At 37.9% G+C, this 71,591-nt stretch overlaps 6 protein-coding genes across 8 annotated transcripts; 4 read left to right on the top strand and 2 right to left on the bottom strand.

The window, feature by feature from the left end:
- Window positions 1-814: 814 nt before the first annotated feature.
- Window positions 815-2,843, top strand: LOC147507903 (putative UPF0481 protein At3g02645). Its single transcript, XM_086600561.1, has one exon. It carries the CDS (start codon window positions 852-854, stop codon window positions 2,538-2,540), a length of 1,689 nt encoding a protein of 562 aa, XP_086456687.1. The 5' UTR covers window positions 815-851; the 3' UTR covers window positions 2,541-2,843.
- Window positions 2,844-13,258: 10,415 nt separating this feature from the next.
- Window positions 13,259-15,369, bottom strand: LOC147507902 (protein MODIFYING WALL LIGNIN-1-like). Its single transcript, XM_086600560.1, has 3 exons — window positions 14,959-15,369; window positions 14,631-14,821; window positions 13,259-14,417 (listed from the first exon to the last, which is right to left on the bottom strand). Exons 1-3 carry the CDS (start codon window positions 15,055-15,057, stop codon window positions 14,231-14,233), a joined length of 477 nt encoding a protein of 158 aa, XP_086456686.1. The 5' UTR covers window positions 15,058-15,369; the 3' UTR covers window positions 13,259-14,230.
- A 6,152-nt stretch (window positions 15,370-21,521) lies between these two features.
- On the top strand, window positions 21,522-22,364 carry LOC147507901 (uncharacterized). Its single transcript, XM_086596568.1, has one exon. It carries the CDS (start codon window positions 21,522-21,524, stop codon window positions 22,362-22,364), a length of 843 nt encoding a protein of 280 aa, XP_086452694.1.
- Window positions 22,365-35,411: 13,047 nt separating this feature from the next.
- On the bottom strand, window positions 35,412-37,003 carry LOC147507900 (protein MODIFYING WALL LIGNIN-1-like). The gene is made up of 3 exons (XM_086600558.1): window positions 36,506-37,003; window positions 36,181-36,371; window positions 35,412-35,967 (listed from the first exon to the last, which is right to left on the bottom strand). The coding sequence occupies exons 1-3, from the start codon at window positions 36,602-36,604 to the stop codon at window positions 35,736-35,738; spliced, it is 522 nt and encodes a 173-aa protein (XP_086456684.1). The 5' UTR covers window positions 36,605-37,003; the 3' UTR covers window positions 35,412-35,735.
- Window positions 37,004-48,177: 11,174 nt separating this feature from the next.
- Window positions 48,178-49,738, top strand: LOC147507899 (cellulose synthase A catalytic subunit 9 [UDP-forming]-like). 3 transcript variants are annotated; one of them, XR_015216262.1, is made up of 5 exons: window positions 48,178-48,285; window positions 48,399-48,466; window positions 48,933-49,144; window positions 49,247-49,454; window positions 49,546-49,738. XR_015216262.1 is itself a non-coding variant. In XM_086599088.1 (5 exons), exons 1-5 carry the CDS (start codon window positions 48,187-48,189, stop codon window positions 49,578-49,580), a joined length of 507 nt encoding a protein of 168 aa, XP_086455214.1. In that variant the 5' UTR covers window positions 48,184-48,186; the 3' UTR covers window positions 49,581-49,738. The 3 variants fall into 3 exon arrangements, 2 of the variants coding, with proteins under 2 accessions (XP_086455214.1, XP_086455213.1); XM_086599088.1 differs by having other exon boundaries at window positions 48,184-48,285; window positions 49,015-49,144; window positions 49,277-49,454; window positions 49,549-49,738; XM_086599087.1 differs by having other exon boundaries at window positions 48,184-48,285; window positions 49,015-49,144; window positions 49,277-49,454.
- A 6,450-nt stretch (window positions 49,739-56,188) lies between these two features.
- LOC147507898 (expansin-A12-like) lies at window positions 56,189-67,019 on the top strand. The gene is made up of 4 exons (XM_086596566.1): window positions 56,189-56,208; window positions 57,780-57,946; window positions 66,025-66,334; window positions 66,583-67,019. Exons 1-4 carry the CDS (start codon window positions 56,189-56,191, stop codon window positions 66,896-66,898), a joined length of 813 nt encoding a protein of 270 aa, XP_086452692.1. The 3' UTR covers window positions 66,899-67,019.
- Window positions 67,020-71,591: the final 4,572 nt, after the last annotated feature.

Raw genomic sequence — 71,591 nt, 5'->3', positions numbered from 1 at the left:
CTTTATGCCTCCATGTTTGAGTCCACCTAGAATTGGTTTTGGCCGTAATTCTAAATGGTGGAGGCAAAGTGACACTTGATGCTTCCACCAAGAGATGCTCTTATAAATGTATAGTTATCGTATGTCAGAAATGCTAAATTTAATGAAGGGTTAACTTGTATTACCCCATAAAACAACATTATTCATGGATTGAGCTAGAAACATGAAAAACATTTTTCTTATTCATGGATTGAGTTAGAAACATGAAAAACGTTTTTCTTCAATGTATGATAATAAATACTACTTTTATAATTATCATTCTAATTCCTAACATGTTTCTTTATAAAAAGCCTCATTCTTCTAACTCACAACACATTAATTCACTAAAAAATTGACAACCCACCCACCCACCCCCCCCCCCCCAAATGAGTCCACCTAGAATTGGATTTGGCCATAATTCTAAATGGTGGAGGCAAATTAACACTTATGCTTCCACCAAGAGATGCTCGTATGTTAGAAATGCTAAATTTAATGAAATGTTAAGTGGTATTACCCTGCCCCACTAGATGAGCCAATTAGGATCCAAGCCCCCCCTCTACACATAAAACAACATTAATCATGGATCGAGTTAGAAACATTTCTTATTCATGGATTGAGTCAGAAACATGAAAAACGAAAAACGTTTTTCTTATATATATGGATTGAGTTAGAAACATGAAAAAACGTTTTTTCTTCAATGTATGATAATAAAAACCACTTTCATAATTATCATTCTAATTCCTAACAAGTTTCTTTATAAAAAGCCTCGTTCTTTTAACTCCCAACACATTAATTCACTGAAAAACTGACAACCCCACCCCCCAACCCAACAAATGAATACAAACATGCCCTATCCCATGTCTCAGCCTACCATAACCCCAATGTCCAACTTCGATGAGCTCAGATGGGTGATCCATATCCGGAGAACTCTTGAAGAAGAGCCTGACGATGATGAAGATTTTCCGGTCTGCATTTTTAATGTGCCGAAAACCTTAATGTCGAGCAAGCCTGAGGTTTACGTTCCACAACAACTTGCAATAGGCCCATACCACTATTGGCGACAGGAGCTCTATGAGATGGAGAGGTATAAGCTTGCTGCAGCAAAGAGAAGTCAAAAACGTCAACATAATGTTAAGTTCCAACAACTCGTTGACCAAATAATGAAACTTGAACCAAGGATTCGCGGATGTTACCACAAGTACCTTGATTTTAGTGGTGAAACCCTTTCTTGGATGATGGCGGTCGATGTTTCGTTCCTGCTTGAATTCCTTCAAACTTACGCGATCAAGGAAGGTAAGATGCTAACAAAAGTTTCATCTAAAAAGTCTCATTTGGTGGACCATGCAGGTAGGGAATCTGCCCATACTACAATTCTTAGAGATGTTATAATGCTTGAAAACCAAATTCCACTATTTCTCTTAAGGAAAGCTTTGGAATATGAAAACTCTTCATTAGAAGCAGGCGACGAGGTATTGAGTTTAATGCTTGCTGGTTTGTGTCGTGAGCTCTCACCATTCAATATTGCAGACCTCCAAGGCGTCCAAGTGTCAGATATTGCACATTTGTTAGACTTTCTTTTTCAAGTGATTGTGCCCAAATGTGAAGTAGCATCAGAAATCGTTGAAGTTGAAGAAGAAGATGGTCAAGATAAACCAATCGAAAGAGAGGTGTCTCTATCGAAATTTGATTGTGTTAAACAGCAGTTTGATGAGCTATGGGGTTTTCTCAGCAAACTAAAGAGAGGACCAGTGCCTTACATTAAAAGGGTCTTATTTTCAAAACCTCTTAAGATATTGGCAAAATTGCCTTGGACAATTGTCTCTAGACTCCCAGGTTTTGCGCTCATAGCACAGCCCATTAAATATTTTTTCTCCCATGGAGATAAAGAAGAGGCCAAGCCTGAAGATTCAACTAAAGCAAACAAGCCTCCACTAGTTGAGGAGATCATGATTCCATCAGTCACTGAACTCTTCCAGTCGGGTGTTCAATTCTTACCAACTAATGGAGACCTCAAAAGCATTAGTTTTGATATCAAGACAGTCACTTTATGTCTTCCTACTATTAGTTTGGATGTTAGTTCTGAAGTTGTATTAAGAAACTTAGTGGCTTATGAAGCAGCAACTGCGTCAGGGCCATTAGTTTTTACGCGTTACACTGAATTGATGAATGGGATTATAGACACTGAAGAAGACGTGAAGTTGCTTAGAGAAAAGGGAATTGTTTTGAACTATTTGAAGAGTGATGCTGAGGTTGCAGACTTATGGAATGGAATGAGTAAGTCAGTTAGATTGACAAGAGTGGCTGCTCTAGATAAGGTAATTGAAGATGTGAATAAGTACTATAGTGGCAGATGGAAGATTAAAGTTAGGAATTTTGTTAGCACTTATGTGTTTGGATCTTGGAAGTTCCTCACATTTTTAGGTGCTATTTTTCTCTTGTTGTTGATGGCACTCCAATCTTTTTGTTCAGTCTACCGATGTGCTCGTATTCTTCATATCAATGACGCACTTGCACCCCCATAATCAGAGTCAATAAGAAATGTTCTCTTTGTTCGATCTGTTTGATACATCGGGTATACATCTCATCCAACACATATATAATTTTGCTTTATTTGTGTGAAATTGTATACTGAGTAAGTTTATATTTTCGGTATTTAGAAAAATTACCAAGAAAATGTTGATCAATAGGTGTGTCAGTGTGCGTGTTATTATTTGTATTTTTTTCTTCAGTATTCCCTTCATTTTTCCTCCAGTTGAATGGAACTGCGATGCATGGTGTATGGATAATTATTTGTTTAATGAATTGTGATGAGGAATGCTTATGCACGTTGTCTCTATTTGATCAAATGAAAGGTTGGTTATTGTTACCTTTCTTTATAAAATGACCGCTAACGTGTGTCATAGCTATAAAGTTTGAGATTATTCCAAACAAACAAGGTTTACTGGCAAGTTGTGTTTTGTCAAATCGGTCAATTATGGAGTATCTTTTGATTAAAAATATCTTTTAAAGAAACTAACAACATCAAAATAGTAGGACCGTCACTATGTTTTAATTGTAAGTAATGGAAATAATTGAAGTTTCAATACAATATTGAAGAACACGCTTCGTCAATTCACACTATTGAAGGAAGAGTACGGGCCAGAAATTCTTCCCCATGTGCCCATATATTCTGAAGAGAGAAGAGATTGTGTCATTTATTGTTGTGATCCAAAGCCAATTAGGGGCACACCAATTAAATACAACCAGAGTGGCCAACCAACAATAGCGTTGTATGTATGAACCAATTAAACAACCAAAACTCTTAATAAAAGCCGTAAGGGTTTAACTAGTGTTACACCCCAGATGAACCAATTAGGATTTCCCCCTTATTAGATGGGGAAATTAGGATCTTTCCTCTAAGTACACACAAAAAAAGAATCAATTTGGGTTAACCGTGTTTTTTTGTGTATATTTGGGAGGGAGACTCTAATTTCCCCATCTAATAAGGAGGAAATCCTAATTGGCTCATCTTCTGGGGGGGTTAATACTAGTTAACATTACGGCTTTTATTAGGAGTTTTGGTTGTTTAATTGGTTCATACATACATCGCTATTGTGTGTTGGCCATTGTGGTTGCATTGAATTGGTGTGCCCCTAATTGGCTTTGGAGCACAACAATAAATGACACAATCTCTTCCCTCTTCAGAATATATGGGCATATGGGGAAGAATTTCTAGCCCGTACTCTTCCTTCAAGAGTGTAATAAATGGGCAGATATTGTAGAGGATGAGAATGGCCAACTAGGTGACTGGGAGGTTCAGAAGAAGAAGAATTACAGGCCTGGGTGGCAGAAGCAGCACTTGCCTGCTCCTTGCACTATGGCAAAGGCAACCCACAAATACTCTAAATGAATATAGCATTTTGGAATGCTAGAGTGGTAAGAAGAAGTCATCATTTTTCTTACATAGTAGATATTATTAAGTCTCATAAACCAGATATTATTGGTCTTGCTGAACCTTTAATTCTCTCACCCAACAGTACTCCTTTGGTATTTACTGGGTTAGGGTACAGTACAATGTTTTTGCACAATAACACTGTGGATAGGATTGGAAATATATGGGTAATGTGGAAGGATGGTCTTGCAGTGAATTTGGTGAACCTCTCTCATCAACAAATCACTGTTCAAATCAATCAAACTCTTATTACTTTTGTACATGCTAGCTCTGCCTATGGCAGGCGACGAATGTTATGGGATGAATTAAATAGAATAAATGTTGGGAATCTTGCCTGGGCTATTGCAGGTGATTTCAATGTGGTTACTGCACTATCTGAAAGAAAGGGTGGGGGACTTCCTTGCCGAGTTGATGTGAATGAGTTTGTGAAGTTCATAAATGACAATGCTCTCTTGGACTCTACTACTTTGGGCTATGAATTCTCTTACTGCAATAAGAGGCTTGGGGCAGCAAGAATGTTGCAGAAAATAGACAGAATTTTAATTAATCAAGAATGGTTGCAGGTATTGCCTAACTGGAGTAACAAGATTCTTAAAAGAAAGTTCTCTGACCACTCTCCTGTTGTTGGATGGAGTCCTTTTATTCCGAAGCCACATAACATTCCATTCAGATTCATGAAGATGTGGCTAGATCATGCTAATCTGAAGCAAGTTGTAACAGAAAGTTGGAATGAACCTTTGGTGGATGTTCCTATCAGAAAGGTCATGAAGAAGCTGAAAAGATTGAAAGCAACACTTAAAGAGTGGAGTTGGAAGGTTTTTGGATCTCTGCAATGTAGAATCCATGAACTTGATAATGATTTGGGCACCATCCTTACTGATCTTGAGGAGGACCCTCTCAACCCTATTCTGCAACAGCGGGAAAGCATGAAGGAAGTTAAACTCATGGCAGCCAAGGATCTGGAAACCAGCATGAAAAGGCAAAAAGCTCGAGTCTCAGATGATTTTGAGGGGGAGAGGAATTCGCTTATTTCCATGCAAAGGACTAAATTCAGCTTAAGAAATCACAGATCTTTGAAGTTACTAAACTTGATGGCACAATCCTCGTGCAACAACAAGAGATAAAAATTATCTTGTTGAAACATATGAACAGTAATTGATGCGGCCGGTTCAAATGAGCAAGCACTGGCCGGAGCTTATACCTAAAAGCGATTCTTGGGCGGATAATGATATTTTGGGTGCTTTCCTATCCGTGGAAGAAGTCAAAGTAGTGGTGTTTAGTATGGATGCCAATAGCTCCCCGGACTGACGGCTTCCAAGGGATCTTTTATCGGCATTTCGGGAAATCATTGGCCATGACATAAGCAAAGTCGCCATCTCTTTTTTCAAAGATAATAAAATCCCTCAAGGTATGAATTCCAGTTTTTGGTATTGGTGCCTAAAGTCAATAATCCAATCTCTATCAATCATTATAGACCTCTGTGTCTCAGCAACTTCTTCTTTAAGAGCATTACTAAAATAATGGCTAACAGAATTAAGCATGTAGCAGATAAAATTATTAGTAAGGAGCAATTAGCTTTTGTACAAGGCAGAACAAGTACTTCTGGCATTTGTCTAACCTCTGAAATGATGAATGAGATCAACATAAAAAGGGGAGGTGGTAATGTGGGGTTGAAGCTTGATGTGGCACAGGCTTTTGATTCCATTAGCTGGGAATTCCTTCTTGAAGTTCTCAAGAGATTCGGCTTTAATGATATGTGGTGTGATTGGGTTCAGACTATTCTCAAGAGTGCTAAAATCTCAATTATGGTTAATGGTGGTCCTTGTGGTTTCTTTGAAGCTAGAAGGGGTCTTAGACAAGGGGATTCGTTGTCTCCTATTTTGTTTGATATAGCGGAGGATGTCTTGAGTAAAGGCTTGAATTGGTTGTTTTGCTCTAGGAAGGTGGGTTATCTCGCAAACACTAGTCAGGTGAATGCTCCTACACATATTCTCTTTGCAGATGACATTTTTATCTTCATGAATGGAGGGTTGAGGGGGCTTAAGGCGGTCCTAAAACTCCTTCAAGAGTACCAGGTTTCTTCTAGGCAGATTTGTAACCCGACAAAAAGCAAGTTGTTTCTGGGAAGCATGGATCTTGCAAGAAAGAAAAAGATAGAAGACCTTTTTGGTATCCCTGAAGGTTGTCTACCAGAGAAGTATCTTGGAGTACCGTTATTCCAAGGGAAGGTTAAAAAGAGTCATGTGCACCCTTTAGTGGATAAGATAAAAAGAAAGGCTAGTGGGTGGGCTGGAAAGCTATTATCTTTCCTAGGTAGAGTGGTTCTAGCCCAATCTATTCTTTCTAGCATTCTCATTCACAATATGGGGGTGTACAAGTGGCCAAGGAAGAGTATTCAAGAAGGGGAAGCAGCTATTAGAAACTTCATATGGTCTGGTAACCCGGATCTGAAAAAAGTTGTTACTCTAAAATGGGAGAAAGTATGCAAACCTAAAGAAGAAGGAGGTCTTGGGTTGAGAAGATTGAGGGATCTCAACTTGTCTTTACTCATGAAGCTTGCTTGGGGTTTGATGCAGCAAGAATCCATCTGGAGTGTATATATGCATTCTAAGTTTACAATGAAGAATGGAACTTGGCTCACCTACTACAAGGCCTCATCTGTTTGGCCTGGGATTAAATGGGCTTTGGGTCATATGAAGCATCTTATTGGTTGGGTGGTTGGACGAGGTAAAGACATTGACTTACGGCGTGACCATTGGGCTGGTGTTTCTATTGCAGATCGGCTACCTAACTTAGACTGGAAGAATTTTAAGGCTCATCAGAAATGATCTCATAGAGGAAAATAATTGGAGTATACCACCGCAGCCTCTCGTGTTTTCTCAAATCTAGGAGTGGATCTTTCGACACTGCAGATGCCAAGTGGTGATGAGCAGGATACTAGAATCTGGAAGCCTAATAGAGAGGGATTTTTTTCAGTGAGTTCTGCTTTTGAGGCGATAAGGAAAAAAGAATCTAAGACACCGTGGCATAAGTATATATGGGCACGACACATACATCCCAGGGCTTCAGGCCTAGCTTGGAAAATCATGCACATGGCTATTCCTACTGATGACAAGGTACAGAAGAAAGGGGTGCACCTTTAAGGCCAAAGTCGCGAGAATGTGCAAACAACAAGAGGAAACGACTAATCATATCTTCGGAATTGACCAGAGCTCGATCTCTTTGGGATTGGCTTGCTGATTTATTTCAAGTGGCAAGATATGATTATAACTTCGGTAGCATGATGGAAGCATCTAAAACCAAAAGCTCATTGGTTCAAGATCTCTGGGTGGCTGCGGTGATTAACACACTGATCAAGATTTGGAAGGTCAGAAACAAATGCACTTTCGAAGATGCTGATGTCATAATCCACCTGATGAAGAAGCTTATTCTGAGTAGTATTGGCCTAGCAGGTATGCTATCGAAAGGCTTCATGAAAAATGATTCAAATGAGCTGGTTCTTCTTCGTAAACTTAACGTTCGATGTCGAGTCAAACCAACTGAATGCATCAAACAAGTGTCTTGGATACCGCCAGATGAGTATACTGTGAAAGTTAACACTGATGGCTCTTCCTTGGGAAATCCTGGGAATGGGGGTAGTGGTCTAGTTTGTCGTAATAGTGAAAACATGGTTGTTGGAGTCTTAGCTATGGGGCTGGGGGTGGTAACAAACTATGAGGCTGAGTGTTTTGCGATAGTACTTGATGTGGAAACTGCAGTGCGTCAAGGATGGCTGAAGATATGGATTGAATCAGATTCTAGTGTTGTTGTTCTTGCTTTTAATGGGAATCAAGGTCCTTGGCAATAGAGACATAGATGGATAAGGGCATACAAACAACTCCAAGAGGTGCGTATCACGCACACTTATAGAGAAGTGAACTTTGCAGCTGACGCAGCAGCAAAAAAAGGTTCACAATTAGCTAAAGATGCAATCCTCTGGAGTTGTACTAGGCCTGACTTTGTGAAATCTCTTGAATGTCCGTATAGAACTTATTTTAGGTTTACCTAAGTGTGACTGAATGATGTAAAAGGCTTTCCCTTTCTCTGTATCATTCTCTCTTTTTCACTAATAAAATTACCTTACTTGAGTGCAAAAAAAAATTGATTTGTTAACCATACAAATTAAACAAGACTACAAGAGTCTTGGCATTAATTTTGGAAGAGAACCATCAAATCTTTGGGACCATTTCTGTCTTTTCTCAATAAGAAGATAAAGCTTAAGTGGAAAATTGGTCGAGCCAGAATCACTCTAGAGGACAACCTATTTTAGAAATCACTCACAAAGCCAAAACCAAATTCAACGTTTTAATAACTCACAGACCAGTCTTTTAATTAAAATAACCCTCAAGGACAAAATAAATTGGACCGGTCTGTTTTATTTTATTTTATTTCCACTTTTACCTTTCATATTACCCTTCGCTAGTTTATCAAAAAAAAACCCCACTAAAATTCTCTCATTCTCACGGTTTGTTTTTCTCCTTCCCAAGAATAGTCTCGCTGAAAAGAGAGAAAATTGTGATGGCAATCTCAGGTGATTTAAGGGTATGTGCAATAAAATAAGATCTAATTCTAGATCACCTTAGGAAAAGCTAAGGCTCAATTTGTGTTTTCCCTGATTCACCTCTCTTTGTAAGTGTCTATATTTTTATTCTATTATTTGGAGTTGTTTATTTTATTGTTTAAATGATTAGTTGTGCATGATTTGGATATTTAGCTCAAATGGCTGAGCACTTTGGAGATATCCAAAGGTGATGGTGGTTCGATTTCACCAAGGTCCTCTAAAATTTTAACATTAATCAAACAAGGAATCAAGTGTGTAATTTGATTAATTTTCAACTTGGACGACACTTCTAAAAGAACTTCCTGAAATTCATCAGTTCCAAAAGAAGTTCATAGTTGTTGAGGTATGAACAATCTTTTGGAGTGAATCACGGCCATATCGGAATGGAGTAAATCACGGCCATCTTTTGTACCCAAAATCGAGAGCCCTGATCAGGTGTACTTTCGATTTAGCTAGAGTACGCTCTGTCCTTTTGTTAGGTGGTGGGAACCCCTCATGTAACATGTTAATGATTCTCCACCATGTAACCTTATATTTATATTAATATATTCACATTTTGCCTGCAAAAAAAAAGGTATGAACAATCATTGTTCATAGTCCAATAGAGGTATGATTGTTCATAGTCCAATAGGTGTTCTCATTGATCATTCCTCATGTTGTTGATGTAAGAACAATCATTGTTCATACCCATTATAGGAATGGGTATGAGCAATGATTGTTCAGTGTGAATAATGATTGTTCATAGTCCAATAGGTATGAACAATCATTGTTCAGTGTGAACAATCATTATTCATAGTCCAATAAGTATGGACACTGATTGTTCATTTTTTACTGTTGAACATGTATTGTTCATACCTACTTTAAGTATGAACACGTATTGTTCATATCTATTTTGAGTATAAACAATTATTGTTCATATCTGTTTTGGTTCATATTATTTTTTAGGCATGAACACGTATTGTTCATACCTAAAGTAGGTATGAACAATCAATGTTCATATCTGTTTTGGGTATGAACATTTATTGTTCATATATATTTTGAGTAAATTAAATATCTTTTTTGACTAATGGTTATTTCTTATGTTTTTTGAAGAGCAATCGCTTGGCCAGATGAAATTTTACAAATATAGGGTGTTCTAGTTGAAGATCTTCTATTTGATAGAGAAATTGATCGTTAGGTAAATTTAGTTCATACCACAATTGGACTATGAACAATGATTGTTCATAGTCATGAGCTATGAACACTCATTGTTCACAGTCCATACTACTATGAGTCATGAGCTGTTTTTTGTGATGTCAATTTAAATAAATTATCCATTCAACAAGTCATCGACTGGTGGTCAAAAGAACTCCAACAAATGAACATTGGAAAAAAAAAAGACTCATTTAGTCTCTGCAAACACAAAGGTGAATTATTTTATTACAAAAAAAATTTATTCTAATAAGTATGAACAATGAGTGTTCATATCTCCAATAGGTATGAATAATGATTGTTCGTGTATAGCTAATATTTATAATTTGGGGTATAAACAATGAGTGTTCATACTTACTTAAATGTATGAACAATGATTGCTCGAAGCTCTAATAGGTATGAACAATAATTGTTCATAGTTAATGTTCATAATTGAGAGTATGAACATGACAATGAGTGTTCATACATGTTTAAATGTATGAACAATGATTGTTCATATTTTCCATTGGTATGAACACTCATTGTTCATAGCTAATGTTTGTAATTGGGGGTATGAACAATTAATGTTCATAGCTCGCATTGTTTATAGCTTGCATGTGTTTGTATATGAACAATGATTGTTCATACTATTACCCCGGGTTGTTTCGGTTGGGTCGGGCTGTTTATTTTTTATCTTTAGGTATATTTTACCTTTCTACTCAAGTCGTTGTTATTTTGTGTCAAAGGTAAACTTGAACTTTTATTGACCCGGTCTTACTGAGTAATTAAAAAAAAAAAAAGTGTCCTCTACGGCTCTACAGTTACTTTTTCATAAGATTTGTCCATGAGAGTCGCTCGCATGAAATATAACAAACTATCAGGGATTCAGGGTTGAGATATTGACCTATATGTCGCATACAATATAATCTTCCTCATGAATTGCATTCTAGCTTAGGTTGGTGGTGCCTTTTAACTTTTTAAGGCTTTTAGCAACGACTGATCAAATACCGTACCGCATTCACATTTGGTAACTTCCTATGAAATAGCCCTGTCACAGAAACAGACACTGCCAAGGGATCAAGGCATATACAAGAAACAACTTAAATAATTACTTAATTAAGAGTGCCTTACTAACCGAAATTGCATTAGCACCATTGATTTTTACGTTACACCAAATCAATGAAGTGATATCATCTTAAAAACCGAAAAACTAAAAACTGGATTTGGCATTAGGTTGATTTAGCTACTTTGTACCGAAGCTTATACAATAACATAAAAATTCCATCTGAATATGGATGTGTAAGTTTGTACACGTACTCAAACTTGCAATGCTGATAGACTTAGAGTACGCTATAAACTCCAAAAGAAAAGTACTTGATAATCAAGCACTGCCAAATACAGCCAAAGCTTTCAAAATTGGGATTGTTACCTTTTTGAAGAGTGATCGATAGAGAGGTTGAAGTTGAATTGGAAGAGAATGGTATGGCAGCTAGGGTGCAATATCTTCGTAAGGTTATAGAAACATTACAAGCTTTCTTTTTGCAGGTTTTATCTGTGTCCGTAAACTTTGTATCAAGTATTAATAGCCACCATATTGTATAACAGTGCAGTGTTTTCTTCGGGTTGGCCCATAAGGCATACATAATGACTGTACATTTCTTTGTTTTGCACCATTGTCCAAAGTTCCGTTTTTCTTGTGAAAGATTGCATTTTAAACATAAAACGGTTTTTTTTAATGATTTAAAAAGAAAAAAGTGCAGTGGTGTGGTGACTGATCATCTGTTTTTTAAGTGGCCTAGTCAAAGTGATGATAAGATTGTGTGACAAATTCATTTATTGGATTGTCTTTAGGAATTTTTAAGAGATGGTGTTTTTATTTAAATGAACGGGGAATTGGTTCCTATTAGTTTTAATGATGGCTGACTGGACTAAACCAAAGGATTGATAATCTGTTTCTGTTGTACCCTCGTCTGTTTATTACTTTATTTCATAGCAAACATGCAGTACTGGCAGAGTCTTGCTCGACATTAAAGCTTTGCTGTGGTTTTGGTGCTCAAGGTTCTCCTCAAAAAAGAATTATCAATACCAAATGATGATCTTTGATTGGAATACTCTTTAAGTACTAATGGGATTTAATTCGGATACTAGGGACAATATGTGGAGCCTGTTCCACTCTGTTCACTTAGTTATTTTTAGATTAGTAACCTTCACATAAAGATCTCCCTCATATGTGCATGGTCTGTAATCTGTACTTTGCGATATCAATGGAAGTGCTATTTATCAAAAAAAAAGGCAGAGTAACTTAATTCTTCCCTATCCTTGTGTCATTGTACTGTCAAAAAAAGGTAAAAACTGTGTTAATCCATAGGTTAAAATAATCCAGGTACCGACTGTAGCATAGCCAAGAATAACACTTTCAAAAAGGTTATTTGCAGTATGTTTCTATCTTAACTTCTATAGAATTTGAACTTTTTGGACAACATCATGATCATCCACCTTAATATTTGTCTTATTTGACGGGTCATATTATATGTAAGTATATTAACCGCAAGCAGCAAGTCAAACGTGCGTAAGTGACGGCTTGTTTGGCTCAATTTCTCTTGATCGGTACGATGGAAAAAGATCATATATAACAACCTTGGTTAGAACAGAGTTTGCTGCAACAAAACCGTTCTACAAAACCCTGCCACTTATAAATGAGCCAGCTGCACCTGCAAATTAGGATTTCGGATATGTGGAGTTTAAACATGGCGACATGCCCATGAATCAAATGTTCGCATTATACATACTATTTCACCGTTATGTTATGAAAAATTCAGTAAGAAAGGCACGATTGAGAACAGCTTGCTTTAAAGAAATGTAATGTACTATTGAAGTTCTAGAAAAAGTTCTTTCTTTTTTCCCCCCACTAGCTTTGGTATTAGGGGTGCAAGTGGATATCCATGGAATCTGATTCGAATTCGGACATGTCTGTGGGTAGGAGTGCAAGTGGATATCTAAATATTCGAATCCCATTGTATTCAAAAAATTGGATATTATCCAAAAATTTCAAATTCGGATTCCGATTCAGATAATTTTTTATGTCCAAGCTAGTTTCGGATATAGATTCGGATACTGCCATATCCGCATCCGATAATATCCGATCTGATTTAAAAATTAATAGTTATTATATATAATTAATTTATTCATTTTTTATTATATAAAATATTATATAAAATCATAAACTAATAATATAAAACTATAATAACCAAATAATAATAATAAATGACAAATATATATATTTATACTAGTTTTTATAGTGGTAAAATGAATTATTCAAAGTAAATAAAATTTTAATTAATTTTAATTTTTAGATCAGATATTATCCGATATTCGAAATCGGAATCGGATAAATTTTTTAATATCCGTCAGATTTAGATTCGAATATCGATATAAATTTTCAGATTCATATTCGGATACAGACATATCCGAATCCGAACCCATCCGTTTCTGTGGGGCAACTTATATAGTGTCTTTAACAACTTACATAGCATAATGAATAATTTTTTGATTTATACTTATTAACTTATTGGTGGGCCGTTTATATATGACACTATATAAGTTGTGAAAGACACTATATAACATTTCCATAAAGGGACAATCCGTTTAAGAAAAAGTTGTCTCGGTATATAAGTATATAACATCAGAATGTTTTTATACAGGCAGCGAACGAAAGCAAAGTCGATAAAACTTTTTGGTGATGATATCAGAAGTCTGGTGGTTGAACCCGCATCAAAGAGTTTGAGTTACTGATCTCATTTAAAACAGACTTTAAAAAGATAAGTAAATATCAAATTCTTCCACCATTTGCAATTTTTAATGTGCATGTTATCATGTTACTGATAACTTAGGCCTTTGTAGCCAACAAAAAAAAACGAAAACAACTCGTCTTTATGGACCATCCCAATACAATGGAAGAAATGGACAATGTCCTGTTAGGTTATACTTTGTGTGGTACACGAGTCATTTTCACAGTTGGGGCCGGGGTTATCTGCTAAAAAAAAGTTTGAAGTTAGTTTCAACCCCACATCTAACTCTCTTATCTAAATGAGTCCTAGCTAGTACATGTTAGTTTGAGGTTAATATCTTTTATAAGTCTTCAATTTTTGTGATGTGATTTGTGTGACCTGATTGAATTGGTCCAGTCTAGGCGTCCATTAATTATGGCGTCATACATTTACTTTTTATTTTCGTTTTATTTTATTTTTCTAGGATTTTAGTTTATTTGGAAAGTTAATTAGGATTTTCTTTTGCTTTGCGATTACTAGAGCCTCTCTTTTTTTAGTAGTTGTTTTGAATAATAAATAATTGTTCTTAGTTAGTCTTTTTTCATGGCTTCGTTACAAATTAAATCGCTTCCGCATATATGATTTCTATCATTCTGTATCAGCCATTTGTTTTGATGATCTGCTCCCACTATTATTCTTTTATCTAACCGTCACTGCATAACCTTTTTGCTCCTGTTCAATCTGCTATTTGCAAGCCAATATGGATCCCAGTATGCATAATAAATTGGCAAGAGTTAACGCAGCTGAACCGATGTAAACACCATCTTTCACTACATAACATTCTCCATCCAACCATCCTTTGCCGTAAGGTTGAATTTGATTCATACTTGTAGCCACGGCCAATAACATAATCGTACATCCGAAGGTGATCCTAGACGAAGACAATCAAAAGAGATTTTTATATTGCTACCCAATTCAAAGTATTTATATTTTTATATTAATACAGAGATTGCATTCATAGTGATGGATCAGTAACACTAGCATTATTCCGTATTGTGGTCTACTTTAAATACATGAATTTGTGATGGTTCTTATGTTTCTCGGTAAATAGTATGAAATTGAATTGGCCTGAACGATAACCTACCAAGAGAGAATCAACAGACTAAATGGTATTCTTTGTTTCCATGCAATGATTTTTTTTCCTCTAGAGCAAAATATCAATGTGTTTCCAATGATCTGAGCAGACAAAAGACTGGTGGATGCAAAGACTCCCAATACGAATGCTGGGCTAATAGGCAAATGACATGACATACCATCCAATTTCATATCCTTAGCCTACAAAAACAAGTATATATCAATACATAACATGCTGATGTTCGTAGACCGAGAATTAAAAGCATGACAAAAATATTACAAGAAGAACAAGCTCCGTGGATAAACATATGCCATACACACTAGAAATGTAAACTCACCTTTGATCTCTTGAATTCTGAGGCAATACACGCAGAAAAAGCAACAAGGCCAAAGAAGATGATAACAAAATACATCAGCCCATGTTGGCGTTTCTTCATTTGAGCTTGTAAATTAAATTAAAGAGGACATCCCAGTGGATTAAAACAAAGGCGCGCAGAAGCTTGCAATCAATTGGGAGGAAGCTGGGAATGGTGGTCACTCTTTCCTTGGTGTTTCTTAATTTGATTGAGGGTTGAGGGCTATTATTGATTTATTTATTGAAACTTTCTAACTATGCATTCCACTGAAGGAGAGATTCCAATCCAATTGCGATCGACATTCAGAAAGCTAGATATAGCTGAAGTTCATCTCAGGTCCACTGAAAGTGATCAAGTCAACTACTACAATTCTACAAGGGTGGCTGCTTGCTTGCTTCCCAAAAAAATTATCTTAATAAACAGCATCTAAAACTTACTTATTTTATGAACTTTTCAAAAACACAGGCAACGAGTTTTGCCAGATCACACAAAATTAGGCCCAAACATAAACATAGAAATTGACTAGTAATTATGGCTCCAGGGTGAACAATAATTATGGTTTTAGGACAAAATCAGTCATTAATAATTTCGCTATAAGGATATTTTCAGGCTAACATTAATAAGTTATTTTTTTATTAATACCAATTATGACCTTCTTCTTCGTCTAGCAAAAAAAAAGAAAAAAAAAAATTCACCTAATAAAACTTGAGATCTAGTTATTTCCATTTTTGAGCTAGATAGTTTGTGTGTTGAGATTAGTGATTTAAGATATGATAAAACATTTTATTCTCTCATGACAAATATTATTTTTCTCACTTTGTAATCTAATTTTTCACTTTCTAATTCTAAGTTATTGTTAATTGAAGAATAATTTGGTCAATTCAATTGAACAACAATTTAATTTCCTCTTCAAATCTTCGAGTCTTGAGTTAATCAATCGTGTGATTTATCTCAATTTCGATATTGTTGTCGCCGATGATATTTTTAAGTTGGGACTTGGGAGTAGCAGTCTGATATACATACAACTACCACTATACATGTATAATATGCACTGTATATGTATACCAATATGCACACATCATTATGCATGTGTATAACACACATGCAAAAAGATATATAGTTAAATATATGCAAAACACATATATAGTTCAACTATGCATGTGTATCCATACATGCACACAGCATTATGCATGTGTGCAATAAATATACAAACACTACTACTGTACTACACACACCAATATGCATCTGTCCAACAAATATACAAACACCACTATACATGTGTACAACATAAAATAAATTAAATTTATCATACTAATTAATCCTAACATAAAATGTGGGTGTGCTGGGGTAGTCAAAATCAAAATTGAAAAGTCGTGTGGGAGTTTTCCCCACAAGTTCGAACCCCGGCCCACGTCTTTCAGAAATGGTCAACCCGGTTTGTCCTGAAACCATAATTATTTGCCGACCCAAACTAGAAGCTAAATTAAAACTTGATTCTGTCCTATGGGCTCTCTAGGAAAAAAAAAAAAAACTATAAAATGCTACCAAACTTGTTCCTTTACAAATGATCATTAGGGCATCTCCAATCGAGAGTACGACTGTGTACATATACATTGCAACATAGGTGCCACTAGGATTTTATAACTCCTCTTACACACTAATAGTTTCCACACCCAAAATGGTATCCAATGCAACAAAGTTTATGAGTTTGTAAAATTAAAAAACTGAGAAAAAACGGTCAAAGTCCGTTACAAATTCGTTTAACTAAAAAAGAAATAAAATGGTCAAAGTCCGTCACAAATTGGTTTAACTAAAAAAGAAATAAAATGCACGTCACTTCAAGTAACATTCGTGGTTAACTAAAACTGACATAGCCAATAAATGACGGTCTTTGCCCATCGCAAACATTACAATTCTCAAAATATAATAAAACAGATGTGAGTTTATATGATGTCCGATTTTTTTTTTTTAGTTGGGACGTTAGTTCAAGTGGCACACGAGATGTTTATTGACTAATAGCCGGATGGGAAATTTCCCACTCATTATATTAACTATTAGCTTATCATTTGGGATTTACACCTTCCATTGGAAACATGTTTTTGACATTTGGAGTGTAAATTTTACACTTTAAACAATTTACACCCACCCAATCCATTGGAGATGTCGTTAGACAAACAAGAACGCAACACCATAAGTAGGGCCATAATCATGGCACATTTATGGCCTAATCAAGTGTTTGTGGGACAATAAAATGTGGAGTCCGATCCATGGGCCATGATAAGGACTAGAAAGCCTTTACTCTACAAGGACTAGTAAACCCGTAAACGTTCACCATAGAAGCTCTTGATGGTGAACTTTTTGACTTTTGGCCTATATCTTTCAGAGAGAGATCTTCATTATATTCCATGAAGCTGAACTTTTTCTTGAATTGTGCAAGTAATTTCATGTAGAAGTTCTCCATAGAAGCTCTTGATGGTGGATTGGTGGTACATAATTAAACATACGCTCTATGTGTTTGTTTCCTATCTCATGAGTCGTGAAGTTATGTACGTTTACATAGTGTGATTCACACACATGTTATGAACTACAAAGTTTTTCTCGGTAAACATTATCATCATGAAAACCCAAACACTTATCGAACATCAACAAAAAAAATCGAAAAATCTGAATATACTATGCACATATAAATAGATATAAATTATAGGTGGTATGAAATAAAGGAAACGCGACACGTCTCAGACTCTCAGACTATCAGCCAAGCACAAATCATCACCACAAAGATATAAAGATCATAAGAAAAATACAAAATGAAGAAAGTCAACCAATCTCAGCCCAGCCCCTATCAAACCAGCGAAGGATGTTGAGGAAGCAGAGATGGTGGCAGTGAAGGTTGCAGTCTTACTAGTCATATCATTAGGATAAATGGAAGTCATATTGGAGGGAGATTGTGCAGAGGTGATTAAAGCTTTCAATAGCCAAAAGTGCTCTTGGAGATTAGAGAGTTTGAAAATGTCTGTAAACAATCTTTTAACCTCATTTACTTTTTGCAAGTTTAAGTGGATCAGCACAGGGACGGCTCTTACCCATAGTCAACATAGGCGGTGGGTAAGGGTCCCATTTGTTGCCAAGAAATAAGGGCCCCGAACTGGACCATGCCCACTACCAATTATATCACTAGCCCAAGTTTTTATTTTTATTTTCTGCTTAAAACACTAAAAGTTCGGCCCAGGAATGGTCACTACCCACTAAATCACTAGCCCACGTTTTTATGTTTTTATGTATTTTTTTGCTTAAAACATTAAATATTCAGCCCAATCAGTAAAGCCCAACTAACTAAGCCCGAAATAGAGACAAAAACCACTTGTTTTCTTCAATTCTTTTTCGGAGTATTTTTTGTGTTTCTCCAAAAAAAAAAAAAAAACTAAACGTACACTAGTTTGGGGAGCCAAACCCCATTTTTGGAGCTCGCCTAGAGCCATCCAAAACTCAGCCGGCCCTGGATCAGCAGAGTTTTAAATTGGGATGCACACCTCGTAGCCAGATGGGACCCTTACCATCAGCTACAAAGATGCAATCTTCCAGCTTGTTTGCTAGATCAAAACTTTATGCCTGTAACCCTTTAGTGACTATATCATACCTATATTAATATCCGTTTCTCCCAAGATGCTCATAGGGAGCCACATCAGCAAAAATTTTAAAATAGTCCCTATTTGAAAAATAATTACTTGCTTTCTTACCAAACTAACCCTGAATTTGGCCTGCTCTCTAATTTAATATAAATTAAAATTGTCCTTTCATGTGTTATGCTAAAACAAAAAACAAAGCTACGCATTATTTCATTATTTCAAATGTACGCATGGGATAAAAAAAAACAAAATTCTAAAAAACAATGGATTAGTTAATTGATATGTATTAGTTATTGGATATGGATATGGATATGTATTAGTTAATAGATATGGATATGGATTACTTATTGGATATGGATATGTTAAACTTCCAAGTGCTTCCCTTAAATATAGGCCTAGACATGATGGGTTTAAGAATAACAGGCCCGGCCACAAGTCGGGCTGCATGGCTAGTATATATATTATCTTTAAAAAAAAAAAAAAAAAAACAGCGGCTAGACTCATAAATTCATCTGGGCTCACCCGCTTAACCCAATTTCTGTGTTTTAGGCCGGCCAAGACGAACCGGGCCTGGTTTATAGTTTATACGCAGCTGAGCGCCACAGTACATTTGAGCCCACCAGTATTCTCTATACTTTGAGCAACTTAAAATGCCCCGTTCTGACGTCCAAGACTAAAAAGTAATGCAGATTCGTACCAAACTGTGAAACTGATAAACGAAATGTAAGTTTCTGAGAAATTAATATTGTGTTCACCATTACGGCATTACCATGATAAAAAATCAAACCACGGAGACACTGAGTCAAGCTTGAGTTCATGTCAACTCCATTGACAATTAATCAACTAGTGATGGGTACAGTCAACTAATGTTAAATTGATCATAACAAAAGTTCATTAGTGCTATAATTCCATTCGATTTAATTGGCTTTTTTAAACAAACTATGATCTTATTTTGAGGAGGCGTGATTGGATTGATTTTGGTTGGACATTGTCGTGGGCAAATATCGTCAACCCGATATTCCAGCCCGAGTATGGCGATATATCGATAATTGGTAAGTAAGTTTGTACATTACAGGTTTAAGGCGGGAAAAAGAAGAAAGAAGAAGAGAATGGACACGCGGCAAGTATTAATTGGTCAAAGCTATTCTCAAAGTACTATAAAAAGACGGGAAAAGAAGAGATTGATTCATTCCAAAATCATTACAAAAATGTGTAAAAGAAGAACGAGAGAGAGAGAGAAAAAAAAAAAAAGGAAAATTGTAACCGACACTGTTCAATAATAACAAGATTCATTTCCATTTTGATTCAATCTTTATCTTCATCTTTAGTTCTTCATTTCTTTTCAATCAAAGCTAGTTTCTCTGATCACTACATTGGCGCCGTCTGGGTTAAAAGACAAAAATCGATTGTTTTGTCTTTCGTTTTCTTTTTCTTTGACCGAATCCATTGATTGAAATCTTGGTGAGGAAGAGAAACGGGTCGTAAGATCAGTGAGGAATTAAGGATCAAGAAAGAACATTCTTTTCTTGGTTTCTTTGGTTAAAGAAAGTAATCAAGATGCCTCCAAAGCGTGCTACAGCAAGTAAAGCAATGATGGTGAATGAGGGAAGCACTTCTCAGGCTGTGTCTAAGAATGAGGAGCGAAGAACTCGAAGATTAACAAGCAGGATAATAGAAGAAGTAGAGGAAATGCAAGAGAAAGAAGTGTCTTTGAAGGACTTGCTAAGAATGATGAATGAATTAGAAAAGCAAAATTAGATGTTAATGGCTGAGAATAAATCAATAAGGGAAGAGAAGGAGAAGCGTGCTGAAGACGCTATGTATGAGAAGGATGATAAGGAATCGAGTTCAGGAACTCCAATAGTGCGAAAGAGTCATCTCGAGGAGAGGAGAATGAGTCATATCAAGGAAGTACAATCTGTAGCGAGAACGACTTCGAAAGAGGTGAATGAAGAAGAAGGTAAAACATTAGTCACGAAGGCGATGGTGCGGGAAATGATGCAAAAACAATTAGGGAATTAGTTATTGGAAAAGGTATCGGCATCGATAAGAAAGCCGGCAGATGATGTCGGTAGAAATCCATTAAGAAAGGAGATAGAGAGGGCCTCGTTACCTCCGAAGTTTAAAAATCCAAAATTGAGCCAATATGAAAGAGCTACTGACCCCATGGATCATTTGTTTAGTTATCGACATCAGCTCTTGATATATCAGGGCACCGAATATTGGGATAATGTATTATGTCGATCATTTTCGTCAAGCTTGAAAGGGAAGGCATTAAAGTGGTTTTGTACAATTCTAGAGGGATCCATTTCATGCTTTCGAGAGATTGAAGAAAGGTTCCTTACTAATTATGGTCACCAAAGGGTGAAGCCAAAGCAGGTTTCAGCCTTGTTCCAATTGAAGCAAGCAAAGAAGGAGTCATTAAAAGATTTCTTAACAAGGTTCAAGGCTGAAACGTAGTCAGTGGAAAGATTGGATGAATCAGAAATGACAGCTGTCATAGCTTTTCAAGCTGGAGTAATACCAGGATCTTATATGCATAAGTATCTGTTGAGGAAAGAAGTGAAAACTTTGCAAGAGTTGTATGATAAAGTGGATAGAGATATTATAGTAGAAGAGGGGTTGAGAACCGCCACGGTGTAAGCGGTATTGCATGTCACCGACACGGGGAAAAAAGAGAAAGATAATAATGATCGCTGTGAGAATCGAGATTCCTCGAGGTCAGATAACAAAAGACCTCAAGAGCATTATACAAATCGAGATAATCAGCCTCAACAGCGAAGAAAGTATGGCGACAGAACATTGAAAGAAAAGCTTGATCCTAGTAATTTCATAGCTTTAAATTCCACACCAGAAGATATTTTGCGGAGAATAGCTAAGGAAGATTTTGTGGTGTGGCCGAAATACACTCTTAGAGAAATGAAAGGAAAGCCTTATTGTCAATTTCACAAGATTGAGAACCACGAGACTAATAGGTGTCTCCAGTTATTAAAAGAGATAGACAGGCTAATGAAAGATAGGAAGCTGAGAGAGTTTCGTGCTGATGTTAGACCTGCAGAGACAGTGACCATAAGGGAGAAGCCATTGGGCGTAATAAACATGATTTATAAGGGGAAAATTCCTCAGAAAAAGGTTTTTCGAGATAAGATAAGGAAGATCTCGACGGTCAAAGAAGTGCTCGAGGTCAATATCGAACCAGTACCGGTGAGCCAGCAGCTAATATCGGCTAGCATTCCTGGGGCAATCATGTTCGTACCGGAGGACTTGTCTAAGGTAATGCTGCCACATGATAATGCGTTGCTAATCACTTTGCGCATTTTGGGTTACGATGTACAGAAGATATTAGTGGACTGTGGTAGTTCAGTTAATATTTTATTTTGGAAAGCGTTCAAAAGAATTGGTCTCGATGAGTCACATTTAAAACCACCAAAGTTCAATTTATATGGTTTTAATGGAACTTCTACCAAACCTGCTAGAGAGATAAAGTTGCCAGTTCGAGCTGGGCCTCAAACGGTGATGACGAAATTCGTGGTCATCAAGCACCAATCTGATCTCAATGCCATATTGGGAAGGAAATGGATACACAAAATGCGTGTTGTGCCTAGTACATTTTATCAAGTTCTCAGATTCCCAACTGTATATGGACTGCACGAGATCATGGGTGATCAGTCCGGATCAGAAAAATGTAATTTTATCACAGTAAAGGGAATGATGAAAAGGAAAAGTCAAGACACTGGGGGCGTCTTGGAGAATTCCGCTTAGCAGTTACAGCAAGCTTTACCTACCAATACCAACATGCAGATACAGGAGTAGGTAAAGTTCACTCAAGAGATGAACACACATGAAGAACCACCATGGGAAAGAAAAATAATAGAGGCGGTGGAGAAGATTAATATTGGTACAACAGAAAGTGAGCGCCATACGTTCGTTAGCACAGAAATGGCTGAAAGTATAAGAAAGGAGTTGGTGATATTCTTGAAAGAGAATTAAGATATTTTTGCATGGTCAATGTCGGATCTCACCAGTATCGAACCAGATATATGTTCGCATAAACTGAATATGAAAGAAAATGCAACTCCAGTGCATCAAAAGCATAGAAAAGTAAGGCCAATGTATGAAGAAGCTGTGCAAGGGGAGATACAAAAGATGTTGGATAATGACATCATCAGAGAAGTTGAGCATTCTGAATGGGTAGCAAACATAGTGGTTGTGCCCAAGAAAGATGATAGAGTTCGAATTTGTGTTGACTTTACCGATGTGAATAAAAAGTGTCCAAAGGACCACTATCCATTGCCTAGAATTGATGAATTGGTCGACCGAACAGCTGGTTTTGAGTTGATTAGTTTTTGCGATGGGTATTCAGGATATTTTCAGATTCTAATGGTTATGATAGATCAATTAAAAAGGGCATTCGTGGTCAATGGAGAAATATACTGTTTCATCAGAATGTCATTTGGATTGAAAAATGCGGGAGCCACTTACCAAAGGCTAGTGGAGAAGATGTTCAAGAAACTCATCAAATGTATTGTCAAGGTCTATATCGATGATATGGTCATCAAGTCTATAAAAGCTGGAGATCACATAAAGGACCTCGACACTGTATTCAGAATATTGAGAGAGTTTAATATGAAGCTTAATCCTGAAAAATGTACTTTTGGGGTCAGTTCTGGCAAGTTTTTGGGATACATAGTTACGAAGAGAGGTATCGATGCTAATTCTGATAAAATACTAGCGCTTCAACAAATGCCATCACCTACAACTCGAAAGCATATACAAAGGCTAACGGGAAGAATAGCGACGCTCAATAGATTCATATCCAGAACTTCTGATTGTCGTAAGCCACTTTTTAAGTTGCTTAAAAAGAATGTCAAATTATGTTGGAATAAGGAATGTGAAGAAGCATTTTTTGAATTAAAGAAATATCTCCAAGAAATGCCAACTTTGACAAAGCCAGATGAGGGAGAAAGTTTGCTTATTTATTTAGCTGTATCGGATTTTACGATAAGTTTTGTCCTCATGAAAGTAGAAAATGGATTGAAAAGACCAGTATATTTTCAAAGTAAAACAGTGCTCGAAGCGGAGACTCGATATTCAATGATAGAAAAGTATGCCTTGTCACTTTTATTCTCATCTTAAAGATTGAAGCCATATTTTCAAACACATTCGGTGATCGTGATGACGAATCTCCCATCAAAGCAAACTCTGGTAAAAACTGCTAAGTCAGGAAAGATGTCTAAATGGTCTGTGTTAATAAATGAATTTGGAGTCGAGTATTGAAACCGTGTATCATAAAAGAGTCAGGTACTGACTGATTTCTTGGCTAATTTTCCATCTGAGGATGCCAGTTAGGGCATGGAAGAAGAAGAATTCACAATGCTGCAAGAGCCTGAAGATATTATCGATGCAGACGATCCATAGGCAGGAACAAGTGGTTGGAGACTATTTGTTGATGGATCCTCTGGAGGAAAGGGGTGTAGCATTAGAGTAGTGTTGGTTACTCCTGAAAACCCAAGGCTCGAGACTACAATAACATTGGGTTTCCATGCGTCCAATAATGAGGCTGAATATGAAGCCTTAATAGTTGGTCTCGAGATGGCTAAATCTCTCAATATAAAAGAGTTATCGATTTTTAGTTACTCGATGCTAGTGGTCAGCGAGATAAATGGGGGATACTCGGCAAAATGTGAAAATATGGTTGATTATTTGAATTTTATAAAATCCAAGTTGAAAAATTTCAGTAAAATAAGACTGCAGCATCTCCATAGAAATGAGAATAGGCATGCGGATGCCTTATCATATGTTGCAACGATGCTGGAAAACACAGAAGGTCGTACTCTGCATATAAGAGTTCAAGAAAAGCCAACCATCGACATTGACGATTCAGCAGTCATGGAGATTGATACACTGGGAGCGTCATGGATGGAAGCATATATCTCATATTTAGCTGATGGGAAAGTAGTGGAGGACAAAAATGAGCCCAGAAGAATCAAGTCTGGCACCCAAAGATATGTATTGGTTGATAATGAATTGTATCGAAAGAATCCTGGAGGTCCACATTTGAAATGCATATCGAATGAGAATGTGGAATTTTGATCCGAGCAGGTCACTTAAATTTATCTTATGTTTTTGGTCACATAAAAACAATTGGGGTTGCTGCCCAGAATCGAACTGGGGACATTGAGCAGGTAAACTATCGGTGCAACCAGTGCACTACAGAATTCGTTGTACTCTCAGTGTTTTCTAACGGATATTAACATTAGGTTATATAAGAAAAAGTTTATAAAATAATTTAAAGAATAAAAAGAAATAAAGTAACGGATAACCTGATCACTAACACTTATATCCGTGACAACATTGCTTACGAATATATCCGTTAGTAATGAAAATTTTGGTATGTTACAAATTTATCATTCTGGTGTAGTGATTCATTGTTCATACCCCCAATTATGAGCATTATCTATGTGATTGTTCATATCTCCAATAGGTATGAACACTCATTGTTCATAGCTAAAGTTTGTAATTGGGGGTATGAACAATGAGTGTTCATAGCTCGCATTGTTTATAGCTCGCATGTTTTGTATATGAACAATGATTGTTCATACTATTACCCCGGGTTGTTTCGGTTGGGCCGGGCTATTTATTTTTTATCTTTAAGGGTATACTTGACCTTTCATCTATCCGAGCAGTTGTTATTTCGCGTCAAGGGTAAACTTGAACTTTCATCCACCCGGTCTTTTGACTGATTAAAAAAAAATGTGTCCTCTACAGTTACTTTTTCAGACGATTTGTCCATGAGAGTCGCTCGCATGAAATATAACAAACTATCAGGGATTCAGGGTTGAGATATTGACCTATATGTCGCATACAATATAATCTTCCTCATGAATTGCATTCTAGCTTAGGTTGGAGGTGCTTTTTTAGCAGCGACTGATCAAATACCGTACCGCATTCACATTTGGTAACTTCCTATGAAATAGCCCTGTCACAGAAACAGACACTGCCAAGGGATCAAGGCATATACAAGAAACAACTTAAATAATTACTTAATTAAGAGTGCCTTATTAACCGAAATTGCATTAGCACCATTGATTTTTACGTTACACCAAATTAATGAAGTGATAGCATCTTAAAAACCGAAGAACTAAAAACTGGATTTGGCATTAGGTTGATTTAGCTACTTTGTACCGAAGCTTATACAATAACATAGAAATTCCATCTGAATATGGATGTGTAAGTTTGTACACGTACTCAGACTTGCAATGCTGATAGACTTAGAGTACGCTATAAACTCCAAAAGAAAAGTACTTGATAATCAAGCACTGCCAAATACAGCCAAAGCTTTCAAAATTGGGATTGTTACCTTTTTGAAGAGTGATCGATAGAGAGGTTGAAGTTGAATTGGGAGAGAATGGTATGGCAGCGAGGGTGCAGTATCTTCGTAAGGTTATAGAAACATTACAAGCTTTCTTTTTGCAGGTTTTATCTGTGTCCGTAAACTTTGGAATAAGTATTAATAGCCACCATATTGTATAACAGTGCAGTGTTTTCTTCGGGTTGGCCCATAAGGCATACATAATTACTGCACATTTCTTTGTTCATGGAGTGACTCTCAAATACAAAAATGCTGAAAAAGTAACTCTCAATGACACCTTTTTATTTTTGTAACTCTCAAGGACCGGATAGATAAAAGTTCAAATATACCCTTGACGCGAAATAAAAAACGGATCGGGTAGATGAAATGTCAAGTATACCCCTGACGTGAAATAATTAACAGCTCGGCCCAGACGAAACGACCTGGTGTATTTAGTATGAACATTGAATGTTCATAGTCTTTGGATATGAACATTGATTGGGTATGAACATTCAATGTTCATAGTCCTTTGGGTATGAACATTGAATGTTCATAGTGAACATTCAATGTTCACAGTCCTTGGATATGAACATTCAATGTTCATAGGCCTTTGGGTATGAACATTCAATGTTCACAGTCCTTGGGTATGAATATTGATTGGGTATGAACATTCAATGTTCATAGTCTTTTAAGTATGAACATTCGATGTTCATAATCCTTGGATAAGAACATTCAATGTTCATAAGGATTATGAACATTGATTGGGTATGAACATTCAATGTTCATAATTCTTTGGGTATGAACATTCGATGTTCATAGTCCTTGGTCATTTGGGTATGAACATTGAATGCTCATGGTCTTTGGATATGAACATTGATTGGGTATGAACATTGAATGTTCATAGTCCTTTGGGTATGAACATTCAATGTTCATACATCAATATATTGTATAAGGTACATTCACCTATTTGGATATGAACAATCATTGTTCATACACCAGCAGAAGATATGAACACTCATTGTTCATAGTAAAATGACAGAAAAGGTAAAATTGGAAAATATTTATTTTAAATCCGAACCATTTGTCCTTGAGGGTTATTTTCATGAAAGGGTATAACTGGCATTTAAAAAAAGTAAAATGGCTGGGCCAACTTATTTTGTCCTTGAGGGTTACTAAATTTGAAATCGTGGGTTCGTGAGTTACTAATTGCTAGAATTTGTCCTTGTGAGTTACTAACCAAAAATCGTGTCCTCTAGACTTCATTTTCTCCAAAATTGGGTGTTAGGCCAAATTTTTTGTTCTTTGTTTTGCACCATTGTCCAAAGTTCCGTTTTTCTTGTGAAAGATTGCATTTTAAACATGAAAGGATTTTTTTTTAATGATTTAAAAAGAAAAAAGTGCAGTGGTGTGGTGACTGATCATCTGTTTTTTAAGTGGCCTAGTCAAAGTGATGATAAGATTGTGTGACAAATTCATCTATTGGATTGTCTTTAGGAATTTTTAAGAGATGGTGTTTTTATTTAAAAGAACAGGGAATTGGTTCCTATTTGTTTTAATGAGATGGCTGACTGGACTAAACCGAAGGATTGATAATTTGTTTCTATTGTACCCTCGTCTGTTTATTACTTTATTTCATAGCTTAACATGCAAGATTGGCGGATGTAGAAAGTCAGATATTGTTTTTATGTATAGAAGCGGCCCGCTTTCGATAAGGCATGCATAGAGCGCGACCTGAGCCTCAGACGTGACCAAGTTCCAGTAGCTTGAGCGCGACCCACGTTCGTCTCCAGTACAAACAGAGCGCGACCCGCCTCATGTTCCTCAAGTCACCGACTGTTTTGTTTCTTATTTTGTAACCTCTATATAAACCACTTTAGAATTCAATCAAGTAAATATTGAACTGTATTGAATTGAATCCTCTCGTTTAACATGGTATCAGAGTCAAACCATTGAAATCTGTTGCGTATTACAACCATTAATCAAACTATCCTTGAATCTCAAAAAAAAAAAAAAAAAAAAAAAAAAAATCCAAAACCTAAACCCTAAACCTAAATTTTTCGTTTTTTTATGCAATGGCTGACAACAATTTTTCAAACGTCATTCATCACCACTACACCCCACAAGACAACTCAGCGTTCCCAAAATCTATTTCATTAGATGAGTCCAACTATACTATATGGGCTCCTCTCATGCGGATGTGTATTGGAGCAAGGGGAAAGATTAGTTTTTTTACTAGCGCAAAGGTTGAACCGGATATGAATTCGACCGAATATGAAGTTTGGGCAACAGATAATGAAAAGGTGAAAAGTTGGCTTATTAATTCTATAGAGATTTCTCTTATGAATCAATATATTCGTCTTCCCATCGCGAAAAAGACATTTGGAAGGTCGCCGAGAAGACCTTCTATGATGACTCATGAAATTCGAATTTTTGAATTGAATCTGAATGAAGTGCTTTGAAGCGGGCGAATGGGAGACCTATTCCTTCCTATTACAACGAATTGGTGGCCATGTTCCAGGAGATTGATCAAAGGGTGACCTCCCAGAATAACAATGTTGCAGCTGTAGTCCAGAACACGTCAATAATGTCCAGATTGTGGGATCATATGTTTTTGCGTGGACTCGATTCGGAGCATGATTAGGTGCGTAGAGAGATTCTTCGCAAGGACCCTAAATTTTCCTTGGGGCAAAGCAATGCTTACATTCACAAGGTACAATCGGAGAAACAGGCTATGGGATACGTTGTATCAACTGAATCCTCTGTCTTGGCTGTTCATAGCAAGACAATTACTTCACCTGGTTTCTCTGGTTCTTCACGCCACCCTAAAGGTAAATCCAATCCTTATGCAGATAAAAAGTGCAGTGTTTGTGGAGAATTGGGTCATAACAAGGAAAGATGTTATGAAGTGATTGGCTATCCTGATTGGTGGGACTTCGCAAAGAGGTCACGAAAGAATATAAGCAAGGCTGCCATTGCTAATGCTGTGCATGGACATCCAGACCATGCTTCGGCTAATGTAACTCAATCAAGTATGAATGGTAAGGTTATTTCGAATAGTACATGGATAATTGATTCGGGTGCATCTGACCATATGACAAATGACCCTAGCCTTGTGGAAGGTCTTAGAGCTTCATCTCAAACCGCTGTTTCTACTGTAGATGGCACTCGAACTCCGGTTAGCGGAGAAGGTTCTATTGTATTATCTAAAACCCTCACTCTTGATTCTATCTTAGTTGTTCCATCCCTTGCTTATAACCCATTGTCTGTTTGTCAAATCATTCTAGCACTTACATGTACTGTGACGTTCTATCCATCCTTCTGTGTTTTTTAGGACATTCTGACTCGACAAGTCCTTGGTTATGGTGTTAGAAGGGGGAAACTATACTATCTGGATTTGACAGAAATTGGAGAGAAATAGAAGAATTCTCTGGGGCAAGCTAATCAGGTCAATAGGGTCGAAAATGCAAAAGAAGTTGTGTGGTTATGGCATCGTAGGTTAGGTCATCTTTTGTTTAGTTATCTTAAGAGGTTACAACCTCAGTTATTTTCAGTTGTTAGTGATTCTGAGTTTCACTGTGATATTTGTGAATGGCCAAGAGCCACCATATTTCATATTCACCAAGTATTAATAGATGTCCGGTTCCTTTTATGAAAATTCACTCTGATGTTTGGGGTCCTGCTAAAGTTTCGTCATTTTCTGGAGTTCACTATTATGTGACTTTTATTGATGATTGCACTCGCATAACTTGGATGTCATTACTGAAAAACAAAAGTGATGTATATGAGATGTTTACTGGGTTTTACAAAATGGTGGCGACACAGTATCAACAATCTATCAGGGTTTTTCAGTCTGATAATGGTGGCGAATTTGTGAATGGCCTCATGTCTGAATTTTGCCGGTCAATTAGAATTCGTCATCAAACCTCTAATTCAGGTACCCCCAACAAAATGGTTTAGCATAACGGAAGAACAGGCAGTTGTTGGAAGTTGTTCGTGCTTCCTTGTTTGGCATGAATGTACCTCAATCCTATTGGGGTGAAGCAGTGAAATCAGCAGCCTATGTTATAAATCGTACTCCCTCACGGGTAATTGAGTTCTAGAATCCATATCAGAAACTCCATACACTTTTGTCCATCCCATCCATGCCTAACTTGGAGCCTCGGGTGTTTGGATGTACAGCTTATTTCCATATCTCACAACCAGAACAAAGTAAACTTGATCCTCGTGTGAAGAAGTGTATTTTTGTGGGTTATGCCGAGTTTCAGAAAGGGTATAGGTATTATGATCCAATTACTGACAAGATGCATATATCTCTTGATGTCTCATTCCATGAATCCAACCCGTATTACTCAGGGGGAGTTTCCCAGTCTTCCCTTCAGGGGGAGAGTGCCGGTGAAGGGAATTCTGATGTCTTTGGGGCAATTGGAACACTTGGAGGAACGATTTGAAGTTCCTGAAGTAGAAATTGATTCTGTAGCAGTAGAGGCAGAAGCACATGATCCGGATGTATCTAAAACTGTAGTACAAGACATTTCCCCTTCTACATCAATAACTGAAGATCTCGATCAGAATGATCCGCATCAGGTACCTCCTATAACCGTTAATGAATTTGTTGGGTTAGAAAGTCTTGAACCTAGATAATCACAAAGAACTAGTAAGGGAGTTCCTAAGAAACAATATGAACCAGACATCAAAGTCAATGCCAAATATCCTATAGCTAACTCTATGTCTAACCATAGTCTTTCTGAGTCACATGCACTTGTCCTAAATCAATTATCTACTGTATCTATTCCTAGTAATGTGCAGGATGCTTTGAAAGATTCAAAATGGAAGAAAGCAATGAATGAAGAATTGGAAGCCCTTCAAAAGAATGTAACATGGGAGGTAGTTGGTATACCTGTTGGAATGAAGACTGTTGGATGTCGTTGGGTGTTTACTGTGAAGCTTAATGCAGATGGAACTATTAATAGATATAAAGCGAGATTGGTTGCCAAGGGATGCACACAGCGTTATGGAATTAACTATGAGGAGACTTTCGCACCTGTGGCGAAAATCAATATGGTCCGAATTTTAATTTCGCTTGCAGCAAATAAAGACTGGCCCTTGCACCAGCTTGATGTGAAGAATGCATTCCTAAATGGGAATTTGGAGGAAAAAGTATACATGGATATGCCTCCAGGTGTGAAGAACCATCCCAAAGATGTTGGGAAGGTGTGTAAACTAAAGAAGGCTTTGTATGGCCTGAAATAGTCTCCAAGAGCTTGGTTTGGAAGACTTACACAGTCAATGAGAGTTTTGGATCTGACGAGCAATTCGACCATACCTTGTTTATCAAACACAAGGATGGTAAGATTACAGCTCTAATTGTGTATGTTGATGACATGATCGTTAAAGGGGATGATCCGAAGGAAATAAATGAATTGCAGAAGTATTTGTCGGAAGAATTTGAAATGAAGGATCTAGGACAACTGAAGTATTTTCTGGGTATTGAAGTTGCAAGGTCTAAAAAGGGGATTTCACTCTCACAGAGGAAGTATGTCCTAGATTTGCTTGCTGAAATAGGAATGTTGGATTGCAAACCTATGGAGACACCCATTGAGATGAATCATGGACTCGCCATTCATCCTGATCAAGTTCCTACTGATAAAAGAAAATATCAGCGTCTTGTAGAAAAGTTAATTTATCTCTCTCATACTAGACCTCATATTGCTTGTGCTGTGAGTGTGGTTAGTCAGTTTATGCATTGTCCTAGTGAAGAACATATAGATGCAATCTATCGTATCTTGAAGTATTCGAATAAGGCACCTAGCAAAGGTTTACTGTTTGGAAAGTATGATGTGTTGGATATTGTAGGATACACAGATGCAGATTGGGCTGGTGATAAAACTGATAGACGTTCTACATCAGGATATTTCACTTTTGTCGGTGGAAATCTTGTAACTTGGCATAGTAAGAAGCAGAAAATTGTTGCCAGATCGAGTGCAGAAACTGAATTTCGAGGTCTGGCACAGGGAGTATGTGAATTGTTGTAGATCCGTACTGTCTTGATGGAATTAGGCTTCAAGCTTCAAAAGCCTATCTATGGATTTACATTGTGATAATCAAGCAGCCATTCAAATTGCACATAACCCAGTTCATCATGATCGAACAAAGCATGTGGAGGTTGATCGTCATTTTATTAAAGAAAATCGTGACAGGAAGGTTATTCGTTTTCCATTCGTAACCTCAGAGGAGCAATTAGCTGATGTTCTTACTAAAGGTGTATCTCACAAAGTGTTTGACAGCTCAGTTGACAAGTTGGGCATGATTGACATCTATGCACCAACTTGAGGGGGAGTGTAGAAAGCTGTATATTGCTTTTTATGTATAGAGGCGCCTGCACGCTTCCGATAAGGCATGTATAGAAGCGACTGCTACCAAAGCGTGACCAAGTTCCAGTAGCTTGAGCGCGACCCGCGCTCATCTCCAGTACAAACAGAGCGTGACCCGCGCCTCGTGTTCCTCAAGTCACCGACTGTTTTATTTCTTATTTTGTAACCTCTATATAAACAATTGTAACCACTTTAAAATTCAATCAAGTAAATATTGAACTGTATTGAATTGAATCCTCTGGTTTAACAACAGAGTCTTACTCGACATTAAAGCTTTGCTGTAGTTTTGGTGCTCAAGGTTCTCCGCAAAAAAGAATTATTAATTCGAAATGATGATCTTTGATTGGAATACTCTTTAAGTACTAATGGGATTTAATTCGGATACTAGGGACAATATGTGGAGCCTGTTCCACTCTGTTCACTTAGTTATTTCTAGATTAGTAATCTTCACATAAAGATCTCCCTCATATGTGCATGGTCTGTAATCTGTACTTTGCGATATCAATGGAAGTGTTATTTATCAAAAAAAAAAAAAAAAAAAAAAAAAAAAGGCAGAGTAACTTAATTCTTCCCTATCCTTGTGTCATTGTACTGTCAAAAAAAAAGTAAAAAACTGTGTTAATCCATAGGTTAAAATAATCCAGGTACCGACTGTATCATAGCTAGGAATAACACTTTCAAAAAGGTTATTTGCAGTATGTTTCTATCTTAACTTCTATAGAATTTGAAATTTTTGGACAACATCATGATCATCCACCTTTAATATTTGACGGGTCATATTATATGTAAGAGCATCTTTAGGAGTGATACCAACCTAGCATCAAACACCAAATTTCTAATAATTTGGTGTTTTTTCAACTTCAGGAGAATCACATGTTGATGAAAACACCAAACCAAACACCAAATCGGCCAATATTTGGTTCTAGTTTTGGTGCTGTATCAAATCACTCACGCGGTTTTAGAAAAACCGTGCGGTTTTGCCAACACCACGTGGGCTTGGGCTAGATTGTGGGCTTCAATCACGTGATTTTGCCAAAACCGCACGAGAGATCGGGAAATAAAAAAAATAAGAAAGTTGATAGCGCGGTTTTTCAAAAACCGCGTGGGTTTGGGCGCACTTTTAAGATGGGTTTCACTGGCGCAGTGTTGGAAAAACTGCGTGGGCTATATGGCGCAGTTTATCCAAAACCGCGTCATTTGATATCGAAAATTTGATGTTGCTCCTAAAGATGGGTGGTGTTTTTTTGGTTTAGTATTTGGTTTGGTTCAAAATTTTAGTGTTTTTTTGGTTGCTCTCCTAAAGATGCTCTAAGTATATTAACCACAATCAGCAAGTCAAACGTGCGTAAGTGACAGTTTGTTTGGCTCAATTTCTCTTGTTCGGTACGATGGAAAAAGATCATATATAACAACCTTGGTTAGAACAGAGTTTGCTGAAACAAAACCGTTCTACAAAACCCTGCCACTTATAAATGAGCCAGCTGCACCCTGCAAATTAGGATTTCGGACATGTGGAGTTTAAACATGGCGACATGCCCATGAATCAAATGTTCGCATAATACATACTATTTCACCTTTATGTTATGAAAAATTCAGTAAGAAAGGCATGATTGAGGGGGTGCAAGTGGATATCTAAATAGGTTTTCTCTTAAACGGATACGGACATGTCTGTGGATAGGGGTACAAGTGGATATCCAAATATTCGAATCTGATTCGAATTAGGACATGTATGTGGGTAGGGGTGCAAGTGGATATCTAAATATTCGAATCCAATTCGTATTCGTATTCGAAAAATTGGATATTATCCAAAAATTTCAAATTCGGATTCGGATAATTTTAATGCCCAAGCTGGTTTCGGATATATATTCGGATACTGCCATATCCGCATCCGATAATATCCGATCCGATTTAAAAATTAATAGTTATTATATATAATTAATTTTATTTATTTTTTATTATATAAAATCATAAACTAATAATATAAAACTATAATAACCAAATAATAATAATAAATGACAAATATATATATTTATACTAGTTTTTATAGTGGTAAAATTAATTATTCAAAGTAAATAAAATTTTAATTTTTAGATCAGATATTATCCGATATTCGAAATCGGAATCGGATAAATTTTTTAATATCCGTCAGATTCGGATTCGAATATCAGTATAAATTTTCAAATTCGGATTCGGATACAGACATATCCAAATCCGAACTCATCCGTTTGCACTCTTATATGTGGGGCAGCTTAATAGTGTCATTAACAACTTATATAGCATATTGAATAATTTTTTGATTTATGCTTATTAATTTATTCGTGGGCAGTTTATATATGACACTATATGAGTTGTGAAAAACACTATATAATATTTCCGTAAACGGACAATCCGTTTAAGAGAAAGTCGCCTGGGTATCTAAGTATGTAACATCAGAATGTTTTTATATGGCAGCGAACGAAAGCAAATTCGGTAAAATTTTTCGGTGATGATATCAGAGGTCTGGTGGTCGAACCCGACATCAAAGAGTTTGAGTTACTGATCTCATTTAAAACAGACTTTTGTCGAACCCGCATCAAAGAGTTTGAGTTACTGATCTCATTTAAAACAGACTTTAATAAGTAAATATCAAATTCTTCAACCATTTGCAATTTTTAATACTCGGAGTTAGTTTTGATTGAATTATGATCCAAAAAGGAAAAAGAATCAAATAACCATTCTATGATAAAAATAGAATAACTGATATCATTTAAAACAGACTTTAATAAGTAAATATCAAATTCATCAACCATTTGCAATTTTTAATGTGCATGTTATCATGTTACTGATAACTTAGGCCTTTGTAGCCAATAAAAAAACACGAAAGCAACTCGTCTTTATGGACCATCCCAATACAATGGAAGAAATGGACAATGTCCTGTTCAAGGTTATACTTTGTGTGGTACACGAGTTATTTTCACAGTTGGGGCCGGCGTTATCTGCTAAAAAAAAGTTTGAAGTTAGTTTCAACCCCACATCTAACTCTCTTATCTAAATGAGTCCTAGCTAGTACATGTTAGTCTGAGGTTAATATCTTTTATAAGTCTTCAATTTTTGTGATGTGATTTGTGTGACCAGATTGAATTGGTCCAGTCTAGGCGTCCATTAATTATGGCGTCATATTTTTACTTTCTATTTTCGTTTTATTTTATTTTTCTAGAATTTTAGTTTATTTGGAAAGTTAATTAGGATTTTCTTTTGCTTTGAGATTACTTGGGCCTCTTTTTTGCAGTAGTTGTTTTGAATAATAAATAGTTGTTCTTAGTTAGCCTTTTTTCATGGCTTCGTTACAAATTAAATCGTTTCCGCATCTAAGATTTCTATCATGTTGTATCAGCCATTTGTTTTGATCGATCTGCTCCCACTATTATTCTTTTATCTAACCGTCACTGCATAACCTTTTTGCTCCTGTTCAATCTGCTGTTTGCAAGCCAATATGGATCCCAGTATGCATAATAAATTGGCAAGAGTTAACGCAGCTGAACCGAAGTAAACACCATCTTTCACTACATAACATTCTCCATCCAACCATCCTTCGCCGTAAGGTTGAATTTGATTCATACTTGTAGCCACGGCCAATAACATAATCGTACATCCGAAGGTGATCCTAGACGAAGACAATCAAAAGAGATTTTTATATTGCTACCCAATTCAAAGTATTTCTATTTTTATATTAATACAGAGATTGCATTCATAGTGATGGATCAGTAACACTAGCATTATTCCGTATTGTGGTCTACTTTAAATACATGAATTTGTGATGGTTCTTATGTTTCTCGGTAAATAGTATGAAATTGAATTGGCCTGAACGATAGCCTACCAAGAGAGAATCATCAGACTAAATGGTATTCTTTGTTTCCATGCAATGATATTTTTTCCTCTAGAGCAAAATATCAATGTGTTTCCAATGATCTGAGCAGACAAAAGACTGGTGGATGCAAAGGCTCCCAATACGAATGCTGGGCTAATAGGCAAATGACATGACATACCATCCAATTTCATATCCTTAGCCTACAAAAACAAGTATATATCAATACATAACATGCTGATGTTCGTAGACCGAGAATTAAAAGCATGACAAAAATATTACAAGAACAAGCTCCGTGGATAAACATATGCCATACACACTAGAAATGTAAACTCACCTTTGATCTCTTGAATTCTGAGGCAATACACGCAGAAAAAGCAACAAGGCCAAAGAAGATGATAACAAAATACATCAGCCCATGTTGGCGTTTCTTCATTTGAGCTTGTAAATTAAATTAAAGAGGACATCCCAGTGGATTAAAACAAAGGCGCGCAGAAGCTTGCAATCAATTGGGAGGAAGCTGGGAATGGTGGTCACTCTTTCCTTGGTGTTTCTTAATTTGCTTGAGGGTTGAGGGCTATTATTGATTTATTTATTGAAACTTTCTAACTATGTATTCCACTGAAGGAGAGATTCCAATCCAATTGCGATCGACATTCAGAAAGGTAGATGTAGCTGAAGTTCATCTCAGGTCCACTGAAAGTGATCAAGTCAACTACTACAATTCTACAAAGGTGGCTGCTTGCTTGCTTCCCAATAAAATTATCTTAATAAACAGCATCTAAAACTTATATGTACGTGATAGCTCCCCAGGGTGCTGTATGGATTGGATTTAGGCTCAACTAAGGTGGGTATTTTTATGAACTTTTCAAAAACACAGGAAATGAGTTTTGCCAGATCACACAAAATTAGGCCCAAACATAAACATAGAAATTGAACAATAATTATAGTTTTAGGACAAAATCAATCATTAATAATTTCGCTGTAAGGACATTTTCAAGCTAACGTTAACAAATTATTTTTTTCTTAATACCAATTATGTCCTTCTTCATTTAGCAAAAGAAAAAGAAAAAGAAAATCACCTAGTAAAACTTGAGATCTAGTTATTTCCATCTTTGAGCTAGATAGTTTGTGTGTTGAGATTAGTAATTTAAGATATGATAAAGCATCTTATTCTCTCATGACAAATACTCTTCTCACTTTGTAATCTACTTTTTCACTTTCCAATTCTAAGTTATTGTTAATTGAAGAATAATTTGGTCAATTCAATTGAACAACAATTTAATTTCCTCTTCAAATCTTCGAATCTTGTGTTAATCAATCGTGTGATTTATCTCAATTTCGATATTGTTGTCGCCGATGATATTTTTAAGTTGGGACTTGGAAATAGCAGTCCGATATACATGCAAATACCACTATACATGTATGATATGCACTGTATATGTGTAGATCGAGGTTTGGTAATTTTGGACCTACAGCCTGAGGTTGGGATTGATAGGAAGTGGTTGCACTCTTTCTTGGGATAAGAGTTGCCTACATATCAAGTTTCTCGGGGTAAACTTGAATCAAACCTTACGTAGTTTATCTCTCTCTACTTATAGATGTTTGAGCTGACCTTCCTTATTTGCTCCAGGCCGTTGTCAAGGGTAGATCCATATTGTGTGCTATCTTGATGATTCTTCATTACTCCTGATGTTACAAAGTAAATGTCTCTTTGATTAGTGCGTTGACTTAACTCCAGGATTGCGCTAGATGATTTGCTTCCATATATGGTCGAATCGAGATTCGGACGACCGAAGTTTGGGGTCGTTATGACATCTTTGGTCAAGTGGTACGAAATGGGGTGGAGATACGACCGGTGTGGACACCGCAGTCTTTGCGACATGAGCACAAAATGGAGGGTACTTACACAGCCCCCTTTATTTTATTTATTCTTTAGACAGCTGTATTATGAAAAGAAAAAAAATAAAATATAGCGTTCAACACGTGCCGCACAGCTGGCTTTGTGTGGTTTGAAAAATGTGCGGGAACTGTTGTAACTAACCCATGGGCCCCAAAATCACGACGGTTTGTGGGTGAGTTATGATTGTGCTGTGTGGGAAACCCAAACGTTTTGTCTTTTTCAAGGTTTGTGCAGCTGAAGGGTTTAGGGTCTGGCGGTGGCTTCTCATTTCTCATTCTACCAACAAGAGTCAAGAAAGCAGAGAAAAAAGAGAGAAAAGAGAGAAAACTAAAACTTTTTGAGTTTTCGTCTTCAGGTGCGTCTTTTAAACTTTAAAATTTGATCTCTTTGCTTCTTTTGTTATTGTAATATCGATTACTAGTGATAGTTTGAGTGGGGGAGTGGAGATTGATCAGTGGAAAGAGGGAACTGTAAGTGATGGTGATGATGGTGCTAGGGCACGTAGTGGAGGTGAGGCATCATCGTCCTCTTCATTGGAGACGATGACTGACGTGGCGGTGTCCAAGTCAGTGTAGGATAACTTTGGGGATTTGATAAGGGAGTTTGGGATTGATAGCCCCGACCTTATGATATACGACCTGAATGGTGAGAAGAATGTGTTTGGCTGTGATTATGTGCCTCGAGACGATGGGGTTGTAATTACGTATGGCCACTGAAGGCGGGGTTGAGGTTGCTGTTCTCACGTCTGACTTTAGACGTTCTAAACTTTTGTGGTAAGCCACCCTTGCAATTTGTGGGTAATAGTTGGAGGGTGCTCCGCGTGTTGGATTTGTTGAGACTTAGAGGTTATAACATCTGTTTGTCTGACGTGTTGGAGCATTTCGCTATAAAAATATCTTCTGCTTTGAATTTTGGTTTTCAAGTGATGAGGGGTAAGTCACCGGTGATTGTTGGTGTTAGTAAAGAGGAGTGGTGGCATAGGCCTCTGTTGATTGTGGGGAATTATTGTCTTCCTAGGTATGAGGTGGATAATCGTAGTGTGAGGACTGATGGTAGGTAGTTTATTTGATATGGGTCATTTTTATGTTGTAAGTTGTAGGTTGTAGGTCGTTTGTTTTGGTTATAAGTTTGATATGATGACGTTCTGATGTTTGTTTGTTTTGCAGAGGTTGTAGTTTGGAATCGTACGTCCACAGGGACAATTGAAGAGTTTGCTAGGCTGACTTTGGAAAAGAAGGTGTCTTTGTTGGGGGAGGTTGCACACTACTTCAAGAGACGAGGTGGTGTGAAGATTAACAAGAAGAAAGCTGAGCAAAAGAAGAGGGCTCGTAAGCTTGTTCTTTATATCTCTAATTCTAGCTCAGACACTAGGATGGAGAGGGAGAGCCAAAGGAAGGCACCTATTTCTGGAGTGAGAACGGCTGGAGGAGTTGCTGATAGCCGTTCTGCTTCAAGACGTTCTGAGGGGGGTGATGGTGATCGAAATGGGTCGGTGTTGTTAGGAGTGGTGATGCTCCTGCTCATTTTCGGAGGCCTCAGCTGAAGAGGTGCTCTGAGGTGGTTGAGCCTGAGGGGGTGAAGAGGACCCGAACTGAGTCTGACTAACGACCTGGTACGGTGGAAGGCCGTATTTCTTCAGGTCGGGATCTTTTGAAGAGGATGAATCTGAAGGATTTGGTTGTTGATGTGGGGGTGGCTGATGCCCGGGGCAAGAATAAGGCTAGTGAGACTGAGCCAGCTGCCCAGAAATGCAAGGGGTCAGGGAGTGTGGCCCCAGGTGACAAGGCTGCTAAGTCTGCCGTCCTAGATAGGGTAGTCAGCTACTACGACCCAGTAAATGGTTTGAGAAAGCTGGTGAAGAATAAGGACTGCAGCTTCAAGTATTTACTAGTTACTGGAGGGCTGCTGGAGAGTATAGCCTTGGATGGAGATAGGCATCAGCTAGAGAGCGGGAAGGACTTGGATGCGAACCTGAAAGATATGGATCGTTCCATCTGCTTTGTAAGTGTCCCTCCAATCTGAGCTTTTGTTTTGTGCTTTGATTTATTGTTTTATGACTTATTTTGTTGTTTGTCAGGTCCTGGCCATGTATAGGAAGCTGAAGGAGATGGCAACTATCTCCGACCTATACAAGAAGGAGCTAGATGCTGCCAAGGAGGCCTATGACAAACTGCTGGCGGCGCAAGAGGTGGAGCGTGCTGAAGTTGGGGGGCTGAGGGTTAAGGTCGGGGACTTGGCTGGTAAGGTCGCCTTGTTGCAGCCGTCTCTTGACGCTTCCAGGGTGGAGGTCGGGCATTGGGTTGCTAAGTGCAAAAATGCGTAGGCCGTTGCTAAGCAAGCTCAGAATGAATACAACGATCTGGTTGACCTGGTAAAGAGTGGTGATCTACGTTCTGGTTGATGATTACATGGAGCTAAAACGTAAGCACAAAACCCTTAAGAGGTCGGTCAAAAGTGGGGCTGCAACAGTAGTTATAGAAAGTGTTGTTGCAGATGCTAGTAGACGACCTGATCTACCCACCGACCAGAGTGCTGCTCCAGCTGCTCAACCAACTAAAGATGTTGCCACAGAAGTGCTGAATATAAGTGGTGATCCAGCTAGTGGCCCTGTTGGGGAAAAGGGCAGCCCACTGGAGCCCTTGAATGTAGAGAATCTTCCGTTTATTCAGTGATCTTTATCTTGTTGTTTTTTTATTTGAGTTTTGGTTGAAGATTCTTTGAACAAAGTTTAAATACTTCTTATTTTGATACTGATAACTGATTTTTTATTATGGGGGTGCTGAGGTTGTTTTCTCAAGATAACCTGGGGGCCTCTAACATCTAACCAAATTTGTATAAAGTAAAAATTATTTTAAATTACTTACTTATTGAGGTTGTGTTTGAGGTTGACATTGCTTCTTTTGTGTTTATGAGATGGTATATGGATGATGTAGATAGATGATGATCGTTGAACAAATACAAGCGTATCGAAACCTAATTATCCCTCAATAAGTAAAGGATGAGTAGGGTATCGTTCCACTTTTAAGTGTATGTTATGTGAAGGACAGGACTGGAAAAGGGTTTGAGGGATTAAAAACTATGATTGTAGAGATTTTAGATTCTAATGCTAAACTAAACTATTGAGAATTTATAAGAGAGAGAATTCAAGAGATTAGAATCCACCAATACTTTTGATCTATGACCCTGTGCTTCATGGTTGTTCTTACAAGTATACTACAATTAGGCAATCGAGCGAGTGCTGATGCCCTCTTGGACAAAACATCGTTAACAATTAACTCTACTTAAGGTTGTTCCTATGTTTATGTTATTAATATATTCTTTCCTTTTATGTAAGCTCGGGCAGCCATTCAATGTATTACCAAGAGCAACATCAAGGAGTACTTCCTAATAGGGCGGCCATTCAATGAATCACCACTTAAGGTAAACACAAAGAATACTTCCCCTATGCAGTCATTCCCTGAGCTACCCCTTCTAAGGCAACACAAAGAATACTTCCCTAACTCTAAAGAACTATACTACTAGAAGAAAAGTAAAGAACACTAGCATGATATTAATATTGCAAAACATAAACCCTATTCTATACTTCCATCCCCTGGTGTGGGCAATGGAACTAATAACTAAAAACATGAAGAACTAACCTAATTGAAGAACACCATGAACTAGAAGAATCATTAAACCTTAAGCATCGGCTTCATCTCCTCCCTTGAAGGACAAGATTAGCCTTCCATAAAAAAGGAAGAACACGAAGAACGAGAAGAAGAAAAGTCGAAGAACATAAGACTAGAAAGACTAATTTATTAAGACTCGACTAGTTAAAACCGAATCTTTTATTATTAATCTCTCTCTGCCTCAAGTTCTGGAGGCAAGAATATAAGTGAATTGGCAAAAATACATGAGGCACTTAGGTTCTCTATTTATAGGGGTTGCAATTTGTTCTAGAAGCATTCCAAACCGCAATTTGTTTCCTAATACAAATCAACTTCTTTCAGAGTCCAACTTTGTCTCCAAAACTGAGAAGGAAGTGGCTATAGTGTCGTTTCATGCGTCTAGACGCACGATCCTTGCATCTCAGACGTGAGCATTGCGTCTGAACGCACGATCTATGCGTCCCAAACGCGGAAGTCTATTTTGCCTCTTTTGCTCTATCCTTCTATCCTCTTTTGCGAGCTTTGGTCCAAGCAATGAATCCTTTGGCCTTGGGCTTCTAAATAGGCTTTAAAATAGGTCCAAGTTGCATCTTTAATAGCTTCAATTCGTTGGCCTTCTCCATGATTATCCACGGGCTTCCCATGTGATCCTTAATGCTCCGAATTGCTCCGTTTTACCCTTTTTTCTCTAATATTCCACAAAACTCTCTTTTTCACCTGTAGAATCATAAAAAATAACTTACAAATACTATTAGTCCACTAAGATGGCTAAACAAGAGGCATAATTGAGGGTTAAATTGCACTTTTTAAGCACTTATCAGAGGTTGGTACGAATGTGATTACTTTTATTGTTTTGATGTCCTGTGTTGTATAGTAGTATAACTAACGACCTGCTGAACATTATTAGGTCGTCTGATGGTAATAGGTCATAAAGTATTTGTGTACGACCTGATATATGCACGTGGTTGGCACCTAGGTTTCCTCGTGTCCTTAGGTGTATGTGTTGGTTGAGTTATTTCTTTTGGGGGAACTCCTTATTAATTTTTGACAAATAATTAGCCTTTGAATGGCCATTATAGTTGAGTCAAACTTTACCCTTTTTAGGGCCTTAAGTTGACTTGGAGTCCTTTTGGGGGTCCCCTGGATTATATTTGTCTGATAATTGGCCTTTATGTGGCAATTACAATTGAATCATGCTTAACCCTGGTGTTGATGTTAAGCTGAGTGCGGTCCTTTTGGGGGATCGTAGATTGAATTTGACTGATAATTAACCACTGCGTGGCAACTTTAGTTAAGTTGTGCTCATTTCTGGCATTGGTGCCAGGTCAGATATTGTGATACTCTAGATCGGTTAGCACGTGTAAGATGTACGGTATTCATGTAATGCAAAGATAACATTCATACGTGAAATACTGATGAAATTTTATTCATTTGATTGATACATCTGGAGACAAATTAAATTACTGGCAAAAATGCTTGAGCAGAGCTGTGTTCTAAAGTCGTGGAAGCACATCACCAAGTTGTGTTTTGATCCAGTATGCTCCATTTCCAACGACCTTGTGATTTATGTATGGGCCTTCTCATGTTGGGTCAAGATTGGCTAGTGCTAACATCTTTTTGAGGACTAGGTCGCCAGCTTGGAAAGATCTTGGGATGACCTTCTTGTTGTAAAATCGTTGGATTGTTTGGTGGTACCGAGCTAGGTTATTGTAGCTATTTCTCTTCGCTCTTCTAAGAGATCGACTTCTTTGGCTAAAATGTTGTCATTTTCTCCTGATTCAATGATGTTGGATCGTGTGGTTGTGATTGTGAGCTCTGATGGTGTGACTGCTTCTATTCCGAAGCAAAATGTTAAAGGAGACTTGTTGGTACTGGCTCTGGCTATTGTTCCATATGCTCATAGAATGTTCTCGAGTTACTCTGGCCATTGACTTTTCTTGCTCTCCAACTTTTTTTGGAGATTTTCTTTGATGGATTTGTTTGTGGCCTCTGCTTGGCCATCGCTTTGTGCATATCTAGATGTAGAAAATGCTTGAGTGATGTGCCATTTTTGTAGAAATGCCTTGACTTGTGTGCCAGCAAATTGTGTCCCATTATCCATGACAAGGGTGTGGGGTAGACCAAATCGTGTGATGATATTGGTCCATATGAAGTTGATGACGTGGACTTCCTTGACTTGGACTAGTAGGATGGTTTCTACCCATTTAGTGAAGTAATATGTGGCTGCTAGGACATATTTGAGTTCTATTTTCTTTTGTGGGATAAATGGTCCCAGGATGTCTAGCCCCCACATATGAAAAGGCCATGGGCTGGCTATGTTGATCAACTCTCGGGCTAGACTGAGATGGTTGTGGCCAAATGTTTGACATTGGTGGCATTTGAGAACATATGTTTTTACTTCGATGTGCATGCCTGGCCAATAATACCCTTAGGCGATTGCTTTGTAAGCCAGAGATCTTGCTCCTACATGGTTTCCACATTCGCCTTTGTGCATCTCATTAAAGATGAGTTGGCCTTCGCGTGGAGTTATGCATCTTAGGTGTGGTCCTCTTGCTGATTTACGGAACAATCGTCTGTTGATCACTGTATATCTGGGAGCTCAAAATTGTATTGCCCGAGCACTCTTTGCCTCTGCTGAGAGGTCACCATGTGAAATATATTTCAGGAATGGGCCTATCCAAGATTGAGTGATTTCTTCATCAGGTGAGGGCTAAAAGTCCGTGAGGCTGTTGACACTTTCTTGCTGGTAAGTGGGCCTCTCTAGGATGTCAATGTAGACTGTGCTGGGACATGCCTCTTGGGTTTTTTAGGCTAAGAAAGCCAGGTTGTCTGCATGTCTGTTATCCTCCCGGGAAATATGTTCCAAGGAGAATGTTTTGAACGAGCTGATGATGTCATTGATGACCTGAGCTTACTTGTCTAAGTTTGCTCATTTTGTCACATACTCTTTGGTGATTTGTTTGAGGATTAGCTGTGAGTCACTGTAAGCCTTGAGCTTTCCGACTTGTAGTTATTGTGTCATTCGGAGGCCTGTGATTAATGCTTTATATTCCACTTCATTGTTGGATGTTGTGAAATCAATCTTGATTGACTTTTGTAGCTGGATTCCCTCTGGTGAAGTTAACACAGCCCCCAGTCCACTACCGCTGTTGTTGCACGCTCAATCTACGTAGAGGTGTCATGTGCCTGGGGTGGTTGGTTGATGGTGTGAAGTGATGGGCTCAGGTTCCCAGTTGATATCTTCGATGGGGAAGTCGGCAAGGAAGTCAGCAACAACCTGACCTTTGCGAGACGTTTTGGGAACAAATTCGATGTGATGCTCTCCGAGTTCTTCAGCCCATTTGGCCATGCAGGCCGTTTTATTGTTAGAACTCAAGACCTGCTTGATGGGTACATCTGTTATGACCTTGATGTTGTGAGCTTAAAAATAAGGTTGGAACTTCCGAGCATAGTACAACAAAGACAGCATTGTTTTCTCCATTGTAGAGTAATGCTTCTCTGCATCTACCAATGTTTTGCTGGTAAAGTAGACTGGTTTTTCGATTCCCTCGCTTTCGCAAAAGAGGACCGAGCTGATGGCAAAGCCGGTAGTTGCAAGATAAAGCCCAAGTATTTCTCCTTCATTTGGTTTGGACAGGACGGGCGGAGTTGATAGGTAAGCCTTCAGGTCGTTGAAGGCTTTGTCCAAGTGAATATTGCACCTTTCTTAAGTATTTACAGGAATGGTCTGCATTTTTCAGAAGCACGTGAGATGAATTTGTTGAGGGCTGAAACCATGCCAAATAGCATGTGGATTTGTTGCTTGGTAGTTGGCTCTGGCATTTCTAAGATAGCTCGTATTTGTTCTGGGTTTGCTTCAATGCGTCTTTGTGAAATGAGGTGTAACACCCGTATTTAAAATACGTATTTATCTATTTATTAATTAATTAATTTAATTATTTATTTAAAAATCGGCTGGATTGGATTTGGGATACGCGGGCCTGATTTTTGGGCCCGAGTCTGTTTTGGGCTTGGGTTTCGAACCCAAGTATATAATCACATTGTTCTAGAGAATAGGGTTCTGGGAGAATAAAATAATAATAAAAATGGAGGCAGAGATAGAAACTTGTTTGCTCGAGCGTTGGAGCGCGACGATTCGGACTACGAGGGATTCGTAGGAGTTGTTAATACAGGTGAGTGGTTATATTTTTAAATTTTCACCGAACCTACGGTACTGTCAGAGTTTTGGCTTCGGGCTCAGTATAATTTTGGGTTATGCGTACTGTCGATATTTTTCCTCCTGTCGTATTGATAAACTGTCATAGTTATAAACGATTAAATCTGAAACTATGTTGTATTGACTATCGAAGCTTCATGGGCGTTAATGGCAGATAAAGCCCAATACCAAGAAATCGCCAGTACCATTTTATGTAACTGGTATTGTTGTTTTTGTTTTTGTTGTTGACTGATGATGGGTTGTAGACTGGTGGTGAGGGGTTTGAGTGCTGTTGGGGGCGGTTGGGAGCTTGGAGAACTGTTAATGGCGTCGCCCCAGCAAGAGAACAAACTCCTCAGGGTTGAACTTTTGATGTTGAATTGATTGGTTGTTGATGTATGATTGAAGTAGCTAGTGTATTGTGCGTGGGGCTGTCGAATAGGGGATGACAAAGCTCAGAGAGGTTGTTAATGGCGGTCGAGATCTTGATTGGGGAAAGATCTCGACAGTCGTCAAAAGGGGGTGGTGGATTAATTAATGTGGTTTGGCTTGTGATGAGGAGGGAAACCGCCTGGCTGAAATGGGTGGCGATTGGGAATTTTGTGGTGGTCAATTTTGGTGGCTGGAGGAAGAAGAAATTTGGAGAAGACGACCTGGTGTAGTCTAAGCTGGGCTTGGGCCTTAGCTGTTTAGGTTGGGCCCGGGTGTAGGTTAAGTTTTTGGGCCAAAAACTAATTAGTTCCTTTGGGCCGGTTTAGATTCAGTTGTGGGCCAGCTCAGTTTAAGTTTTTGGGCCGGATTAATCCTTTGTTTCGGACCAGTTTAGTTTAAGTTGTGGACCAGTTTTAGTTTAAGTGTTGGGCCGGTTTCAATTAAATTCTCCGGGCCGAACCCATTAGTGTTTTGAGCCAGTTTCTAATTTTGGTTTTTGGACTGGTCATATAACTTAAAATATATCTAATTGGGTCTTTAAATGTTTAAACTTTTGGGGCCAGGTTTTAAGGTTTGGGCTTAGCCAGTTGGGTCCAAACCATTTCCTTAGTCATAAGCCCTTGAGCCATGCACCTTTGCCCTTAGCCATGAACTAGGGCTATGACTCTGAACCTGTTGAACATGGAAATGACAGTTTGACTTCGACCATGATGTGTTGACTTTGACAATGACGTGTTGACTTTGACCATTGACCGTTGACTTTGACTGTTGACCGTTGACTGTGGAATGTTGACTTTTTTCAGATTTTCACATATTTGATTTTATGAACCATTGTAATAATAAAATATTGTCGAACATTGTATAACCTTGTTTGTCATTATCTAATTAAGATTTGACGTGAGTAGTGTGTAAAGCATATATATATTGGGCTTTGATTGTGGATCGTATGATCATTTTAATTGTGCTTTACATTTTATGTTGTAAATTGTATGGACAAATCAAATACTAAAATGTTGTGGAAGCTTGTATAAATTTGGTGGTCATTATCTAATTAAGATTTGACGTTGATATTGTGACATTATATAATATGTTGGGATATATATATTAAATGCAATAGTTTTGGAGAAATAAATGTATAAACACTCCATTATTTTATCTGTGAGATGCTAGTAGAGTATTTGTGGATATTTCCCACGGGATTGTGGGGTGGTGCAATAATATATTGGCACGTGAAAGAAGGAAAGTGGTTATGAGATGTAATTGAGATATTTCTAAATATTTTGGCTTAGTGCAATAATGTATTTGACCTGCACGTGATATAGTGGAATGATTATGAGTCATAAATGTATGACACTTGAATAAATTACGTAACGAAAATCCTAGAACCTAGCTACCACAACTCATGTGATTTGCCCTGTGTGGGCGTATGTGATATGATTGGCCCTTGTGTAGGGTGTATATAAGATGTTGATTGACCCATGTGTTGGGCAATCGTAGCCGAATGGTGGCTTGATTATTCCGTTCACAAAATTAGAACAAGACGCGCGATATTTTATGCCGAATAGTGGCAGTACTTGCATAATGGCTTTCGTGTGAGGGTTACCTGCACTACACCATATCACTGAATTTGCAACATTTAGGAAAAATGATTGCTAACACTTATACTTCCGTTACAATTTTTGTCACACATGTTTTTCGTTAGCAATCTTACTAACCGTTACATATTATGTAGGCAAATGTTTGGTTTATTTAGTAACATTTACCCAATATTAGGTGACGGATATTTAAATGTGACCTATTCCCAAAAAACATAATAATAATAAATGAAAACCTGAAAACAAATGAAATTGGGTGAAAACTTTTGTTGGGATGTTTTTCATTCTCGCGCTCATCTCTCACACCTTTTCAATAACAAAATAACTAAAGAGAAAAGTGAAGAGGTAAGCCGCATAAAAAACTGCTACCATTGCACCGCCGCTAGTATTACCTACTGAGGTAAGTCGTATCTTCTCCTTCGTTTTCTTAATCTTTTCTTCTTCCTCCTTTCTAACAGTTAGGGTTTTGGCTAAAGCGTTCAATTTACACCATCAATTGCTCAAGAAAGCTTCTTCTTTGTCCAAGGTAACATTTTGTTTAATGAATCTTCTTTCAATTACGGTTTCTAGTGTTTCCATTTTCTAAAAAAAAAAAAATGAATTAGCTTTTGGGTTTGTCTAGATGTATGATTATAAGGGTGTATGTTCATGATTACTAGTATAATCTGTCAACCATGGCCAAAGTTGGCGTTTTATATGATAGATTTTAGTTTATATTAATAATCTCATGTTTATACTTGTGTGTATCAATGACAAGGGTGGGAAATCTGCTCTTGTTGGCTTCATTCCTTCAAGAAAAGTTGGAGCCATGAATGCCCCGGTAAGGAAAATTGTAAATACATATTTTAAGTCCACAACGCGTTTATTCCATTGTATTCATAGTATCTTGCAGCCAAAACTGGAAGCATTAATCTAGAAATGCAGTTTTATAGATTGCATTAATATTGGAATTAACACTGATACCGTATTCATTTCTATTCGGTAAAATCCAGGTGCGTGTTTCTGCCATACTTACAAATGTTCTTTTCATGCTGAACTTGGACTGTGACCACTACATAAATAACAACAAGGCAGCTCGAGAGGCAGTGTGTTTCTTGATGATCCACAGATTGGAAGAAAGGTCTGTTACATCCAGTTCCCTCAAAGGTTTGACGACATTAACAGGAGCGATCGATATGCCCATAGAAACTCCGTCTTCTTTAATGTAAGTTGTTCCTCATGATTTCACTAGGTACCTAACAAGGTTATCAGAGGTAAAATTAAACAAAAAAAAAAGACATTGAGATTACTTTCCTTGTCTTTGTAGATTAACATGAAAGGTCTATATGGAATATAGGGGCTAGTATATGTGGGTACTGCATATGTTTTCAAAAGACAGGCTCTATATGGTTATAACCCTCTGAAGGGGCCTAAACGTCCAAACATGGTTAGTTGTGATTCCTGCCCATGCTTTGGATTGCTCAACAAATATTCCAACCAGAATGGAGTAGGATCCAATCTTGAAGGTTCATCAGGTCCTTAACTAAATACTCATAAACTATTTGCTTTAAAATGTTTGTTAGTTTTCTTTTCTCAAATCATAAGTTTTCTATTTTCCCCTTCTAGTAGGAAAGGAGGATAAGGAGCTACTGATGTCCTAGATGAGTTTTGAGAAAAGATTCCGACAATCTGCTACGTTCGTTACTTCTCCGCTTATGGAGCAAGGTGGACTCCCTACCTCCTCAAGTCCGACAGCTCTACTCAAAGAAGCCATTCACATTATTAGCTGTGGCTATGAAGATAAAATTGAATGGGGTTTAGAGGTAATAACCATAACTATAAAATAAAATAATGAAACCCGATCACTCTGAATTAAGTGGCATTAATCTTTTGATACTATATCAAAACTGTAAATTTTTCACATTGATTTCAAGTTAATATATCAATCTGTAAAGAAGGTATTGAATATTGAATATCAAATTTGTAAAGAAGGTATTGAATATTTTGTGTTTCTTCAATCTAGGTTACTGAACATGCTATGAGTTGATATTATAATTTTGTCATGTGCATTAATTAATATGGCATGTTCCACATAGTTCACAAGACAACTACATTACTACATCTAGCTACTTGTGCATATTCATAGTTCATAAAGTTGATAGGCTTTCAACAGTCTACACCGTTTGCCATATTTAAGGTGGAATTGGAAATGATCGAACTGCGGTGTGGGGAGCTAGAGGTAAAATAGCTATAGCTGGATTATTATCGTTTATTACAGTTTATTTTTGATCTTATCTTGTGTATTGCATGCTTTAATCTTCTTCATAGAAAGCTGATCACCTCAATGAGATTTACTTGAGCCTAATAGTAGACTTGCATAATTTAATAGATGACATACGCTAAGCTTCAAGCAGGCCCATCCCATAAACTAGCCTATTATTCATAAATTAGTTCGAAGCTTGGTGTGATGTTGTCTGTGTAACTATTTCATATAGCCAACATAACGTATCAAAAACTAATTTGTAAGCTATCATTTTAATTTAAATTAGTATTTGATTCAATTTAAAGGGACGCCCATTCCATCTAAAGCAAGTATGCAATTTGTTGTCTAGTTTAACCTAGTTGATAAGTAAGAAAGATGTACGTGTTCTTAATCATGAGGTTAGTTTTTCATTGTAATTGAACCCTTTTTGTTCTTTAGCACATTTTACTATTTGTAGCAATGTTTATTTGTTTTTATTTTTCATTTTTCATCAAAGATTACATGCGAGATGGATCAAGCATTCTTGAATTGGTGGGCTCACTGATGAACAAGTTGCAACTTGAGCTGCCCATCACAGGGGGGAAGTTATTTCATTACAAGTTGTGCCACATGTACAATCTCAGGTATGTATATTACTAAATATCCATGACCTTGTGAAAGTGTGAATTTAAATCTTATTATCTATCACAAATAAAGATCTGAATCTTGCACCACTAGCACGAGTAAACGCAAAGAGTGCATTACCTAATGATATCCTCGCCAGTCCATCTATGCTATGCCTTGTGTCCGACAATACCCCATTTGAGTTAAGATTTATTGTGGAAGTGTGGAAGTGTGGTTCATTTGCATTGGACTGCTTTATGTTTGTACTAAACTAGCAAGAAAGCCTAGTCTTCCACCAAGCCTATCCTTAAAACTTGTCCATTGATTGTATTATATGTATGTTTGTTTGTTTTACAGGTGTTTTAACTCTGCCAATGCAAACTTATGAAATTAAGTTTTTACATTGCCGGTTCCCAGCCCGAATAGAGGAGGAAGAAGGGGGTCTCTTGGAAGTCTAGGGTTAGTGATCCATTCCAAGAAAGCTTTCGGTGTTGGCAGCTTTTCGAAGGTAATTTTTCCCCATGGCGCACCAATTTTTCCCCTCAACATGCGCAATGTTGGGTTGCTCTTTTGAGAGCAACATTTTGAAGACAACCCATTTGAGATTCTATTTTTTGAAAGTCTTGCATTAGGTATTAGGCATGCTGAGATAGAGTCGGGTCATTTTATTTTTTTCATTAACCATGCTTTATTTTATTTCTTTTCGGGACCACGGTTGTTAGAGCTTGAGTTTCAAGGTGTAATAAAGAAAGTTACCATGCTTCAGGTTACTAGTTTTCTTAGTAGTCTTATTACTAAAACAGTTTGCTCCCACCACATATACTCAGAACACATTTTCCGACACTAATTCGTTCACCAAGGCCCGTTGCATCCAAGCTTGTTGTTTGATACATCTCTCTTAATCTGGGCCGGGTTATATGCAAAATGACTGCATCAAGTCATTTTTATTAACAATTTCACTAAATCAATTATATGTATTGTTTCCTCGATAATTTTGTTGTACATTTGTGTGCATGGTTCTTGATGGCCTTTTCCCATCAGTTCTTGGAGGGACTTGTGCTATTCCCCGGTGCATTTGGTTGTGGAAAACAGTTATTAGTCAAGCTCTTTCTAAAGCGAGTTTGTTTGTTTATTCACTTGTGTTGCATATGGAGATTCGAGCTCTTAGAAATTTTACGTGATTTGCCGAGTTCTCATTGTACTTTATGTATGTGTTTGCGATCTACTCAATTAATCGGGTTTATGTGGGGGTGTGGAGAAAGAGGAAATGAAATGGCGGAGGTATGCATCAAGATTTGTGATATTAATAAATGTAACAACTAATTATATGTAATTAGGAGTAAGACTTGTTGAATCTTGACCACCTTATTATCTAGGTTCTTATGGATTTCCCTCAACTAACAATGACATTGCCCACGATGGCCGTGAAGAATCTGTCATGAAAAGGACCACACTTGTAGCTAATACTTCTAATATGTCCAATATTTTTGCCGAGAGGCCTCCATATATCTGAGGTAATATCTTGCTTCTCTTCTCATGTGACTCGTCATTTAATTATTTATTTTTAATTTAATTTTATATTATTATTATTTTTTGAACTAAAGTCATTAATTTGCTCACTTTGATTGATTGGAAAAAAAGAAAGAAAAGAATAGGTTCACTTTTGATCTGATTAACTTTGTGTGTTTAGTTTATGCACATTGTTGGTGTATATTACTACGACCAAAAGAAGGATCTATCTGATGGACTTCTTTAGATTAGTGCCACACATACTAAACACTCTTTTTACTTTTCTTTTATGTTTTTGGTCTATATTTTGAAAAGACCCAAAAAAAAAAGAGAAGTTTTCCATACACTGGTTTTGACTCTTTGAGTTATGAGCTTAGTTTCAAAGAATGGTTTTGTTAAGCTCTTTAGTTGATTTAAGCCAATTTGCTTTTGCATCCGGGTTACTAAGTTATCATTGTATTTGTAAATAAATACATTACATGTTTGATTTCACAAAGTGGTGATACCATTGCAGTAGTTAGTTGTGTGGTTTATTGTGTTTGCTTAAACTTGTGTGAATACAATATTACTAGGCATCACAATTTCTGAATACTTCCGGATATGGGCTACAATGTCGATGATGGCTGATTCAACATCTCGGTGGGGCGTTAGCGTTAGTGAAATTCCTCGTATATGCCTCTCTTGGTTTCTTTTTTGGTGCAAGATGTCTTAAATGTTTAGTCCCCCTAACAAGGTGTAAAATAATAAATCGTAGTTGTTTCTTTTTCAAAATATATGTATTTGACCACGTGCCCAATAAGTTGATAAAAGTGCTTTTTGTCCGGTTCCACAACAATATATAATAGCCAAAATAGGAAGGTGGGAAAATATGGGAAAGTAGTGAACTATTTTAGAAATTCAGGTAAAGTAAGTAAAACAACCATATTAGAAAATGAGTTTCACTTATGTAAATTAAGGTGTGGGGAGACCATGGCATCCTCGAAAATCGGTTTCATTCCCAATCAACTAAAGATGGAGACTGCATATACTTTGCTCGATTTGCTTCTAGTATGTTTTTCTTTTCTTTGCAAATATTTAAAAGAGGATATTACCCTCATTGTATAACCACAAGTCACTATTAAAGAAGAAGAAATGATTGTGTGAAGTCGTCATCTTTGTTCGAGAGAAAGTAATTGATCTTTTTCTTTAAGTATAGAGAATGTCGATAAGAAGTATCTTTATTTGCCAATGACCTATCAATCTTTCACATCCGTGAGTCAAACAATTATTACATTATTAGTATTGTGAATGGTGTAAATAAGGTTTCATTGCGTGTGTTAGTTCATCTTTTAGTAAACAATTGGGTTGGGATCTAGTCTCGTGCATATTGGCATAGTCCGTATTGGAGAGCACAGAATGAGCAGATTTAGTTCCCTAACAACTTATGTTTCAAGTTCTAACATCACAAGCCTTTTATTAAACATGGGGCATCAATTCATCTACCTTATTGAGTTGTTTCTTAAGATTAAGAGAGGACAAGCAAAAGGCAAGAAAAAAGTGCAGTTATGCAGTTATTCTCTTGTGGTAACAGTCATAAGACTTGCTCATGATAACTGTGCTGATAGTTTTGGGTCTGTTTAGAAGTCTTATGCTCTTATTTGTTTATTGCAACTACCAATTGCTTTATTTGTTTTGTCAAATTTCTTCGTTTGGGCATCATATATTCATATTATACTTCACTTCTTTTAAATGATTTTCTAAATGTTACTAATGTGTTTAAATTGATACTGGCGTGTTTAGAATTGATTGCCTTTTTCTGCAACTAATTCCCATGATTCCAATTGTGATCGCGCGAATACAACCATTGAAGTTGAAGTTTTAGTTCTTGATCGGAAGTGCTAAAGGTCAAAGGGTTGTAAACCACAAGTCTATCATTAGTTCCAACCAAGAAGGTTCTTTGCATGAGAAGTGTCAGAATATTTAGATTTTTTGTCCAATTTAGATGATAACATTGTAATATTGTATGAAATTTTAATTTTTGAATTGTTAGAGTTTTGTAACTGTGATTGTTGTATGAACGTGCGCCAGTACAGGTGGCCCATATTTTTTTTATACAATGAAAATTCGTTAGTAACGGATAGGGAACCGTTAGCAACAAATTTTTTTTTAAACAATAAAAATTCGTTAGTAACGGATACTGAACCGTTAGCAACAGAAAGTTTTTAGATGAACAAATTTGGTAACCGTTACTAATAATTTCTAACGGTTATGTATCCATTACTGAAATTAATTTCAGTGACACTTTATAACCGTTAGTAAATTTTGTAACGGATAATAAGTGTTACAGATATCCGTTACAAATATTAGTCACGCTTTTGTGTCAACACAAGATAACCGTTACTAATATTTTTTGTAACGGATGTATATCCGTTACAAATAGGTTGTTATGGTGTAGTGCTGGTGTGCGGCATCCCGCTCAGGGTAGTTACGCACAGAGTGGTTCATTATGTAAGGGAGGCATGTGGATGTACATCTTCGGCGTTGGGAAGCGATTGTGGTAGCCAGGGAAACTAGGTAAGACATAGATACGACGTGAATTTTAGAGACACACAAAGAAAGCCTTAATTAATATAATTATGGTAATATGTTGGTTAATGATATCTCTTTAGATAGATGATTGTATATGGTTTGGCAGAAGGGTGGGTCAAACTAATCACTTGGGCAGAGACAACCCACTCTGTAATTGGGCATGAAATGCGGTACGGATATAATATGCTTGGTTGGTTATTTGTTTAGTTAGAACCTAAGGCGCCTCGATGGAGGAACTACATGCCTTTTTATTATGCATATGGTTTGTTGTGTGGTTAGTGGGAAGTTAAGGCACCTCAGTGGAGGAACTACCTGCCTTACTTATTGTAGTTAAGAATGTCGTATTAGTTGTTGGAAGTTAAGGCGCCTTGGTGGAGGAACTAACGGCCTTATGGATTGTGTATGTTTATGTATATATATATGTTTTATTTTAGGGCTACTCACACCAGCATTGTTATAATGCTGACCCGATTTGCATGTTTGCTTATCGGGTGTGTTCATTAAATGAACATAGTTGATAAGTCTTGACAGGTTTAGTGTTGAAGAAGATTGGTTGCTTCTCGTGGTTTTGCGTTAGCGTCGCATTTCAAGATAGGTTTTGTTTTCCTTTGAGGTGATATAGATTTTCAATTAAGATAAGGTTATTTGCATTTTCATTTGTTAATTTTTGTAATGAAGAGGACTTTTGTTAATTTGAAATTTTTATTGGTTTTTATATTATCCGCATATTTAAACTGTTTATGGGTTTTTGGAAGTGGAGAGTGCGTCACACCTCGGAGATCGAAGAGTCGGGAACAAATAATGTTTTTCCGAATTCTGTCGAAATTCGGGGTGTGACATGAGGTATCCTAAGAATTTTCCTGAGGCTACTCCAAATACGCATTTAGCTGAGTTGAGGTTCATCTTATTTTGGCGCAACCTTTCAAAAGCTTCCTGCAGGTGAGAAATGTGAGCGCCAGCCTTTTCACTTTTGACTACCATGTCGTCTATGTGGACTTCCATTGTGTCCCCCAGTAAGTCTTTAAACATCTTTGTGACCAGTCTTTGGTAGGTCGAACCGGCGTTCTTCAAGCCGAATGGTAGGACATTGTAGCAGAATGTTTCTTGTTCGGTTATGAAGGACGTCTTTTCCTGATCTTCTTCTGCAAGTGGTATATGATTGTACCCGTTGTATGCGTCCATAAATGATAGAAGTTCATGTCTGCAAGTTTGATCTACCATGATTTCAATCCTTGGTAAGGGGAGCTGTCATTTGGGTAGTGCTTGTTGACATTGGTGAAGTCAATGCAGAGTCGTACCTGACCGTTCTTCTTAGGAACAGCTACGATGTTAGCTAACCAGGTCAGGTACTCGACTTCTTTGATGAATCCAACATTTTTGAGCTTTTCTATCTCTTCATTGATGGCTTTCTGAAATTTGAGTGCCAGTTTCCTAGGTCGTTATTTGATAGGCTTTACAGTTGGATCTATATTTAATTTGTGGAAAGCGACCTGAGGGTCGATTCCTGGCATATAGATATACGACCAAGCAAAAACATTTTTATTGAGAGATAGAAATTTAACAAGTTGCTCTTTGAGCTTGGGGTCTAAATTAGCCCCTACATAAACAAACTTTGGGTCATCATTTGTGCCCAAATTGATTTTTCCCCTGGTTTGATTTGTGCTTGTTTCTCCTTAAGCTTGTTTGTTGCTGGTGCTTGTGAGTTGGACGCCTGAGGATCCTGGAGCTTTGGGACATCTTTGTCTTAGACAACCTGAGTTTTGGTCGTGGTTGTTGCGCTGACTTGATTGCATCTATGAGCTTCTAGTTGGTTGCTCCTGAGCTTTATGATGCCTCAAGGTCCAGGGAACCGCAGGACTTGGTGTAAGGTCGATGGAACTGCTTGGATCCTGTGAATCCACCTACGTCCTAAAATGGCAGTGTAGGACGACTTAACATCAATTACGCTGACTGATAAGATGACGTCTCCAATGGCATTAGTGCGCTCTCTGTTGAATTCATAGAGTGGTGCATTTGATTCTATCATCACTAAGTCTGGCAGGTGCATATCTTTGTATGTTTGATAGAAGTGGATATCGCAGGAGCTGCCTAGATCGATGAGGACCATTTTGACTGTCCAACCGTTGATTTTGATGTGCATTACCATGTCATCATTATGAGGTAGGCACACCTTGTCTAGATCTTCCTCGGTGAATGAGATTGTGGCTATTGTTTGGGAGCTGGTAGGAGTGATCACCTCAGCTTTGTAGGAGAGGTGGTAGATTTCTTGCAGTGCTCCTACCCGCCTGTGCTTTTCCCGACCTGAAGTCTCGTTGCTGAAGGTGTCTGTAATCATGTTGATTACTTTTTCCTCATCGTGGTTGGAGGAGTGATGTCTCCTGTTGTGCCTCGACCGACCTGGAGATTTAGATCGTTGGGTTGTTCTGCTTCTGCTTCTTCTGTGTGCAGGTCATTCTTGGCTTCGGCTCCTGGTTCTGCGGCGATTAGCATTTAGCTTATGCCTGAGGTCGCTTTCCGACAGGAACTCTTTTAGTTTTCCCTCTTCGACTAAGTCTTGGAGGTAGTGCTTGAGGCTCCAACACTCATCTGTGTCGTGGTGTTAGAGTTTGTGGAAGTGGCAGTATGGACGTCCTTGGATTGCTATGACTTTGTTGATGTTGGGTTTGAAGTATGGTTCTGTATATATCTTCTTTAGGATATGGCTTGGCATCCTGGAGAAGTTAGAAAATTCTATCTTGGTGTATGAGGGCTTGTGGGAGATGGAGCCCTTGTTGTTGTTGTTATTGTTATTGTTGTTGCCTGAGTAGTGATTGTTTTCTTTGGGTCCTCGCTTATCGCTTAATGCGATGACTTATTTGCCCTTACGCTGGGCCATCCATTCTTCGTACTTGATGTACTTTTCGATTTTGTGGTACAGGTCATCTAAGAGTTCTGGCTTATTGCGCATTAGAGACCCTGTTAGGTTGGAGTCATCCAAGAGGGCGTTGGTGAATGCAGAAGTTGCAAAGCTGTCTTTGAAGCCTGGCTCCATTGATAGGAGCTCCTTCTTGAAACGTCCTAGGAAAGCACGGATCGTCTCGCCATGTGCTTGCTTAAGTTGAAATAAGGAATCCAGGTCGGCTTATTTCTTCCTGTTGTAGTCGAACTCCGCTATGAACGACTCAGCCAGTGTTGATTGAATCTGGGGTAAGCCTGTAGAACCAGTCTAGTGCTCCGTCCTTCAAGCTGGCTGGAAAGAGTTTGTACTTTAGGTAATCATAGTCTGGAGCGTTGTAGAGTGCGAGGATCTGGCTGAAAGTTGTCCTGGACACGAGCTACCGTCATATAGCGAGAACTTTAAAGATATGAATTCTGAGGGAGGCTGCTTATCCCTAATTTCGATGGTGAATGGTGATGCCTTGTATGACTGGAGCATCTTTTGAGCGATCTGGATCACGCTGGCTTTGTTGTTTGACTTCTCCAACCTTTGGGCGAAGTCTTCTAGTCGTTGATTGGTGGTGGTAGTGAGGGTTGTACCTGCGTTGTGCTCCCCTGCATCTGGAGTGCCGTTGTTGGTGTTGGAATTTGTTTACTCGCGCATTGTTTGGTTTTCTTGTTTGAGGGCGATGAACGAATCTTGGAGAGTCTTCATTTGGTTTGCTAAGGCTTGTACGTAGCTGTGCTTCCATGGTGGTTTTTTATGACCAGCTTCGTGGGTTTGAGAAAATAGTTTGTGTGTTTTCTCAAGGAAACAAACCGGCAGACGGCGACAATGTAGAGGTTTGGTATTTCTGGACCTACGACCTGAGGTTGGGATTGATAGGAAGTGGTTGCACTCTTTCTTGGGATAAGAGTTGCCTACGTATCAAGTTTCTCGGGGTAAACTTGAATCAAGTCTTACGTAGTTCATCTCTCTCTACTTATAGATGTTTGAGCTGACCTTCCTTATTCGCTCCAAGCTGTTGTCAAGGGTAGATCCACATTGTGTGATATCTTGATGATTCGCCATTACTCCTGATGTTACAAAGTAAATGTCTCTTTAATTGGTGCGTTGACTGAACTCCAGGATTGCACTATATGATTTGCTTCCATATATGGTCGTAACTGAGATTCGGGACGACCTAAGTTTGGGTCATTATGACGTGTTGGTCAAGTGGTACAAACTGGTGGAGATACAACCTGGTGTGGACACGTGTGCTGTAGTGACATGAGTACAGAACGGAGGATACTTACAATATGTATACCAACATGCACACATCATTATGCATGTATATAACACACATGCAAACACATGTATAGTACTACTATGCATGTGTATCCACACATGCGCACACCATTATGCATGTGTGCAACAAATATACAAACACTATTACTGTACCACACACACACCAATATGCATGTGTCCAACAAACATACAAACACCACTATGCATGTGTACAACATAAAATAAATTAAATTTCTCATATTAATTAATCCTAACATAAAGCGTAAGCGTGCTGGGGTGGTCAAAAGCAAAATTGAAAAGTCGCGTGGGAGTTTTCCCCACAAGTTCGAACCCCACGTCTTTCAGCAGTGGTCAACCCGGTTTGTCCTAAAACCATAATTATTTGTCGACCCAAACTAGAATCTAAATTAAAACTTGATTCTGTCCTATGGGCTCTCTGAAAAAAAAAATTATAAAATGCTACCAAACCCGTCCCTTTATAAATGATCATTAGGGCATCTCCAATCGAGAGTACGGCCGTGTACATATACATTGCCACATAGGTGCCACTAGGATTTTATAACCCCTCTTACACACTAATAGCTTCCACACCCAAAATGGTATCCAATGCAACAAAGCTTATGAGTTTGTAAAATTATAAAACTGGGAAAAATTGGTCAAAGTCCGTCACAAATTGGTTTAACTAAAACAGAAATAAAACGCACGTCACTTCAAGTAACGTTCGTGGTTAACTAAAACTGACACAGCCAATAAATGACGGTATTTGCCCTTACAATTCTCAAAATATAATAAAACAGACGTGAGTTTATATGATGTCCGATATTTTTTTAGTTGGGACGCTAGCTCAAGTGGCGCACAAGATGTTTATTGACTAATAGCCGGATGGGAAATTCCCCACTCCTTCTATTAACTATTAGCTTATCACCTAGGATTTTCACCCCCGTTGGAAACATGTTTTGACATTTGGAGTGTAAATTTTACACTTAAAACAATTTACACCCACCCACCCACCCAATCCATTGGAGATGTCGTTAGACAAACAAGAGCGCAACACCATAAGTCCAACTTAAAGGTGTAGATCTCACCTCAGCTAGCATTCAGGATAAGGGTCATAATCATGGCACATTTATGGCCTAATCAAGTGTTTGTGGGACGATAAAATGTGGAGTCCATGGGCCATGATAAGGACTAGAAAGCTTTTACTCTACAAGGACTAGTAAACCTGTAAACGTTCACCCATGGGAATGGGGTCATACTTTTGGCCTATATCTTTCCGAGAGAGATCTTCATTATATTACATGACGGTGAACTTTTTCTTGAATTGTGCAAGTAATTTCATGTAGAAGTTCTCCATAGAAGCTCTTGATGGTGGATTAGTGGTACATAATTGAACATACGCTCTCTGTGTTTATTTCCTATCTCATGAGTCATGAAGTCATAGATGGAGACAGGGGGCGGAGGGGCAGTCGCCCCCCAAAGGTTTTGAAGAACCATTATGTTCTATGTATGTATTATCAATATAAATTTTTTTGAAAACATAGAGGTTGCCCCCTCCTCAAAATAAGTTCAAATATTTTACTACCGCCCCCTTAAACTTTTTGACTATGTTTTTTAGACGTGAAGCCACAACATAATCTTCTTATAATAGGTGTAGGAGCGTCATATCAAACCCAAGTGTTTTATCATTAATATATTCTTATAGAATATAAAGTTAACTCTGGTAGTGTGGTAGTAATTAATTATAGGCAATTGACAATGTAATTTGACTGATTCTTTTGTATAAAAATGTTTGAACAATGAAATTCATGGTTTGGTTTTTCACTGTCGATGGTACATTTGGGAACGGGAATTAGAATTCTAGTGAGAATTAAAATTCTCAGACAATTAAATTCTCAATGATAATGTGAGAAATAGGGCGTTTGGTTGTCCACGGGACCGAGAATAGAAGTCAAGTAACACACAATTAAGTCGAGTAGAAAATCCTTGCAAAGTCACGGCTTACTTGCTCTCTCCAAATATCAAAAAATAAAGCCTTATTATACCATTATTTATACCCTTTCTTTAATAAGGTCACATTCTGTCTTTACTATTCACTTTACCTTTCTGAGTTTTGAAAAAAAAATGGGGGAAATCACTCATTTTAATCCTCCCATCACTTCTTAAACCAATTTATTTCAATTCACAACAAGAATTTGCTAATTCCAATGGAAAGAAGTCAAGAAATTATGTTATAAGAAGATGTAAGCATTTTAAAATCCTAATATTAAACTATTTTTTTCAATTCAACGATTTCGCTGAGTTTTTTTGAGACGAAAGAGCTCAGAGTTCACGTAATATATGGAACAGACCTCTTAAAATAGTCTATATAAGTGACTGTGGGGAGCTTTCAGTGGCAAGCCTTTGTTTTCTCTTAGTCTGCCTTGATTGTTCCTTTTCGAGATCCATATGTTCATAATTTGAATGTTTTCATTTATCTACTAATATGTTTTGTTATCATATCCCTTGTTAATTACATGGTCAAAGTGGTAAACACACTCCTCCCCCCCTCCCACAGATTTCTAGCTTCATCCGACCGACCCTCTATTTTGTATTTTGATTATATGTATACACTCGCCCCTAGGTCAGATTCCTGCATCTGTCCCTGCGTGAAGTTATGTACGTTAACATAGTGTGATTCACACACATGTTATGAACTAAAAAGTTTTTCACAGTAAACATTATCATCGTGAAAACCCAAACACTTATTGAACATTAACAAAAAAAATCGAAAAATCTGAATATACCATGCACATATAAATAGATATAAATTATAGGTGGTATGAAATAAAGGCAACGCTGACTTCGTCTCGGACTCTCTCGGACAAGCACTGATCATCACCACAAAGATATAAATATCACAAGAAAAATACGAAATGAAGAAAGTCAACCAATCTCAGCCCAGCCCCTATCAAACCAGCGAATGATGCTGAGGAAGCAGAGATGGAGGCAGTGGAGGTTGCAATCTTACTAGCCATATCATTAGGATGAATGGAAGTCATATTGGAGGGAGATTGTGCAGAGGTGATTAAAGCCTTCAATAGCCAAAAGTGCTTTTGGAGATTAGAGAGTTTGAAAATGTCTGTAAACAATCTTTTAACCTAATTTACTTTTTGCAAGTTTAAGTGGATCAGCAGAGTTACAAATGGGGATGCACACCTCGTAGCCAGATGGGGTTACCATCAGCTACAGAGATGCAATCTTCCAACTTGTTTGCTAGATCAAAACTTTATGCCTGTAACCCTTTAGTGACTATATATATATATATATATATATATAAGCGGACTCAACTTAAACACCGAAATATCGAATACGAAATATACTCACGAAGGGTTTTAGAAAACCCCAAGCCTCAGCTCGTTCCTGACTCTCTCTCCTATTCTCTCTCAATATTATCGCGACTCTCACTCTCTCTCCTATTCTCTCTCAGTATTATCGTGACTCTCTCCCTCCTGAGACTCTCTTTCTCTATCAAATGGTTTTTATAGGCTAATTCTAATTTCTCATTCTTTAGACTATAGATACACATGCCAGGATAGCTATCTCCAGTTTCAAGTTCACACTTTAGTGGGTCTTTATGGGTTATTCCAGTAGCTTGGATACATAGTTCAATATTGAAAAACGTGAAGAACAAAAGATTGTCACATTAGAACAACTAGCTACTGGTTTATTGATTTAATTATGAATTGTTTGATTTAATTCTTCACACGTAGTCTTTGTATCTTTATTTGACCCCCTCTATTTTGTATTTTGATTATATGTATACACTCGCCCCCCTAGGTCAGATTCCTGCATCTGTCCCTGCGTGAAGTTATGTACGTTAGCATAGTGTGATTCACACACATGTTATGAACTAAAAAGTTTTTCACAGTAAACATTATCATCGTGAAAACCCAAACACTTATTGAACATTAACAAAAAAAATCGAAAAATCTGAATATACCATGCACATATAAATAGATATAAATTATAGGTGGTATGAAATAAAGGCAACGCGACTCGTCCCAGACTCTCAGACAAGCACAGATCATCACCACAAAGATATAAATATCACAAGAAAAATACGAAATGAAGAAAGTCAACCAATCTCAGCCCAGCCCCTATCAAACCAGCGAATGATGCTGAGGAAGTAGAGATGGAGGCAATGGAGGTTGCAATCTTACTAGCCATATCATCAGGATGAATGGAAGTCATATTGGAGGGAGATTGTGCAGAGGTGATTAAAGCCTTCAATAGCCAAAAGTGCTTTTGGAGATTAGAGAGTTTGAAAATGTCTGTAAACAATCTTTTAACCTAATTTACTTTTTGCAAGTTTAAGTGGATCAGCAGAGTTACAAATGGGGATGCACACCTCGTAGCCAGATGGGGTTACCATCAGCTACAGAGATGCAATCTTCCAACTTGTTTGCTAGATCAAAACTTTATGCCTGTAACCCTTTAGTGACTATATATATATATATATATATATATATATATATATATATATATATATATATATATATATATATATATATATATATATATACACCGCTCTTAAGCGGACTCAACTTAAACACCGAAATATCGAATACGAAATATACTCACGAAGGGTTTTAGAAAACCCCAAGCCTCAGCTCGTTCCTGACTCTCTCTCCTATTCTCTCTCAATATTATCGCGACTCTCACTCTCTCTCCTATTCTCTCTCAGTATTATCGTGACTCTCTCCCTCCTGGTACTCTCTTTCTCTATCAAATGGTTTCTCTATCAAATGGTTTTTATAGGCTAATTCTAATTTCTCATTCTTTAGACTATAGATACACATGCCAGGATAGCTATCTCCAGTTTCAAGTTCACACTTTAGTGGGTCTTTATGGGTTATTCCAGTAGCTTGGATACATAGTTCAATATTGAAAAACGTGAAGAACAAAAGATTGTCACATTAGAACAACTAGCTACTGGTTTATTGATTTAATTATGAATTGTTTGATTTAATTCTTCACACGTAGTGCTGTATCTTTTATTTGACACCCCACCCTAAAAATACTTTTTTCGGTTGAGTTGGTTATTCTCTAGTAATTTCATTCCTACTATATTAAGTGTCGTATAATTCTAATATTTTCGAAGTGTTACTAGTACTGTATTTATTTATACTATCAGGTATATGATATTAGCTTTTACGACCACTTAGAGTTTAGAACTCTCTAAATTGAAGCAAAAGAAATCAAGGTTCCTTACTCACGATCTTCGTTGAGTAGAGTTAGAATAAGGATTCGAACTACCTAAAGTATAGAACAACTACAAATTGGATGTTACAATAAGGGAACTAAGGAGTAAGGTTATAATACTAGGTTTCTTCCTAACAAACATTAAAGCAAAACATTTAAGTTTGAAATCATGCACTTAAACAAAAATACAAATTACTAAAAAGAAAGGTGGAGAGTTAATCCTCCTCATGTGAAACTATCATTAGTTGTTTATTTGAAAAAGGTTTTGATTCTTCCTAGACTCATAGACAAGTCCCTAATGGAAAAATAGAGTTGATCCCTAGCATGCATGGCTCACTTAAGAGCTCATACATGCTAGCAAGTGAAACCAAACAATGACTTATCTCTAAGCTCATTGTTTGATTTCTAACTAGACACTACACCAACTATCATTTTGGGATAGGATGTAGTGTTAGTTGTTCATCCTAAAAACCTACCAAACTCACAACCAATGTTTTTCCCTCACATGAGTTGGATTAACTCCCCAAAAGGGAAGTTAGCTCATGATCCTAGGGGCAATAGATTAAAACTAGGAAAACAAGAGAGAAAGAAGAAGAAGAGAAGATCCACAACCAAACTCACTTCTATTATCTCTAGAAGAACAAGTGTTCCTCCATTAAAACTATTACAAGCTTTTTGTAAAATAAAACAAAAACTAACTTCTCATTTTCACTAAGGAACTAAAATAATGCCATGGGTGGAAAATAAGTCAAGGGAGTAAATGGAGTGTCCCCCACCTTTGTCTAATTTCTTCTCCATTTGAGAGAAATCTCATTTCCTCCCACGTGAATTATCAAACCACATTGATTCATTTTTATCTACCACATTAAAACAAAGTGACACCTTGCCTTTTTCTCACTATTAACACCTAATCTAATTTATTACATGCAAGGTGTCAACTTTGCACCAATAATTTGTTATCTTTGTCTTGACATGCTCCATGATTGATGACTCATCCAATCTTGTAGCCCCACATAGTGGGTCCATGTGTAGTCCAGTGGCAGTCCGGTATTTTGGGCAGTTTTACAACTTCCCGCCTATGCGTAGAGTTCATCGCCTGACGATTATCCGAAAGCAGCTTTCTTGTCGCGATTCGAGGCTGGTTCGAGAGGTAGGAGCTTTGGAAGTTTGATGCTTCAACGTGGATTTGGGAGAATTCATATATACGCCGCCTCGTAGTTTTATTGCGGGTTTAACCAATATTTCCATGTTTATCGCAAAATACCGCAAAAGTATGAAAACACATTTATTTCATAATTATTAAACACATAATGAACCAAATTTATATGTCTCAATGGGGTTTCATAATACACTTTTGGGTGCTTATCAGTATATATATATTGTTTAATGTCGCATAGCGCTTATTTGAACTTGTGTTACTAGTACTGGATTCAGTGTTCGTAGTTGGTCTGATAGGAAGAAAGATGGTGAAAGTGTAAGAAAGGAATACGTGTGTTACAAGCAAGGAAAAAGTTCAATTTGGTGCTTTTTCTTTTCTTTGGTTGTCAAGGGGATTCATGGTTGGTTTGATGGCCATGCAACTTTTTATGGTGCCTCTCAAAATCCCACAACCCTTGGTACGTACATTTCTTTCTTTCAGTGAGTCGCATTTTAATTTGGTAGCGTACATGTTTTGAAAGGATAACTAGCTTGGAACTATTTTTTTCTTCAACTACAGGGGCTGCTTGTGGCTATGAAAACACATTTCAAGCTGGATTTGGCACAAATACAGCAGCATTAAGTAGTGCACTCTTCAGAGGTGGTGAGGCCTGTGGTGCATGCTATGAGCTCAGGTGTAATGCAAGGCTTGACCCCAAATGGTGCCTCCGACGTGGGGTTGTGACTATCACAGCCACCAACTTTTGTCCACCAAACAACAATGGTGGATGGTGTAATGCCCCTCGTCAACATTTTGATATGTCCATGCCTGCTTTCTTTCACATTGCTTGCCAAGGCAATGAAGGCATTATTCCTGTTGTCTATAGAAGGTATTAGACTATCATAACATGCAGCAATATTACAAACTTGTAGTTCTATACTTCTATGTTCTTGATAAAAAATTACAGCATATTCATCACAAGGCCTAGTATTAGGCGATTCCTTTAATCTATACATCCCTAGCTCCTCAACTAATTCAACGGGATGTTACCTATCTATATCACATGATATAATCAGTTTAATCTAACTACTGGGCATTTGACATTTCAGTTTCGATTGCAATTATTGGTATTTGCAGGGTGCCATGCAAAAGAAGGGGTGGAGTAAGATTCACATTGAAGGGGCAATCAAATTTTAACATGGTAATGATAACAAATATAGGCGGTAGTGGTGACGTGAAGGCTGCATGGATCAGGGGATCAAAGTTAAGGCAATGGGTACCCATGCATAGAAACTGGGGAGCAAACAGCTGGCAAAGTAGCATTGAATGTAGAAACCAGAAGTTGTCTTTCAGACTTACCTTAGTTAATGGAAAAACGCTAGTTTTTCCCAATGTCGTCTCTTCGACATGGAAGTTTGGACAAACATTTGCTTCCCAACATCAGTTCACTTAGTAGGAAGGAAGAACAACAGGATGATTAAAATGAAGAATCATTATTTCATTCTTTTAGTCTTTTACTTACTTGACTGTAAAGAGTTCATTTACAGATTGTGATCTCACGCATACATGTAGTCTCAGCATCAATTCTTTGTTCATTATTTTAATTTATTCAACTGTTCCAGTAGCTTAAGAAAACAGAGAAATTTTTATGTAATTTTATTTAGTGATCAAATAAAGTCAGGAGGATCTCTTTTGTGTTTTTACACTAGCATACACCAAACAATTTTGCCTTAGTTAATGCTTGGAAAGATTGTTAATTTTTTTAAGCAAAAGAAATAATTTTCTGTGCATCCAGTTACTTGAGATATCATTGAGAAATGAAGCACCAAGATGTGCAAAACTAGAGATAAAATTAGATAGGAAGGGCGGGAACTATTTTCACAACAAAAGGCATAACCATATAAGGTGTTACTAGAAGGAAATGGCTTCAAAGTTTAAGTAGAACGAACTAGAAAAGAAAATGTTCTTCTGATCCAAAAAAGGATCCATGTTCATCTCTATTCTTCCAAAATCGCCATCGTAATTTCAAGAATTAATCATGTTTTGTTGTTCCATGACTTCCACCTATTTTGGTATATATGATTCCACATCTCAGAGACTTGAGTACAAGACCAACTTAGTGATAGAAAGCAAGGCACTGATGGCATTATTTGAGATATACTCGGCGAAAAGAAACAGATTGCATTTGAGATATGGACAATATCAACCTACGACAATAACATCATCATCATATATAGTAGAGTAGAGCCACAGTGAAAAAACCATGGTAAATCATTGCAGAAAGTAAGAGCTTTCCTGAGTTTTTCCAATTTGAACTACATTTTCTCTTTCACTGACGACAGTAAAAATCTCAAAAACTGAAACCATACACAGTGACCTAACACATGGAAATAATTAACACTTCTTCACTTCAGGTTTCATTCTGGTGATCAGCAGTTCATATGGTCAGAACCATCACTTGAGCATTCACTTGAGAGAAAGAGAGTACCAGGAGGGTGTTGGGGATTACACCAATATCAATCGGTTCCCCCACTACACAGATAACTTGTATGAACACAATTCAACTCCGGACAAAATCTAAATATCAACTACAACCTATACTAACATGCCCAACTCGCTAAACAACTATTAACAATGATAATAATGTAAAGCAAGAAAAGCAAACCACAACACAAAGATTTACCGTGGTTCGCCAATGATGCCTACTTCCACAAGAGCCAGCCTTAATAAAAAAGGGAAGGAAGATTACAATCTCTCCTTACAGTCTCACCTTACTAGATCACTTTTATCTCTTTACGGGGTTGTCTCTCCTAAGAAGGTTCTCTTTTGTTTTAGTCCGATTCCAATCCTTCCGACTTGTTTGGTTCTCATTAGGTTAGGTTTTCCAAAACCTTGATTTTTGGTTTTATCTCCAAAACCAAATTCGCGGGTAATCAGAGCAAAGCCCACGAAAAATAGACTGAAGCGCTGGCCACTCGAGAAGCGAAGTCGCATCAAGACACTGAAGCCGAGCGCTGGCGCCACTTTGAGCTGGTCGCCTCTATGTTATCGAACTCGAAATGAAGGCGCCACCTCGACATTCTCGATGCCGATTAAGCCCGTTTACGTCGGCTCCGGTTTCTCTCCTCATGTGAGGGATAACTCCAATAATCTCCCCTCCCAAAAGTGAGGGGGCTACCTCCATGCAATTGCCAAATCAACAGAGGAGTGTGTCGCCATTCCGCAATAGCACAACAAACATCAAACTTACCTTTCGGTAAGACTTTGGTCATCATATCCGACCCGCTCTTGTCGGTATGGATCTTCTCGATACACAAATGCTTGTCTTCGAAAGACTTCTCTAATCCAATGATAACGCACGCGGTATGTGCTTGGATCTAGAATGAAAACTCGATTCTTGCTCAAGTGGATGGCGCCTCGACCGTCACATAGAACTACAAACTGTTTTCGCTTTAGCCCTAGTTCGTCAAGAACCTCTTCATCCATAGCAACTCTTTGCAACACCGCTTGGCGCAATATACTCTACTTCAGAAGGGAGAGGGCAACACACTTTTGCAACTTAGATTGCCAAGAAACCGCTCCCCGCAAAAGTAACCGGATAACCGGAGGTGGACTTCATCGAAATCAACATCACCGCCATGTCCGTGACTCGCAGTAGCCTTCAAGTAAGGGGCTTACTTCCACCAAAACACAAACACGATTTGAAGTGCCTTTGAGATATCTCAATATCCACTTAACACCTTCCCAATGCTCTTTACCCGATTTGATGTAATCGCTTACCACCCCAACGGTGAAAGCAATATCCGGTCTAGTACACACCATGGCATACATCAAACCCATCATGGATGCATAAGGAATCTTTTCCATCCGACTCTGCCATGCTCACCCTTAGGACACATCTCTTTCGTCATCATGAACCGCCACCAAGCGGACAACCGATCGGGTTTCGCTTTGATCCATGTTGAATCTCTTCAACACCTTTCAATGTAGCTTTCTTGAGAAAGCCACAACTTTCCACTCTTTCTCATTATACGAAAGTGATCCGTGATCCCAAGTATCTGCTTTGCTTGACCCAAATCCTTCATCTCAAAGGACTTACTCAAGTCTTTCTTCAAATTTGATATCTTGTTGATGTTTGGGCCAACTATCAACATATCATCCACATACAAAGAATAGCACAATGAAATCCCCATCCGGAAATCTCAACAAACACACAATGATCGGAAGGCGGACTTCTTGTATCCTTGCTTCGCCATAAAGGAATCAAACTTTATGTACCAATCGTCTCGGTGCTTTTCAACCCATACAAGCTCTTTATCGCCTTTGCATACTAGGTGCTCCTTGCCTTTGACCTCAAACCCTCCGTCGGGTCCATGTAGACATCTTCTTCAAGGTCTCCATGAAGAAAAGTCAGCTTTAACATCTAGTCGCTCAACCTCTAGGTTCATACTTGCGGCCATACCCAATACCACCCTGGATAGAAGTCATCTTCACTACTGAGAGAAAAAATCATCAAAGTCAATTCCTTTCCTTTGACCAATCCCTTCACAACAAGGCGAAGCCAGGCCTTGGGTGAGGATTGTTCTCCCTCATGCTTGACTTTGTATATCCACTTATTCTTGAGAACTTTTCTCCTCGTGGGTTTCTCAACTAACTCATAAGTGTGATTCTTATGCAAAGAATCCATCTCGCCATGCATGGCCTTCAACCACTTTTCTTTGTCTCGTACCTTCAAGCCTCCTTTGATAGTACATAGGTTCTCCACCATCCGATAGTAAGACGCGACGCATTATGTGGTGGATACCGGTTGAGCTAGTCTCTCTGTCGGACCTCCCTTGCCTCATCTGGGCCGGTGCCTCGTGAGGATGCACTTCGCTTTGCTTTCGGTGGTGGTTCATGCATCTCATCTGCATCTTCTATTCCAATAGGTTCTATCCCATCACGAGCAATAGATTCTCATCACGAAGCTTCAAACTCATGGTTCTCTCGTGATTCTCAATGCCTTCCAGACGCGTTCCACAAGGAACTTCGTTTCAATCAACAAGATCATTGGGTGAAAGCTTGTAGCTTTTCACCCTCCTCAAAGTCTGCTATGGTTTGGTCTTCTAGGAACACAACATCTCGACTTCGATTACCTTCTTGTTAATCGGATCATGAGTTTGTAACCAAACTTTTCATCTCCATAACCCGTAAAATGCAATCGCTTGGCTTTGTCATCAAGCTTGAATCTCTCATCCTTCTGAATATGCACAAATGCCCCGCACCCAAATACCCTCAAGTATCCATAATCAACATCTCTCGCCGACCATACTCTCTCGGATAATCACTATTCGAGGCTTTGCCGGTGACAGTTGATCACATGCACGGGTCAGACGCGCATTGCTTCTACCCAAGAGTTTCTAGGTAGCTTAGAGTGAGATAACATGCATCTTATCCTCTCTACAATGGTACGGTTCATTCTCTCTGCTATTCCATTCTCATTTGCGGTGTCTTGGGAACGGTCTCGCTCATGACCGAATCCCATGACTCGCAATACTCTTCAAATGGCCCAATGTACTCACCCCCATTATCCGAGCGAATACACTTCAACAACTTCCCAGCTCTCTTTCCACCATGCTTGTGGAATTTCTCAAACACGCCAAGTACTTCATCCTTGGTCTTCGGACTATAGGCCCATATCTTTCTTTTGACGATCATCAATGAATGTCAAGAAGTACGGCTTCCCCGCGGGGGACTTCACTCTCATAGGACCACCATAAGTCTGTGGTGTGCACTAGCTCAAGGACGATGTCCTTTCGTGGAGACGGGAATCTTTGGAAAGACACCCTGTGTTGCTTTCCTACCAAACAAAGTGAGTACATGTATTTAAATGTGTACCTTTAATGTCCGGCATGGCCTTTTGCTTAGCAAGAACTTCCATCCCTTTTATGCCCATGTGACACGCCTCTTGTGCCACGCCTCGGATGAAGCTTTCTTCTTCACAAGATTCGCTTCGCTTTACACAAACTAGCCCGTGTTTTGTAAAGAGAGCAAGTTTTCTTTCCTCCGGTCGCTACAATGGAACCTCTCGTCGGTTTCCATACCCCGCTACCAAACGAAGTTTACAAAGCCATCATCATCTAATTTCCCAAAATTAGGCTTAACCG

The sequence above is a fragment of the Coptis chinensis genome, chromosome 3 (assembly GCF_015680905.1).
Source record: "Coptis chinensis isolate HL-2020 chromosome 3, ASM1568090v1, whole genome shotgun sequence".
NCBI lineage: Eukaryota > Viridiplantae > Streptophyta > Magnoliopsida > Ranunculales > Ranunculaceae > Coptis > Coptis chinensis.
The sequence above is the reverse complement of the archived record's forward strand: the minus strand, read 5'-3'. Positions and strand labels throughout refer to the sequence as shown.

Coding starts and splice junctions, on each gene's coding strand:
- LOC147507903 (XM_086600561.1), top strand. CDS start 852: ATGAATACAAACATGCCCTATCCCATGTCTCAGCCTACCATAACCCCA.
- LOC147507902 (XM_086600560.1), bottom strand. CDS start 15,057: ATGAAGAAACGCCAACATGGGCTGATGTATTTTGTTATCATCTTCTTT. Junction 14,822..14,958: donor CAGAATTCAAGAGATCAAAG/GTGAGTTTACAT, acceptor TTGTTTTTGTAG/GCTAAGGATATGAAATTGGA. Junction 14,418..14,630: donor AGTCTGTTGATTCTCTCTTG/GTAGGTTATCGT, acceptor GTCTTCGTCTAG/GATCACCTTCGGATGTACGA.
- LOC147507901 (XM_086596568.1), top strand. CDS start 21,522: ATGAAAGGAAAGCCTTATTGTCAATTTCACAAGATTGAGAACCACGAG.
- LOC147507900 (XM_086600558.1), bottom strand. CDS start 36,604: ATGAAGAAACGCCAACATGGGCTGATGTATTTTGTTATCATCTTCTTT. Junction 36,372..36,505: donor CAGAATTCAAGAGATCAAAG/GTGAGTTTACAT, acceptor TTGTTTTTGTAG/GCTAAGGATATGAAATTGGA. Junction 35,968..36,180: donor AGTCTGATGATTCTCTCTTG/GTAGGCTATCGT, acceptor GTCTTCGTCTAG/GATCACCTTCGGATGTACGA.
- LOC147507899 (XM_086599087.1), top strand. CDS start 48,187: ATGAAATTGGGTGAAAACTTTTGTTGGGATGTTTTTCATTCTCGCGCT. Junction 48,467..49,014: donor AAGCTTCTTCTTTGTCCAAG/GTAACATTTTGT, acceptor ACAACAAGGCAG/CTCGAGAGGCAGTGTGTTTC. Junction 49,455..49,545: donor CAATCTTGAAGGTTCATCAG/GTCCTTAACTAA, acceptor TTCCCCTTCTAG/TAGGAAAGGAGGATAAGGAG.
- LOC147507898 (XM_086596566.1), top strand. CDS start 56,189: ATGTTAGCTAACCAGGTCAG. Junction 56,209..57,779: donor ATGTTAGCTAACCAGGTCAG/GTACTCGACTTC, acceptor TTTGTGGTACAG/GTCATCTAAGAGTTCTGGCT. Junction 57,947..66,024: donor AGCACGGATCGTCTCGCCAT/GTGCTTGCTTAA, acceptor CTTCAACTACAG/GGGCTGCTTGTGGCTATGAA.